This window comes from Lolium perenne, chromosome 5, assembly GCF_019359855.2.
Source record: "Lolium perenne isolate Kyuss_39 chromosome 5, Kyuss_2.0, whole genome shotgun sequence".
NCBI classification, from domain to species: Eukaryota; Viridiplantae; Streptophyta; class Magnoliopsida; order Poales; family Poaceae; genus Lolium; species Lolium perenne.
In genome coordinates this window covers 30,445,955-30,518,043 of record NC_067248.2, presented here as the reverse complement: position 1 = coordinate 30,518,043, position 72,089 = coordinate 30,445,955, and the positions used below count along the sequence as shown (strand labels likewise).

Genomic DNA, 72,089 nt, shown 5'->3' with positions numbered 1-72,089 from the left:
CTTTACGGACTGTTCTGTTTTGACAGATTCTGCATTTTTATTTCGCATTACCTCTTTTGCTATGTAGAATGGATTTCTTTGTTCCATTAACTTCCAGTAGCTTTGAGCTATGTCCAGAAGTGTTAAGAATGATTGTGTCACCTCTGAATATGTGAATTTTTTATTATGCACTAACCCTCTAATGAGTTTGTTTTGAGTTTGGTGTGGAGGAAGTTTTCATGGGTCAAGAGATGAGGATGATACAATATGATCAAGAAGAGTGAAAAGTCTAAGCTTGGGGATGCCCCCGTGGATCATCCCTGCATATTTCAATAAGACTCAAGCATCTAAGCTTGGGGATGCCCAAGGCATCCCCTTCTTCATCGACAACTTATCAGGTCACCTCTAGTGAAACTATATTTTTATTCCGTCACATCTTATGTGCTTTACTTGGAGCGTCTGTATGCTTTTATTTTCGTTTTGTTATCTTAGTTCTCTGAATAAATCCATGTGTGGGAGAGAGACACGCTCCGCTTTTTCATTTCAACACTTGTGTTCTTAGTTTTACTTTTAGTGTTCATGGTGAAAGTTGGAGGCTACTGCATTTATTGCTATTTGGTTGGAAACAGAAAATGCTTCATGTGGTAATTGGTATATTGTCTTGAATAATTTGATACTTGGCAATTGTTTTGCTCAAATAGATCATGTTTAAGCTCTTGCATCATGTACTTTGCACCCATTAATGGAGAACTACCGTAGAGCTTGTTAAAATTTGGTTTGCATGATTGGTCTCTCTAAAGTCTAGATATTTTCTGGTGAAGTGTTTGAGCAACAAGGAAGACGTACAGTGTAGAGTCTTATAATGCTTGCAATATGTTCTTATGTAAGTTTTGCTGTACCGGTTCATACTTGTGTTCGCTTCAAACAACCTTGCTAGCCAAAGCCTTGTACTGAGAGGGAATGCTTCTCGTGCATCCAAAACCTTGAGCCAAAACCTATGCCATTTGTGTCCACCATACCTACCTACTACGTGATATTTCTCTGCCATTCCAAAGTAAATTGCTTGAGTGCTACCTTTAAAATTTCATTCATTGTCTTTGCAATACATAGCTCATGGGAAAATAGCCTTAAAAACTATTGTGGTAATGAATATGTAGCTTATGTATCTTATTTCTTATAAGTTGCTTGTTGAGCGGTAACCATGTTTCTGGGGACGCCATCAACTATTACACCTTTGTTGAATATCATGTGAGTTGCTATGCATGTTCGTCTTGTCTGAAGTAAGGGTGATTTATCATGATCAAATGGTTTGAGTATGCATATTGTTAGAGAAGAACATTGGGCCGCTACCTAAAGCCATGTATCATGGTGGAAGTTTCAGTTTGGACATTAATCCTCAATCTCTTATGAGAATATTATCTGTTGTTGAATGCTTATGCATTAAAGAGGAGTCCATTATCTGTTTTCTATGCTTTCCCGGTATGGATGTCCTCAAGTTGAGATCTATCAAAAACGAGAAATCAAATGCGATCTATCTCCTTGGACCTTTGTACAGGCGGCATAGAAGTACCCCTTTGTGACACTTGGTTGAAACACATGTAATGCAATGATAATCCATGGAAATCCAAGCTAATTAGGACAAGGTGCGAGCACTATTGGTATTCGATGCATGAGGCTTGCAACTTATAGGATGTCTTATGCATAACACATATGAATTATTACTACCGTTGACAAAATTGTTTCTATGTTTTCAAAATAAAAGCTCTAGCACAAAAATAGTAATCCATGCTTCCCTCTGCGAAGGGCCTTTCTTTTACTTTATGTTGAGTCATTTCACCTACTTCTTTCTATCTTAGAAGCAAACACTTGTGTCAACTGTGTGCATTGATTCCTACATACTTGCTTATTTGCATTCATAATATTACTTTGTGTTGACAATCATCCATGAGATATACATCCATGAGATATACATGTTGAAGTTGAAAGCAACCACGGAAAACTTATATCTTCCTTTGTGTTGCTTCAAAACATTCTACTAAGAATTTATTGCTTGATGAGTTAACTCCTATGCAAGTCTTATTGATGCTTGTCTTGAAAGTACTATTTGATACGTCTCAAACGTATCTATAATTTCTTATGTTCCATGCTACTTTTATGATGATACTCACATGTTTTATACACACTTTATGTCATATTTATGCATTTTCCGGCACTAACATATTGACAAGATGCCGAAGAGCCAGTTGCTGTTTTCTGCTATTTTTGGTTTTAGAAATCCTACAACGGAAATATTCTCAGAATTGGACGAAATCAACGCCCAGGGTCTTATTTTTCCACGAAGCTTCCAGAAGACCGAAAGGATTACGAAGTGGGGCGACGAGGCGCCGCCACGCCAGGGCCGCGCGGCCAAGGGTGGGGCCGTGCCGCCCTAGCGTGTGGGGCCCTCGCGCCGCCTCCAACCCTACCCTTCCGCCTACTTAAAGCCTTCGCCACGAAAACCCCAGTACCGAGAGCCACGATACGGAAAACCTTCCAGAGACGCCGCCGCCGCCAATCCCATCTCGGGGGATTCAGGAGATCGCTTCCGGCACCGTGCCGGAGAGGGGAATCATCTCCCGGAGGGCTCTTCATCGCCATGATCGCCTCCGGATTGATGTGTGAGTAGTTCACCCCTGGACTATGGGTCCATAGCAGTAGCTAGATGGTTGTCTTCTCCTCATGTGTTATCATTGTTCGATCTTGTGAGCTGCCTAACATGATCAAGATCATCTATTTGTAATGCTACATGTTGTGTTTGTTGGGATCCGATGAATATGGAATACTATGTTATGTTGATTATCAATCAATCATATATGTGTTGTTTAAGATCTTGCATGCTCTCCGTTGCTAGTAGAGGCTCTAGCCAAGTTGATACTTGTAACTCCAAGAGGGAGTATTTATGCTCGATAGTGGGTTCATGCCTCCATTTAATATGGGACAGTGACAGAAAGTTCTAAGGTTGTGGATGTGCTGTTGCCACTAGGGATAAAACATCAATGCTTTGTCTAAGGATATTTGTGTTGATTACATTACGCACCATACTTAATGCAATTGTCTGTTGTTTGCAACTTAATACTGGAAGGGGTGCGGATGCTAACCTGAAGGTGGACTTTTTAGGCATAGATGCATGCTGGATAGCGGTCTATGTACTTTGTCGTAATGCCCGATTGAATTTCACACTACTCATCATGATATGTAGGTGCATTGTTATGCCCTCTTTATTTGTCAATTGCCAAACTGTAATTTGTTCACCCAACATGCTATTTCTTATTGGAGAGACACCCCGGTCCATTCTTTTACATCCGAAATACAATCTACTGCAAACATTGTTCTTTACTGTTCTTCGCATACAAACATCATTTTCCACACCATACATTTAATCCTTTGTTACAGCAAGCCGGTGAGATTGACAACCTCACTGTTAAGTTGGGGCAAAGTATTTGGATTGTGTTGTGCAGGTTCCACGTTGGCGCCGGAATCCCTGGTGTTGCGCCGCACTACACTCCGCCACCAACAACCTTCACTTGCTCCTTGACTCCTACTGGTTTGATAAACCTTGGTTTCTTACTGAGGGAAACTTGCTGCTGTACGCATCACACCTTCCACTTGGGGTTCCCAATGGGCGTGTCCTTTACGCGTCAACAAGCTAAATTTCTGGCGCCGTTGCCGGGGAGATCAAGACACGTTGCAAGGGGAGTCTCCCACTTCCAATCTCTTTACTTTGTTTTTGTCTTGCTTTACTTTATTTTATTTACTGCTCTGTTTGCTTTCTTATATCAAAATACAGAAAAATTAGTTACTTGCTTTATTTTATTTACTATCTTGTTTGCGTTCTCCATATTAAAAACACAAAAAAAATTAGTTACTTGCATTTACTTTATTTAGTTTGCTTTATTTACTACTGCTAAAATGGGTACTCCTGAAAATACTAAGTTGTGTGACTTCACTAGCACAAATAATAATGATTTCTTATGCACACCTATTGCTCCACCTGCTAGTACAGCAGAATTCTTTGAAATTAAACCTGCTTTACTAAATCTTGTTATGAGAGAGCAATTTTCTGGTGTTAGTTCTGATGATGCTGCTACCCATCTTAATAATTTTGTTGAACTTTGTGAAATGAAAAAGTATAAGGATGTAGATGGTGACATTGTAAAATTAAAATTGTTTCCTTTCTTCTTAAGAGGAAGAGCTAAAGACTGGTTGCTATCTTTTCCTAAGAATAGTATTGATTCATGGACAAAATGTAAGGATGCTTTCATTGGTAGATATTATCCTCCTGCTAAAATTATATCTTTGAGAAGTAGCATAATGAATTTTAAGCAATTGGATAATGAGCATGTTGCTCAAGCATGGGAAAGAATGAAATCTTTGGTAAAAAATTGCCCTGCCCATGGACTGACTACTTGGATGATCATCCAAACCTTTTATGCAGGATTGAATTTTTCTTCGCGGAACATATTGGATTCAGCTGCTGGAGGTACTTTTATGTCCATCACTCTAGGCGCCGCAACAAAGCTTCTTGATGATATGATGATTAATTACTCTGAATGGCACACGGAAAGAGCTCCACAAGGTAAGAAGGTAAATTCTGTTGAAGAAACCTCCTCCTTGAGTGATAAGATTGATGCTATTATGTCTATGCTTGTGAATGGTAGATCTAATGTTGATCCTAATAATGTTCCGTTGGCTTCATTGGTTGCTCAAGAAGAGCATGTTGACGTGAACTTCATTAAAAATAATAATTTCAACAACAATGCTTATAGGAATAATTCTGGTAACAACTATAGGCCATATCCTTCTAATAATGGTAATGGTTATGGTAATTCTTATGGTAATTCTTACAACAATAATAGGAGTGCACCCTCTGGTCTTGAAGCCATGCTTAAAGAATTTATTAGTACACAAACTGCTTTTAACAAAACTATTGAAGAAAAGCTTGGTAAAATTGATATTCTTGCTTCTAAAGTTGATAGTCTTGCTGTTGATGTTGATCTTTTGAAATTGAAAGTTATGCCTAATGAAACTAAAGATATTAAGTCATTTGCTACAGCAAACGCCATCCAAGTTCGAATTAATGAGAACATTAGATTGATGGCTGAATTGCGTGCTAGGTGGGAAAAAGAAGAAAATGCTAAAGAGAATAATGTAGCTAAAGTTTGGACTACTAACACCACTAGTAATGCTAATGCTTCACATGTTGCTACACCTCCTACTATCAATGGTAAAATAATTGGTGTTGACAATGTTTCTACTCCTAATGCAAAGCGTGCAAAACTGCATGAAACTGCTAAAACTGCTGAAACTGTTTGTGATAAAACTGCTGAAATTTTTCAAAATGTTGGGGACAATGATCCCATTGCTGTAGATCATAATGGTTTAGATTTTGATGATTGTCACATCTCTGAAGTTATAAAGTTCTTACAAAAACTTGCTAGAAGTCCTAATGCTAGTGCTATAAATTTGGCCTTTACAAAACATATTACAAATGCTCTCATAAAAGCTAGAGAAGATAAATTAAAACTTGAAACTTCTATTCCTAGGAAGTTAGAAGATGGTTGGGAGCCCATCATTAAGATGAATGTCAATGATTTTGATTGTAATGCTTTATGTGATCTTGGTGCAAGTATTTCTGTTATGCCTAAGAAAATCTATAATATGCTTGACTTGCCACCATTGAAAAATTGTTATTTGGATGTTAATCTTGCTGATAATTCTACAAAGAAACCTTTGGGGGGGATTGATAATGTTCGCATTATGGTTAACAATAACCTTGTCCCCGTTGATTTTGTTGTTTTGGATATTGAATGCAATGCATCTTGTCCCATTATTTTGGGAAGACCTTTTCTTCGAACTGTTGGTGCTATTATCGATATGAAGGAAGATAATATTAAATATCAATTTCCTCTCAAGAAAGGTATGGAACACTTTCCTAGAAAGAGAATGAATTTACCTTTTGATTCTATTATTAGAACAAATTATGATGTTGATGCTTCGTCTCTTGATAATACTTGATTCACACTTTCTGCGCCTAGCTGAAAGACGTTAAAGAAAAGCGCTTATGGGAGACAACCCATTATTTTACTTCTGCACTTTTGATTTATATTTGAGTCTTGGAAGCTATTACTACTGTAGCAACCTCTCCTTATCTTTATTTTGTTGCATTGTTGTGCCAAGTAAAGTCTTTGATAGTAAAGATGATACTAGATTTGGATTACTGCGCAGAAACAGATTTCTTGCTGTCACGAATTTGAGTAGTATTCTCTGTAGGTAACTCAGAAAAATCTGCCAATTTACGTGAGTGATCCCCAGATATGTACACAACTTTCATTCAATTTGAGCATTTTCATCTGAGCAAATTTAGTGCCCCAGAAAAATTCGTCTTTACAGACTGTTCTGTTTTGACAGATTCTGCCTTTTATTTCGCATTGCCTGTTTTGCTATGTTTGATGGATTTCTTTGCTCCATTAACTTTCAGTAGCTTTGTGCAATGTCCAGAAGTGTTAAGAATGATTATGTCACCTCTGAATATGTGAATTTTTGAGTATGCACTAACCCTCTAATGAGTTTGTTTTGAGTTTGGTGTGGAGGAAGTTTTCAAGGATCAAGAGAGGAGGAGGATGCAATAGGATCAAGAAGAGTGAAAACTCTAAGCTTGGGGATGCCCCCGTGGTTCATCCCTGCATATTTCAAGAAGACTCAAGCATCTAAGCTTGGGGATGCCCAAGGCATCCCCTTCTTCATCGACAAATTATCAGGTCACCTCTAGTGAAACTATATTTTTTATTCCGTCACATCTTATGTGCTTTACTTGGAGCGTCTATTTGTTTTTTGCTTTTGTTTGAATAAAATTGGATCCTAGCATTCTTTGTGTGGGAGAGAGACACGCTCCGCTGTTGCATATGAACACATATGTTCTTAGCTTTATTCTTAATGTTCATGGCGAAGGTTGAAACTGCTTCGTTAATTGTCATATGGTTGGAAACAGAAAATGCTACATGTGGTAATTGGTATAATGTCTTTAATAATTTGATGCTTGGCAATTATTGTGCTCATATAAATCATGTTTAAGCTCTTGCATCCTGTACTTTGCACCTATTAATGAAGAAATGTTGTAGAGCTTGTTGACATTTGGTTTGCATGATTGGTCTCTCTAAAGTCTAGATATTTTCTGGTGAGGGTTTGAACAACAAGGAAGACAGTGTAGAGTCTTATAATGCTTGCAATATGTTCTTATGTAAGTTTTGCTCTACTGGTTCATACTTGAGTTTGCTTCAAATAACCTTGCTAGCCTAAGCCTTGTATTGAGAGGGATTACTTCTCGTGCATCCAAAATCCTTGAACCAAAAACTATGCCATTTGTGTCCACCATACCTACCTACTACATGGTATTTCTCTGCCATTCCAAGTAAATACTTCATGTGCTACCTTTAAACCATTCAAAATTTATTATCTCTTATTTGTGTCAATGTTTTATAGCTCATGAGGAAGTATGTGGTGTTTTATCTTTCAATCTTGTTGGGCAGCTTTCACCATGGACTAGTGGCTTCATCCGCTTATCCAATAATTTTGAAAAAAGAGCCGGCAACGGGGTTCCCAGCCCCAATTAATTAACCTTCATTAATAATTCTCTTCACATGTTTTGCTCTGATTCGTCAGTAAGCAACTTAATTTTGCAAATAGACACTCCTCCATGGTATGTGAAAGGTTGGAAGGAACCCAAGGATTCGGTTAGCCATGGCTTGAGAAAGCAAAGGTGGGGAGGAGTGTCACCTAAATAAAACTAAAATAAATAGACACTCCTTCATGGTATGTGATTGTTGGAAGGCACCCGAGGACTCGGTTAGCCATGGCTTGTGAAAGCAAAGGTTGGAAGGAGTGTCACCCAAAAATAAAATAAACCACACTAAAGTACATGTGTAAACAAAAGAGAAGAGGGATGATCTACCTTGGTGGTAGAGATAACGTCCTTCATGGGAGCCGCTCTTTGAAGGTCCGCTTGGCAAGGGAGTTAGAGTGCCCACTACCATTCGTTGACAACAACAAACACCTCTCAAAACTTTACTTTTATGCTCTCTATATGATTTCAAAACTTGAAAAGCTCTAGCACATGATTTTATCCCTGCTTCCCTCTGCGAAGGGCCATTATTTTACTTTTATGTTGAGTCAGTTTACCTATTTCCTTCCATCTTAGAAGCAAACACTTGTGTCAACTGTCTGCATTGATTCTTACATACTTGCTTATTTGCATTCATCATATTTCTTTGTGTTGACATTATTCATGAGATAAACATGTTGAAGTTGAAAGCAACCGCTGAAACTTATATCTTCCTTTGTGTTGCTTCAAAACTTTCTACTATGTATCTATTGCTTTATGAGTTAACTCCTATGCAAGTCTTATTGATGCTTGTCTTGAAAGTACTATTCATGAAAAGTCTTTGCTATATGATTCAGTTGTTTAATCATTGTCTTTACCATTTCTTCGAATCGCTGCATTCATCTCATATGCTTTACAATAGTATTGATCAAGATTATGATAGCATGTCACTTCAGAAATTATCTTTGTTATCATTTACCTACTCGAGGGCGAGTAGGAACTAAACTTGGGGATGCTTGATACGTCTCAAACGTATCTATATTTTATTATGTTCCATGCTACTTTTATGATGATACTCACATGTTTTATACACACTTTATGTCATATTTATGCATTTTCCGGCACTAACATATTGACAAGATGCCGAAGAGCCAGTTGCTGTTTTCTGCTATTTTTGGTTTCAGAAATCCTACAATGGAAATATTCTCAGAATTGGACGAAATCAACGCCCAGGGTCTTATTTTTCCACGAAGCTTCCAGAAGACCGAAAGGATTACGAAGTGGGGCGACGAGGCGCCGCCACGCCAGGGCCGCGCGGCCGAGGGTGGGGCCGCGCCGCCCTAGCGCGTGGGGCCCTCGCGCCGCCTCCAACCCTACCCTTCCGCCTACTTAAAGCCTTCGTCGCGAAAACCCCAGTACTGAGAGCCACGATACGGAAAACCTTCCAGAGACGCCGCCGCCGCCAATCCCATCTCGGGGGATTCAGGAGATCGCCTCCGGCACCGTGCCGGAGAGGGGAATCATCTCCCGGAGGGCTCTTCATCGCCATGATCGCCTCTGGATTGATGTGTGAGTAGTTCACCCCTGGACTATGGGTCCATAGCAGTAGCTAGATGGTTGTCTTCTCCTCATGTGCTATCATTGTTCGATCTTGTGAGCTGCCTAACATGATCAAGATCATCTATTTGTAATGCTACATGTTGTGTTTGTTGGGATCCGATGAATATGGAATACTATGTTATGTTGATTATCAATCTATCATATATGTGTTGTTTAAGATCTTGCATGCTCTCCGTTGCTAGTAGAGGCTCTGGCCAAGTTGATACTTGTAACTCCAAGAGGGAGTATTTATGCTCGATAGTGGGTTCATGCCTCCATTTAATCTGGGACAGTGACCGAAAGTTCTAAGGTTGTGGATGTGCTGTTGCCACTAGGTATAAAACATCAATGCTTTGTCTAAGGATATTTGTTTTGATTACATTACGCACCATACTTAATGAAATTGTCTGTTGTTTGTAACTTAATACTGGAAGGGGTGCGGATGCTAACCTGAAGGTGGACTTTTTAGGCATAGATGCATGCTGGATAGCGGTCTATGTACTTTGTCGTAATGCCCAATTGAATTTCACACTACTCATCCTGATATGTAGGTGCATTGTTATGCCCTCTTTATTTGTCAATTGCCAAACTGTAATTTGTTCACCCAACATGCTATTTCTTATTGGAGAGACACCACTAGTGAACTGTGGACCCCGGTCCATTCTTTTACATCCGAAATACAATCTACTGCAAACATTGTTCTTTAATGTTCTTCGCATACAAACATCATTTTCCACACCATATATTTAATCCTTTGTTACAGCAAGCCGGTGAGATTGACAACCTCACTGTTAAGTTAGGGCAAAGTATTTGGATTGTGTTGGGCAGGTTCCACGTTGGCGCCGGAATCCCTGGTGTTGCGCCGCACTACACTCCGCCACCAACAACCTTCACGTGCTCCTTGACTCCTACTGGTTCGATAAACCTTGGTTTCTTACTGAGGGAAACTTGCTGCTGTACGCATCACACCTTACACTTGGGGTTCCCAACGGGCGTGTGCTTTACGCGTCAACACTATTCATGAAATGTCTTTGCTATATGATTCAGTTGTTTAGTCATTATCATTACCATTGCTTTGAATCACTTCATTCATCTCATATGCTTTACAATAGTATTGATCAAGATTATGATAGTAGCATGTCACTTCAGAAATTATCCTTGTTATCGTTTACCTACTCGAGGGCGAGTAGGAACTAAGCTTGGGGATGCTTGATACGTCTCCAACGTATCTATAATTTCTGATGTTCCATGTTAGTTTTATGACAATACCTACATGTTTTGCTCACACTTTATAATGATTTTATGCATTTTCCGGAACTAACCTATTAACAAGATGCCGAAGTGCCAGTTCCTGTTTTCTGCTGTTTTTGGTTCCAGAAATGGTGTTCGGGCAATATTCTCGGAATTCGACGAAACAAAAGCCCAAGGCATTATTTTCCCCGGAAAGTTCCAGAACACCGAAGGAGAGCTGGAGGGGGGCCAAGGGGGACCCACACCATAGGGGGGCGCGGGTCCCACCCTGGCCGCCCCGCCATGTGGTGAGGGGGCCCTGTTGCCCCTCCGACTCCGCCTCTTCGCCTATATAACCCCTCGTGACCTAAAAACCCGATACCAAACGACGAAACTCCAGAAAGACTCCAGGGACGCCGCCGCCATCGCGAAACTCCGTTTCGGGGGACATAAGTCTCTGTTCCGGCACGCCGCCGGGACGGGGAATTGCCCCCGGAGTCATCTCCATCGACACCACCGCCATCTTCATCGCCGTTGCTGTCTCCCATGATGAGGAGGGAGTAGTTCTCCCCCGTGGCTGAGGGCTCTACCGGTAGCTATGTGGTTCATCTTTCTCTCCCATGGTGTGATCTTTATGTGATCACGAGCTTTGTATCACTATTAATCTATGTGCTACTCTAGTGATGTTATTAAAGTAGTCTATTCCTCCTCCATGATGTAATGTTGACAGTGTGTGCATCATGTAGTACTTGGCGTAGGTTATGATTGTAATCTCTTGTAGATTATGAAGTTAACTATTACTATGATAGTATTGATGCGATCTATTCCCCCTTTCATAGCTATTGTTGACAGTGTGTATGCTATGTTAGTACTCGGTCTAAATTGCAATGGTCTATTATGCACTCTAGAGGTTACTTAAATATGAACTCCGCATGTTGTGGAGCTTGTTTACTCCGGCTTGAGGTGTGCTTTTGTAGCCCTATACAATGAATGATGTTTGTTATCCAACAAGAGAGTGTAGAAAGTAGCATTTATTTATTCATTTATGTGATCAATGTTGAGAGTGTCCACTAGTGAAAGTATGATCCCTAGGCCTTGTTTCTAAGCATTGAAACACCGTTTCCAACAAGTTATGCTACATGTTTGCTTGCTGCCATCTTTATTTCAGATTGCAATTACTACTTACAATCATCCATATTACTTGTATTTCACTATCTCTTCACCGAACTAGTGCACCTATACATCTGACAAGTGTATTAGGTGTGTTGGGGACACAAGAGACTTCTTGTATCGTAATTGCAGGGTTGCTTGAGAGGGATATCTTTGACCTCTACCTCCCTGAGTTCGATAAACCTTGGGTGATTCACTTAAGGGAAACTTGCTGCTGTTCTACAAACCTCTGCTCTTGGAGGCCCAACACTGTCTACAGGAATAGAAGCGTGCGTAGACATCAAAAACCTATCCTGAAAACTTTGCCTGCTATTGCTCGACTGCTTGCATGGTGGCCGCTTATTCCCTCGTGTACATCCTTCAGTATAACTCTTCCTTCCTCGGGTGTGACGCATCTTTGCAACACTCCTGATATGCTTCGTTTGTACAGCTCTCCCTTGACCACGATAAAGGCTTTAGATCGTCGGATGACTCGCCTTGCCTCCACCATATCTTCGGGTACCTCTTTCCTCATGATATATGCCACATAAACCTACATCCAAGGAACTTGTATCATCATAACTTCATGTGGTTCCTCCTCGTCTTTCGATGTGTTTGCTTCTGGATCTGCTGGAGCCCCCGAGTCTTTCTTAGACTTCTCTTTTTTCTTCGGCTGCCTTGGTGCTTTCTTTTCCTTGGTTGATCTCTCGCTTATCTCCTCCCAGAACACGCCAGGTGGTATTGGCAGGCATTGCGACCCGATGTTGCCAAAACGTCGGCTTCATCATTGCTGAGCCTGCTGATGTGATTAACTTCACAGCCATCAAAGAGTTTTTCAAGTTCATTATACACCTCCTTGTATGCGATCATGCTACCATTGGCTGCATCGCACTTGTTCATCACTTGCTGAGCCACCAACTGGGAGTCGCCGAAGGTTTTTAGTCAAGTTGCGCCGCACACCTTTATCATCTTCATCCCATGTATGAGTGCTTCATATTCTGCCTCATTATTTGATGCATTGGGGAATGTCATCCGCAATTTATATTTCATTTTATCGCCTTGGGGTGACACGGCCTGTCAGCTGCTGTATCTCCTTGAGCTTCGTGGGCTTCCTCATTGTCACGATGGCTTGTATTTTCTCGGGGTTTGCCTCAATTCATCTGGCTGATACTATTCGAGGAGTTCTCCCGCAGGAACACTGAAGGAGCATTTCGTCGGGTTTAGCTTGAGGCGAAACTTGTCGAGGTTGTCGAAGGTTTCTCTAAGATCATCAATCAAAGATAACCCCTGCTTTGTTGTTATGACGACGTCGTTGATGTACACTTGAACGTTCTTACCAATCTGCGTGGCGAGACACTTTTGCATCATCCTCTAATAAGTAGCTCCCGCGTTTTTCAACCCGAAGGGCATTATTCTGTAGCAGAACACGCCATAAGGGGTTATAAAAGCTGTTTTTTTACTTCATCTTCTTCTTTTAGGAGGATCTGGTTATAACCAGAATACGCGTCCATGAAGGAAAGACGTTCACATTCCGTTGTGGAGTCGATAATTTGATCGATCCTCGGGAGGGGAAAGTGATCCTTTGGACAATGTTTATTGAGACACGTGAAGTCGACGCACATGCGAAGGACATCAGTGTTTTTCTTTGGGACCAGAACTGGGTTAGCAACCCATGTGGCCTCTGTGTGTAGCTCCATGATGAAATTTGCTTCTCGAAGTCGATTAATTTCTGAAAGCATTACTTTGCGGTTTGGCTCCGAAAAACGTTGCAAAGGTTGTCGAATTGGCCTAGCCCTTGGATCCAGATTAAGGGGGTGCTCAGCAAGTTCCCTGGGTACTCCTGGCATGTCAGCTGGACACCATGCTAAGATTTCCTAGCGCTCACGGGGAACTCGACGAGCGCGCTTTCCTATGCGTTGTCCATGTTTGTTGCGATAGCTGTCGTCTTCTTAGGATCCGTCGGGTGAATCTGTACTTCCTTTGAGTTCTTGGAGGTGTCGAAATTTTGCTCCTTAAGCGGCCTTCCTCCTTCAGGCAACACATCGTAATTAGTTGTTAGCCTTGGTGCCGCATATTCTGCTTGCATCCCGAAAGTTTTTGACATCCTGTGGAAATCTTTGTCGCACTTATCTGCCAAAGCGAAGCTCCCTTTTACCGTGATTGGGCCATTGGGTCCAGGGATTCTCCACAACAAGTATGTGTAATGTGGTACTGCCATGAATCTCGCATAAGCGGGTCGTCCCAATATGGCGTGATACTGTGATGGAAAATCTATGACTTCAAACTCCAGCTTCTCTCTTCTGTAATTCTCTCGAGTTCCAAACTAAACGTCAAAATTGATATTTCCCAGTGGATAACTTGGCTTTTCGGGTGTGATGCCATGGAAGCGCGTGTCAGTTGGTGTTAAATTTGCTAGAGATATGTTCATCTTCCTCAATGTATCTGCGTACATAAGGTTTAATTTGCTCCCTCCATCTATGAACACTCGTGATACGTCGAATCCTGCGATCACCGCTGGCAGAATCATAGCTGATTGCCCTGGTCGTGGAACTTGAGGCGGATGGTCCAGTTGGGTGAACCCGATGTCTTGTGCCGACCAATTCAAGTACTCGGTCGCTGGTGGAGGCATCTTCTCTGCCATGTAAACTTGTCGCGAAATCACCTTTTGGGCCCTATTCGAGGGTCTGCTGATAAGGGGTGGCCTGATCTTCTCAGTAAGCAACGGTGGTGACGATGATCACAGGATGAACACAGCGGAGGAACACGGATGATGAAGTGGATGATAACTTGTATGACGCAACGAGATCTCTCGATTGGTCCCTATCGCCAATGCAACAACTCTCAACCCTGCAAGATATTCGCAACTCCACACACTTGCGCACGTAGCCGCCGACCATGAAGCGGTAAGTTGCAACCTTCTAATTCCCAATGAAACAGCAGATTACACAAGACTTTTAGGTCTACACCAATATCAAGCAATATGATGTAGGGGATTCAATAGTTTTGTAGAGCAAACAACTAAGAACTGGGTTTATCTTAAACGTGGTCTAAAGCAACGTTGGGGGTGTCCTGGGCACTTATATAGGCGTCCAGGACGACCTCAGGTCGAAAAAGTACGAAAATAACCGACCCAGAATAGATCTGGTCGAGACAGACTCGGACTCGGCCGGTTTGGGGGCCGGTCAACCGGGCCTGGGATCGGCCGGTCCGGTTTGGACCGGGCCAGGGACCGGGAGGTGACCGGATGCGGGGACTTCGGCTCAGTACCCCGCCCGGTTGGCGTCAACGGGCCACCCGGTTGGCGTCAGCGTGCCGCTATGTCGGACCGGGCCAGAGACCGGGCGCGCCGGCGTGGCGGCCGGTCTGACCGGGTGCTGGGCCAGCCTGGACTTTGTCTTCCCTTCTCGCGCATGCCTCCCACTCGGCCGCTCCTCCCTGGCGCGTCCATGGGGTATCTTCATGTCCAGCTTCACGTCCTTCTTTACGTCCAGCTGCTCCTCTCCTCCTCGTGCGATGCTCGTCTCCTCTTCATACCTGATGATACACAAGTAACAAGACTTAGGTAGTATAAAGTTCTCATCAATCAAAGTATCGTTTAGGAATAAGTTCACCTATTATTTAAGTAGCTTCGCACGAGCCCTTGTAATAGGTCCAATCCGAACTTCATTGGACTTGAGCTTCACAGCAGCTTCATCTTCATTTGGTAATGACAGAGGTAGTAGTGTGGTAGGGATGTCCTCATCATCTCCCCCTTCAAAAGGCGTCGACCCCGACGCTCCAAGGTCTTCTCCGTCATATGGTGTCAAATCAGCAACATTGAAAGAATTACTGACACCAAACTCATAAAGTGGAAGATCTATCGAGTATGCATTATCGTTGATCTTGGCAAGCACTTTGTAAGGACCAGCACCACGAGGAAGCAACTTGGACTTCTGTAGCTTCGGGAACCTATCCTTGCGAAAATGTACCCAGACAATATCACCAGGCTTGAACAACATCTCCTTGCGCTTCTTGTTCATCCTTGCAGCATTGCTCTTGCCTTTCTTTTCTATCAAATCTTTAGTCTTCACATGTATCTTTCGTACAAAATCTGCCCTCTTGGATGCCTCCATATTAACTCTCTCATGTATGGGCAAAGGCAACAAGTCAAGTGGAGTAATGGGTTTGAAACCATACACCACCTCAAAAGGACACAACTTCGTGGTAGAATGTACCTCCCTGTTGTAAGCAAACTCCACATGCGGCAAACACTCTTCCCACTCTTTCAGGTTCTTCTTGATCATGGATCTCAACAGTTGTGATAAGGTTCGATTCACCACCTCAGTTTGACCATCAGTTTGGGGATGACAAGTAGTACTAAAAATTAGCTTTGTCCACAACTTTCCCCAAAGTGTCTTCCAGAAGTAGCTCATGAACTTCACATCACGATCAGAAACAATAGTCTTCGGGACTCCATGTAGTCGTACAATCTCCCTGAAAAACAGGTTAGCAATATGTGACGCATCGTCGCTCTTGTGGCAGGCAATAAAATGTGACATCTTAGAAAATCTGTCCACTACCACAAATATAGAATCATGGCCTCTCTTAGTACGTGGAAAATCCAACACAAAATCCATACTAATATCCTCCCAAGGTGTAGTAGGTGCCGGTAAAGGAGTATACAAACCGTGAGGCTTCAGCTTGGACTTGGACTTGTTGCAAGTAATGCACCTCCTCACATACCTGTCCACATCCCGCCTCATCTTTGGCCAATAAAAGTGGTAAGCGAGCATGAGTAGCGTATTCTCACGCCCAAAGTGACCCATCAAACCTCCAACATGTGATTCCTGCAATAAGAGCAAACGCACAGACGATTCTGGAACACATAGTTTGTTAACTCTAAATAAGAACCCATCATGTATGTGATATTTTTCCCATGCTTTACCAATAGCACACAAGCGATATGGTTCAACAAAATCATGATCAGTAGCATACAAATCACATAGTACTTCTAATCCAGGAATTTTAACATCAAGTTGAGTTAATAGCATATTCTTCCTAGATAGAGCATCAGCAACAATATTATCTTTTCCCTTCTTATGCTTAATAATGTATGGAAAAGACTCAATGAACTCAACCCACTTGGCAAGACGCTTATGCAAAGTAGACTGAGCTTTCAGGTATTTTAAAACTTCATGACCAGAATGTATGATAAATTCTTTTGTCCACAAGTAATGTTGCCAAACCTCAAGAACTCTAATTAAAACATACAATTCTTTATCATATATAGGATAGTTCAACTTAGCACCATACAGTTTCTCAGAAAAATATGCAATTGGGCGACCCTCTTGCATCAACACACCACCAATTCCAATACCACTAGCATCACATTCAATCTCAAATTGCTTATTGAAATCAGGAAGTGCAAGCAACGGTGCAGAAGTTAATAATCTCTTAAGTTCATCAAAAGCATGATCTTGGGCTGCGCCCCACTCATATATAACACCCTTTTTAGTCAAATCATTCAAAGGTGCAGCAATAGTACTAAAGTTGGGCACAAATCTTCTATAAAACCCAGCTAGACCATGAAGACTTCTTACTTGACTCACATTCATGGGAGTATGCCAATTTTGAATAGCTTAAATTTTAGACACATCTACTTCTACTCCATGCTGAGAGACAACATAACCCAGAAATATGACCTTATCTTTGCAAAATGTGCACTTCTCAAGATTACCATAGAGTTTATTATCACGCAACACTTGCAAAACATGTCGAATATGTATAGAATGACCAGATTCATTGCGGCTGTAGATTAATATGTCATCAAAATACACAACCACAAACTTGCCAATAAAATCACGCAAAACATGGTTCATCAGTCTCATGAAGGTGCTAGATGCATTAGTCAAACCAAAAGGCATTACTAACCACTCATATAAACCAAATTTTGTTTTAAAGGTTGTTTTTCATTCATCCCCTTCTTTCATCCTAATTTGATGATAACCACTACGCAAATCAATTTTAGAGAAAACATCAGCACCACTCAATTTATCTAGCATATCCTCTAATCGGGGAATAGGATGACGATATCAAATAGTAATGTTGTTTATCGCTCTACAATCTACGCACATACGCCATGTACCATCTTTCTTAGGAACTAAAATAACATGAATAGCACAAGGACTAAGGCTTATGCGGATATAACCTTTGTCGACTAGCGCTTGTACTTGCTTTTGTATCTCCTTCATTTCTTCGGGGTTCGTTCTATATGGTGCCCGATTGGGCAGCGAAGCTCTGGGGATCAACAAGTCGATTTGATGCTCAATACCTCGCAATGGTGGTAGTCCTGCGGGTACCTCCTCCGAAAACACGTCGCCGAATTCCTGCAAAACATTAGAAACACCAAGAGGAAGAGGGGTCATGTCGTTAGAAACCAAAACCGTACCCCTGTACAAGAGCACAAGAGACATGGTTGTAGGATCCTCACTAAATTCTCTCATGTCTTCTTTGGTGGCTAATGAGACTAAGGAATTCACTCTCTTACTTTTCGTTATATCACTCACGACATTACAATTCTCTCGCCTATCTAAAGAAGCATCCTCCAAGTTTACTTCAACTTTCTGACGAGATTCATTGACAATATGCTGTGGTGACATAGGATGCAAGTTGATTTTCTTGCCCTTGAACTCCAAGTGATATGTATTGGCACGGCCATTGTGTTGCACAGAACGGTCATAGAGCCAAGACCGACCCAATAGTAGGTGACACACCGTGATAGGAACCACATCAAAATCAATGGAATCCTTATACGGTCCAATCGCAAATTCAACATGCACCATGTAGTTTACCTTCATCTCACCATTGTCGCTCAACCATTGAATATAATATGGATGCGGGTGCGGTAGATACTTCAACTTCAGCTTGGTACACAACTCCTTGCTTGCTAAATTGCGGCAACTCCCGCCATCAATAATGATCTTGCAAGCCTTGTCAGGACCAACTAAAGCCTTTGTTTGGAACAAATTACAGCGCTGAGTAGATGCACTAGGAAACACATTAAGAGCACACTGAGACACAACTATAGTGCGAGCTTCAGACGGATAAGCATCTACACCATCACTGTCATAATCATCATCTTCTGGAGCATTTGGATCAACATCATCTCCAGTCTCATACTCATTGTCCTCATTAACAATCATGACCTTGCGGTTAGGACAATCCCTCCTAAAGTGACCCTTGCCACCACATGTATGGCAATTCATATCGCGGTTGCGCGCAGTAGACATGCTAGAACCACTTGTACTTGCAGCAGATTCAGACTTCTTTGTGTTGGACACATTGGAGACCGGTTTGCTAGGCGGATTAGAATAAGGTGCGGAGCGCATAGATGGCGTCGGCGCCGTTGATGGTGGCGCCCGAGGCGTGAAGCGCCCAGCTCCCGTAGTACGAACTTTAACCTTAGCTTCGTCAGCCAACTGTGATTCAGCTTCTCTTGCATGATGTAGCAACTCATTCATAGTGGTGTAACTGTAATGACGAACAATGCCTTTGATATCATACTTCAAACCATTGAGAAAACGAGTCATTGTCATCTCAAGGGACTCACGGACACGGCCACGCTGCATGAGCATCTCCATCTCCATGTAATATTCATCAACAGTCTTCACACCTTGTCTCAATAGGGTCAACTTGTCAAATATATGTCGCAAATAATTAGTGGGCACAAAATGATCATTCATTGCCGCCTTCATTGCACGCCATGTGGTAATAGGCGGCTCTCTCTATCTTCTCCGCGAGCACGAACAAGTCCATCCCACCAACGCAATGCATAGCCATCAAATTCGGAAGAAGCACGCTTGATCTTCCTATCTTCAGTGTAATTATGTAAGCGCCATAACTTCTCAATTTTTAGCTCCCAAGTGAGGTATTCTTCAACATCAGCACCTCCTTCAAGCTTGGGTATGGAGAACTTTTGCTTACCCAATCCATCTTCTTCCTCAAACCCACGATCTGGATGTCGGAGTTCATCAAATCCACGAGGGCGGTTACCACGTGGTGCACCATGATTAGCATTATTTTCTTCATCTTCTGCTTCGTCTTTATCTTCTTGTTGCTGTTGTTGAGTGAGATTGCCAACAACTAATCGCAAATCTTGAAGACTGCGCTGGATATCGGTCATTTGATCTTGCATTGTAGTGATGGTCGCATTAGTAGCGTCCAGCTTTTGGGAGATCCCTTGGACCGTCCCCCTAAGCTCATCATCCTGAGTGCGGAATTCACGTCGCATCTCATTACGAAGAGCTACATACTCCCTCCATGTCATCACATCAGCGGCATCCTTGTTTTTCTGGTTAACAATTTTTTCATCACTAGAAGACATGGTTAGTAGGTTAGTGCACTAAAACAAATATATATTGTGGTACTCTCACAACTCACGCAAAGCTGATAAGAAAAGGAAATCTTACCGCTCCAAAGTGAATTAGTATTGCTTACCACTTGTAGTGACTACTAGTGCACGGATGTAGCGAAGCGAATATCAAGGGTACAAGAACAAATCACACGACAAAGCAGGATATATGTGGGGCTGTAGGTGGGCTACCTATTTGCACCAATAACAAGCTCTAGCGCTGACCGTAGACAACCAATGATACTCACACAAGACGATAAATGTGGCAATGCAACTATATGTAGGAAAGGTTGCAATGCACTAGAGAGACGTTAGAAAAGCTCAACGAAACAGGCACAATATTGCTCAACTACAGGTGCAGTTAAAGAAAACTTAGGCCTTCACTTGATTCTACTAGCACTTCACTTTTCTTTTTGTATTTTCTTTTTGTATAATACGTAGCTATGTAGCTCTTTTTTCTTATTTTCAATTTTTGGTTTTTTTTTGACTCAACTCCTTGATAACACGGACAAACAAATAATGCAAAGCACCAAAACCTAATGAGAAGCCTGTCGAGCGGTAAAGACTAGTCTCTTCTGGGGAAGTTCATAGGCACTTATATCGAAAGGCTGTGGCTATGGTTTGGACAAACACACTGTATGCTATGTGGACTCGGAGCAGCAAAAACTAAAACTAGATGATAGCAGAGACTCAAACCCTAACAACTAGATGGAAGAAAAAGATACACAAAAACAACTACGAAAAGCAACTAAAACTCGAAATTAGTGCAATCTAAGGCTATGCCAAACCCTAACCATAACTTTGTATGGCTTTTTCTGGATAGGAAACACTCACAACTGAACTATGGGGTGGATTGTGGATGGCTTACCGAGGAAACGCTGAAATCTGGTACCAAGATGATAAGGGGTGGCCCGAACTTCTCAGTAAGCAACGGTGGTGACGATGATCACAGGATGAACACAGCGGAGGAACACAGATGATGAAGTGGATGATAACTTGTATGACGCAACGAGATATCTCGATTGCTCCCTGTCGCCAATGCAACAGCTCTCAACCCTGCAAGATATTCACAACTCCACACACTTGCGCACGTAGCCACCGACCACGAAGCGGTAAGTTGCAACCTTCTAATTCCCAATGGAACAGCAGATTACACAAGACTTTCAGATCCACACCAATATCAAGCAATATGATGTAGGGGATTCAATAGTTTTGCAGAGCAAACAACTAAGAACTAGGGTTTATCTTAAACGTGGTCTAAAGCAACTTTGGGGGCGTCCTGGGCACTTATATAGGCGTCCGGGACGACCTCGGGTCGAAAAAGTACGAAAATAACCGACCCAGAATAGATATGGTCGAGACAAACTCGGACTCGGCCGGTCTGGGGGCCGGTCAACCGGGCCTGGGACCGGCCGGTCCGGTTTGGACCGGGCCAGGGACCGGGTGGTGACGGGGTGCGGGGACTTTCGCTCAGTACCCCGCCCGGTTGGCGTCAGCGGGCTGCACGGTTGGCGCCGGGGTGCGTCCGGCGTACCACCCGGTCGTTCCGGGCCAGAGACCGGGCGCGCCGGCGTGGCGGCCGGTCTGACCGGGTGCTGGGCTGGCCTGGACTTTGTCTTCCCTTCTCGCGCATGCCTCCCGCTACTCCCTCGCGCGTCCTAGGGTATCTTCATGTCCAGCTTCACGTCCTTCTTCACGTCCAGCTGCTCCTCTCCTCCTCGTGCGATGCTCGTCTCCTCTTCATACCTGATGATACACAAGTAACAAGACTTAGGAAGTATAAAGTTCTCATCAATCAAAGTATCTTTTAGGAACAAGTTCACCTGTTGTTTAAGTAGCTTCGCACGAGCCCTTGTAATAGGTCCAATCCGAACTTCATTGGACTTGAGCTTCACAGCAGCTCCATCTTCATTTGGTAATGACAGAGGTAGTAGTGTGGTAGGTATGTCCTCATCATCTGCCCTTCTGAATCATTGACACTGCTCCCATTGTGTCAATATAAGGACCGTTGTTGGCTGGGGTTGCAGCCAATTGCAACTGATGTCGATTCTCGTCGGTAATTGTGGGTGGAGGTGGAAGGTGAATCTCACTCCTTGGCCCCTGGGGGCCCCCCTGCTTGCTGCCTATGCATTAGCATGTCCCGCGTATCTATGCAATGCTTGGAAAGTTCGGCAGTCCTTCTGAAGATGACCCGACTATCTTTTGCCAGTATTATCGAGAAAGAAGTACATCTGGCATGGTCCATTCAAAAGATCTTCGGGTGATATATATGGCCTTTGGAACCTCGGCCGATTATTTTGCCTGCTAGAACTCTGAGCATCCCTATAATCACTGCGCTGCTCGTTACTCCTCTAATAGTCATCTCGATGATTTCCTCCACTATTTCCTCGAAAACCAGCCGCTACTTGGCCGGGGCCATCATGGTCTGAGAACTGTCGAGAGAAACGTTGCCTATTCTGGTTGTTATTTCTATTGCGGTCTTCGTCGGGTGACCTGTGCCGTTTGTTTTGGACAACATCTTCGCCATTTGCCCAACGATTCGCTATCTCCATGAGCACTGCTATTGTTTTCGGGTTAGACCTTCCCAATTCCTCGATTAAGTCCTTTCTTTGGATCCCTGCAACAAACGCATCTATTGCTCTTTCATCAGATATGTTCTCTGCCGAATTTTTTATAATGTTGGATCTCTGGATATACATCCTCATTGGCTCATCATACTTTTGCCTGCAGGCCCTTAGCTGCTCCATTGATGCGAGGTTTCTTGCACGTGGATCGAAATTTTTTCACAAACATATTGGTTGTTCACTTGTGTTTTAAATATGGCTAGGTTTTCAACTAAGTATCTTAATAGTGACAATTAATGTTCACCTTCTTTGTGGGCTCTAAGGATATGTTCTAAGAGTTATACAATTTCCTATAAGGTTATTTTTCTTGTATTCCTTTTGTGAGGAATGAATTTAGGGCTAACTTTATTACTTGATTTCTTATTTGAGAATGTGGTCACTTGCATATTATTTCATGTGCTCACATATTTGATAAAGAGTTGAAAATTATGTTAGAACTCTTTCCAATATTAGCACTTTTATTATATTTAACTTAGAATGTAAATATCTAGAGTGGATACCATTCTCATCATAGTTTCCCTTGGTTGTAAGGATGAGTGGTTGTCCACACCACATGGATTTAACTATAGGGTTTGGCACTAGTGTTTTCTTATGTTTATTAATTGAATCATAGGTTAGAGATGGGGTTTGGTTCTAATGTTCTACTTATAATCACCAAGTGATTCACAAGTTAGGATTGAGATATAGCTCTAGGGTTGCTTACTAGTGATCTCCCTATGATTATATGTGATGGATGATATCTGCTTATTATACTAGGTTTAACTTATCCTTCTATTTATCCAGGGCTTGAGCATGCATTATACATGATCAAATTATTCATAATAGCTTCTTAGTTTTAGTTCTTGGTTTTACGATCATTAACAAGTGGTGATGATCATGGTATGGGATTCCTAAAGTATCACTAGAAGTATTTGGCTATGGTTATACCAATTACCCCTCTCACTCCACAAGGACTTGGATTATAATCTAGGGTTCTACTCAAGGAATGATGAATCTAAATATGTGGTCTTCCTAAGAATTCTACCTTGCTATCTTCTGTACCTTGTTCTTCAGGAATTCCGATAAACCTACATCTTGTGGTATGCCTCCATCTCCTAGCTGCTTCATCTTGGTTTCATCTAATGTATGGAATGGCTCAATTCTTTGGTTAGCTTGTACCATGGTACTAGATGATCAAATGGAGGGTATGGGAGGGTCCTTTTATAGGCTTGAGCAAGCTGTAATATCATGACAGATAGGTGGGTGACTCTTTTGATGAGTAAAGTGGTTGGTTGTTATGCTCTCATCCATAGCAATTCTTTAAGCATGAGGTGGCATAGCTTAGGATGCAAGCTATGTAGATATTTCCATCCTAGGTGGCCTTATCATTATCCTTTAGTTTTTGGCATCCAAGTGGCATTTGTTACTAAATATCTTGTGGATGGTTTTATACTTGTGGATAGTACACCATATCATATATGATTGGCTTTATCTTATAATTGTGGTCAAAATGTAAAAATTGAAGGTTATTCATAACTTTTGGATGGTTGTTCTTGATTTCACCTAGGCATGATCATATGAGTTTCAAAATACTCGTAATTAATTTTATTCAAATAGTTTGAACTATAATTCGTAATGTAAATAAATTTAGTTTTATGATCACATATTTAATAAGTTATGATTCAATCAAGAATTTGTGGCTATTATGCACTTTAAACCTTGTGGTTTACCATATTTGGTAATAAGTTTAGAAGTGAATTAAATTATAAACAAATGTAGTTACTAAACTTTTGAGTGTTAATAATTTAGAGTTCAATTCTTAAATAATGGGCCATTATTTTAATTCACGTGCCATTTGATCTAACCCATAGATCAAATCACTTTTACCCAAAATAGATTTTAGCAAAGATCACATGGAAGTTTATAGCACTTGTCTTTATGATCTACTTCAATTCCATCAACTCAAGTGGAACTTCAGTCAATGTGACAAGTTTTATTTGAAAGCGCAAAAAAATCCTTGGATTTTTTATGCATGAATGCAATGCGTACATCAGTTTCCCCTCTTTTTGTAACGCCGATTCATGGGATGTTACACCAGCGCTGCTTGGACTAGTGCCTTTGCACATCGATCATCATCATCATCTCCATTCATCTTACTGTAATTCCAAACCCTAGTGAGGATTTGCACTTGTATCCATTTAATCCCCCGCACCCCATTCATATATTCATTATGATATTATTAGCCTCCATGTTTGAACAACACCTTCTCCTCTTGGAAGATGGAGAAACCCTAGCAATATTATGATCTGAAATAAAGATTTGTGTTATCTTCTTTTGCAATATGTGTGTATTAGTGTTCTCCAACGATATTGTGTGTCATGCACCATGTAATATTTGCTTTTAGGACATTAGAGAAAATCATTGTTGTATGTAGTTGGAGAAACATGTACGTTAACTATGTGACAACATCCGTCGCCTCCACCTACTATGTATTAACGGGGGAAGCGAGATCTAGGAGTTAATGTGCACAACAGTGGGGCAAGCCTTAATTACTTAGGGCATGTACAATGGGAGCGCATGTTTAGACGCTTAAGTACATAAAAATAAAAGGATTGAGATGATAAAGCAAATAGGAGACAGTTATTGCAACAGAGAGCGCTTAGGTGAGAGGCTAAAATGGTATCCCTTCCAGGGCCACTTTCCTTGGTTGTGAACAAAAAAGCTAAGCTTCGGCCTCAAAGTTTCGCGCCGCTGCTTGACTAGATGCCAGGATTTGATGTCGCAACTATCGATCGGGCTGGTTTCTAATCCTAGCGCCCGCACCGAAGCGCCTACGTTGTACATGCCCTTAGGACTCCAAATATCTTGGAAGACTAGCGGTGGTTATGAAGGGTGTTTGTTAATACTACTAAGTGTGCCTTTATGTGGATCCATCCGTAGACACATACTGCAAAAGTTTCATAATATTATAATTAAATAGTATTTATGCTTGTGGTGAATCCGCAACTTACCGAGAACGTTTTACACCTATAAAGTTTCGGGTACTTTACATTGCTCATCTTGCCTCTTCATGCTTTGTTTACCGTCTCTCTATTCGCAATTCAATCAACGACACTTATTTCTTTTTTTTTGCTGGAAAACGACACTTATTTCTCTTTGGTTTGGATCAAGAATAGGTACATGTAAATAAAGATAGCAAGAAACAACTAAAACTTCATCAAATAGCTCCACCGTGATTCTACATTCGCACTTTTAAAACTAGCTACACACGTTCTACGTGTTTGCAGACATCAAACTACTTTCTGACGCTGTTTTTGGGAGATAAGCGCTTTTCAATTGTTGTACCTGCTCTAAACCAGACATGTGTCGAAGAAATAGACATGACAGTCAGGAATTATGCTTTCGATACAAAAAAAAAAAAGAAACGGTGGAAAAGACACGGGAGGAAACAAAGGGCGATCACCAGCACCAAGACCCATCGTACGGCCGCAGACCAGTCAACACGAGCGGCCCTCAGTGCACGGGCCTAGCGCCACCCAGGGCCGAACCTACACCATGGATCTCCTGTGCAGCCTCCCTCACCTCTGCATATTTTTCTCCGTATTTGAGCCTACTGGGTGGTGACCGCAGAAGATCAGAGAAGGTCTGCACCAATGGCGCAGTAGCTTTGACTGTTTGGATTTGCAGGAGGAACAGTATTAATAACGGAGCACAAAAGGCTTTTTTCTTGGGCGGAAAGGCCAGACTGCATCATTTCTTTTCATGGGCTCACTCACTGACCCACTTCCTTCATTCCACCACTGCCAAAATTCCTGTAATTGAACCTAAACTTTTTTTTTTTTTTTTTGTATGATAGACCTTTGCTAATTTGCTCTGTCAATTTTGAGAACTGGAAAATTGTTCCACAAAAAGAAATCAAAATCGCATGTAGACTGCTAGGACTGAATTGAGCCGAGTAAATTTGAAACAGCGAGGCAGCTCCACCGTTGTGTTTAATACATTTTTTTATTCAGACCAATAGCAGGTAAAGAGTAAGTGAAAAAGCTACACTCTTGGAAAGAATAGAAACTTGGAGGTAGAATACAAACATTCACACGGGTTTCTAAAAAGTTTATGCCACCCAAAAAAAACTACTGCCTCCTGCCCCATGCATGCCTAAAGAATCTTTTTTGTGGGTAGTCATTCCTAGAGAATCCTTGTGTGACACTCGAACTTTGCAATGTTTAAAGGTGTCTCTGCTTATCCACTGAAACAGACCAAAACCTCTCTGTTTTGTGCACTGTTTGGAGCCCTGATTTCAAACTTGAATTTTAGAGATACCTATTACTTACATAATAATGTGATACTCATTCTTTGCAAGAAAATCGATTTAAGAGGCATTATGAAAAATAAAAAAAAGAGAAAATCAGAAAAGGAAATGTCACATTCAATTCAAATGTTAAAAACTCTAGACAAAAGTGAGCAGAGAGAGACGTCTCAAAACGAGAGAGAGATGGTGCGTCTGTAGAGAGAGAGAGAGGAGTCACTCCTACTAGCTGGGCTACTGCCTACTGAGAGACTGCAGTATTAAAACCAGCCCAGGCGGCGTGCTCTCCTCTTCCAACACCAACCACTCTCCCCAAGAACCGCAAAGCAGACGCACGCCATGGCCAGCGGAGCTCGCAGGCCATGACGCGCCAGCGTCCTTGGCCTCCTTCCCCTCCTCCTTCTCCTCGCCTTCGTTTCCTAGCAGCAGCACCGACCGACAGCGGCGCCGGGATGGCGAGGCTCTCGCCGGGTTGTGGGGCGGCGGCGCCGCAGGTGGACACGGGCAAGTACGTGCGCTACACCCCCGAGCAGGTGGAGGCGCTGGAGCGCGTCTACAACGACTGCCCCAAGCCCACCTCCCTCCGCCGCCAGCAGATCATCAGGGACTGCCCCATCCTCTCCAACATCGAGCCCAAGCAGATCAAAGTCTGGTTCCAGAACCGCAGGTCCCTCTTGCTCTCTCTCCCAGTCTCTCCGATCTGGTCAAGTCTCGTTTTTTTTGCGGGGAATGTAGGTGGGAAGCAGACGTCTTTCCCGCTTCTTTCGTGGAGATTGCTACATTTATCTGCATGTTCTTGGGGAATTTTCTTCCGAGTTGGTTTTCGGTAATGCCATGGGTTTCCTGTGATATTCTTGCGGGACGGAGCCAAAGCTTTGTGCGGTTTCCAGTCTACTTAAGATATTCTTTTGGTAGTGTTTCCACAGTTTATTGGTGAAATCTTCCGTTTTTGTATAAAACTCTGAAAAAAAAACTCTGCAAATGTGGCTCACTCCAAAGGAGGCAGGGCCTTTGCCTGTTCTGCTTGAATCTGTTCTTGATTTGAGCTCGCTTCATTCTAGTATTCTACAATGATTTTCACAAACTTTCCACACTGGTTTGGGGCTCTGCATCTCTCACTGTTCTTTGACATCTGTGGATTTTGTAGTCAAACAACCTGGATGTACTTGCACACCAACATCAGAAGTCTAGTGTATTTATATGGGAAAATTTGGGCCAAGTACCACTCCCAAATCTGGACTTTATTTAAATATAATTTTCTCCAACAAATATTCCCTTGCTGATTTCTCTGTTTCCTGTGCAAGCTTGCCATTCCATACAAGGCCTGTCTTTTCCCCACTGTCTTGTTCTGCCGTTCTTGTTTACTGTCCTATTTTAGTTTCATCTCCAAGGTTACTTTATTTGCTTTCTTTGTCAATCTTCGGTAGATTCATAGTACAAAGTAATGCAGCGTTTCTCTACTGCTGTTAGTAACTCTGTGGAAGAACAGCCCTTCTTGGTGGTTTGCTAGCATACTTGTACCCATAAAGGGGAAATAATATGATCCAGGAATCTTTTGCACAGTGCAATATGTTGAAATCTAGTCTGCACTTTCACAGATTCAGGCACACACATTACTTTCAGTTAGGCAATGATTCACATGTATCTGTTCCATTTGCGTAGTAGTATTAGCCATTTGTCTCTTTTGCAAAGGGCTTTTTTTGCCCTGTTTTTTTGATTTGATCAGCCCCCCCCCTATTTCTGATTTTGCCTCTGCCTGATAACAAGAAATAATACTACCGTGTCAGCTAGAGGCCACTACTATCATTTCAGTAGTTTAGTATCTAGGTGCGCATGCCACTGACTGAAGTGCTGAAGTGTGTGTGCCTTTTTCTTGTGATTGGTAGGTGCCGGGAGAAGCAGCGCAAGGAGTCCTCCCGCATGCAGACGGTGAACCGGAAGCTGACTGCGATGAACAAGCTGCTGATGGAGGAGAATGACCGGCTGCAGAAGCAGTTGTCGCGCCTCATCTTCGAGAAGGAGGCGGCGACCAAGAGTCTCAAGACTCATATCCACAATGTGAGCTCCCTGCCCTGCTTATAGATGCCATATGGTGGACCTGTTCAATGTAGATGGGTTCATGTTGTGTTGTAGACTCTGTCGATTCAATGTATTGTCATATTGTTGTTCTTTTGGTAACATCTTATAATTTTTCTTCAGGCTTCGGCGGCCACCACGGACACGAGCTGCGACTCCGTGGTGACGAGTGGTCAGCACCATCAGCAGCAAAACGCCATTGTGCCGCGTCCACAAAGGGATGCGAACAACCCAGCTGGGTAAGTGCAATGCCTAGTCTCCTTTTTCTGGTAACATATGTTTGATCTGTGCAAGTTTGCTGAGATGCTGTTTTTTTTCGTGCAGTCTCCTCGCTATCGCTGAGGAAACCATGGCAGAGTTCCTGTCCAAGGCGACAGGGACTGCTGTCGAATGGGTGCAAATGGTTGGGATGAAGGTAATACATAAAATCATTGTGCAATACTGCAGAACGAGTTGATTTTTTCTAGCTTGCTGGTTCTAACCACCTTGAACTGGCACTTGATTGCAGCCTGGTCCGGATTCCATTGGAATCATCGCTGTTTCGCACAATTGTATTGGCGTAGCAGCCCGAGCTTGCGGTCTTGTGAGCCTTCAGCCCACAAAGGTTGCGGAGATCCTCAAGGATCGTCCATCTTGGTATCGTGACTGTCGTTGCGTTGAAATCCTCCATGTTTTCCCCACGGGTAACGGTGGAACTATCGAGCTAATCTACATGCAGGTGTGTGTTTGCTCACCAATGAGCTGCAGGTTTCATGTTCTTGTTGCTGTACTAGTTCATCTGTTGGTTTTGATGATGATCATTCTCATTTTAATTCCTTAGACTTACGCACCGACAACTCTGGCGGCACCACGCGACTTCTGGACACTCCGCTACACCAGCTGCCTGGAAGATGGCAGCCTTGTGGTATTAATTTGATCTTTACTTACAGGCTGTAATTCTACCCTCATGTCATCGTTGTTTGTTGCTGGTCTTTGTCATGTTCTGATTGGGCTCAATCTGTTTGGACGAACAGTGTTATTGTGACTTACCACTGTAGTAGTGTAGTGTAATGATTCTGTAATAAATTGTACTTATCTGTTCCGCAGGAAGTACCATGCATTGTTGCTCAAATTATGATGCTGTTCTTGTTCTGCAGATCTGTGAGAGGTCACTGACTCAGTCCACAGGCGGTCCATCTGGGCCTACTACTCCAAATTTTATCAGAGCTGAGGTGCTCCCTAGTGGTTATCTGATTCGACCATGCGAGGGAGGTGGCTCCATGATCCACATTGTGGATCATGTTGATTTGGATGTAAGTAGCAACAAAGGTTTTCATACCATTGGTTATCACTTGAATACTTTTGGTAGACATGCATCTTATAAATTTTTTGTACTCTGTAGGCCTGGAGTGTGCCTGAGGTCCTTCGACCGCTCTACGAGTCTCCCAAGATTCTTGCGCAGAAGATGACTATTGCGGTATATATGCCCTTCCATTACATTGTTGATAATAATTTATTGGCCATCTGTAGTGACACTGAATCCGTAATTTGATTGATGCATGACATGTGATTGTTCTTTGTGTACAGGCACTGCGACACATCAGGCAAATCGCTCATGAATCAAGTGGTGAAATCCCGTATGGAGCTGGCCGGCAGCCTGCAGTTCTCAGAACCTTCAGCCAAAGACTCAGCAGGTTTGTATCATTTGAATGTTCCTGTGGTCTTATAAGCCATTTGCCGCCCATCTTCTGATATTGCATGCATGTGTGTACCACACCTCTAAACTCGAGTCACTACTTTGCAGAGGCTTCAATGATGCTTTAAATGGATTTCCGGATGATGGGTGGTCCTTGCTGAGCAGTGATGGCGCTGAGGATATTACCATCACAGTTAACTCGTCCCCAAACAAGCTTGTTGGATCCCATCTCAGCCCGTCCCCGCTCTTTTCTGCTATCGGGGGTGGCATCCTGTGTGCAAAGGCATCAATGCTTCTGCAGGTGTATATTTAGTCTCGTTTCGTTTGTTGTTCCTATACTAAATACAGTAATTTTGTTTGTTCCACATCACCAAAATTAATTTTCCTGTCATGAAAAAGTTAACCAAGTTTACTTTTTGATAATGTAGGATGTCCCGCCTGCTTTACTTGTGCGATTTCTGAGGGAGCATCGCTCGGAATGGGCTGATCCTGGTGTTGACGCTTATTCAGCTGCTTCTTTGAGGGCAGGCCCGTATGCAGTTCCTGGTTTAAGGGCTGGTGGGTTCATGGGAACTCCAGTTATACTGCCCCTTGCCCACACCTTAGAGCATGAAGAGGTAAAGAGTTAATTCTTAACCTTCAGTTATCTCATCATGATGTATCGCCATTGTCAGCGCATCAATCTTATAATTTTTTAAATTTGTAGTTCCTTGAGGTCCTTAGGCTGGAAGGACATGGTTTTAGCCACGATGAGGTGCTTCTTGCGCGAGATATGTACCTTCTGCAGGTAAGGTGTTTTCTGGTTTATATCTTTAGGTTGCCTGTTTTATGCTTGTGGTATCCTGATGGGCTGGCATGATTTGCTACTGCAGCTATGCAGCGGGGTTGATGAGAATGCTTCAGGCGCCTGCGCACAGCTCGTTTTTGCACCTATTGATGAATCTTTTGCTGATGACGCACCTCTGCTACCCTCAGGCTTCCGCGTGATACCATTGGACACGAAGACGGTTAGCGCTTATATGATCAACGCAGCTATATAGCCTAAGTTTTGGTGTTGTTTTTTGTTGCCACGCTAACTGGTTCATTATGCATTCAACTGCAGGACATGCCATCTGCCACACGCACACTTGATCTCGCCTCTTCCCTAGAGGTTGGGTCAGCTGGAGCTCTGCGTGGTTCAAGTGACGCCGCCAACACGAGATCGGTCCTGACCATTGCCTTCCAGTTCTCATTCGAGAACCACCTCCGTGAGAATGTGGCGGCGATGGCCAGGCAGTACGTGAGGGCCGTGATGGCATCGGTGCAGAGGGTGGCCATGGCGATAGCTCCATCTCGCCTCGGCACACAGATCCAAATGAAGCACCCTCCTGGCTCTCCTGAGGCGATTACACTTGCAAGCTGGATTGGCAGGAGCTACAGGTCAGAAAAACCCCTCTACACAACTCGGCACATTGCCTATCCCAAAATCATGTATGCTGAGTTGCCCATGAGTAATTATTTCTGAAGCTGTTAACACTGTCAAAACCTTCCAGGGCTCACACTGGAGAAGAGATCCGCTGGTCGGACACTGAAGAAGCAGACTCTCCCCTGAAGCTGTTGTGGAACCACAGCGACGCCATACTCTGCTGTTCTCTGAAGGTCAGTTAGTGTGCTGCTCATTTCACTGTCTTGTTTCACCAAATTAACTGGCTGTGCTGCTGTAAAATAAAGCCTGTCCTGAAACCACTACCTAACAAGGGTAACTTGTGCTATTGGCAGCCTGCTCCCATGTTCACCTTTGGCAACAATGCGGCCCTGGACATGCTGGAAACGACGCTGGTGAACCTGCAAGACATCTCGCTGGAGGCGATCCTGGACGAGGAGGGGCGCAAAGCGCTGTGCTCGGAGTTTGCCAAGGTCATGCAGCAGGTAGCTAGCTAACCTAAACCAGCAGCAATGACTGAACCTAAGGCCATGGATCTCCTAGTTCAGCCGACTGATCGAAGTTCCTGTATATGTGTGGTTCCAGGGTTTCGCGTACCTGCCGGGTGGCGTGTGCAAGTCCAGCATGGGGCGGCAGGCGTCCTATGATCAGGCTGTGGCGTGGAAGGTGCTGAGCGACGACGTCTCTGGCGCCCCGCACTGCCTCGCCTTCATGTTCGTCAACTGGACCTTCCTCTGATCACCGTCAGCCACCAGCAGCATCAGATTGCTTGTGTTGTGATGTTTGTCCTAGTAGTACTTCCATATGCAGTGCAATCATGTATCCTAGTTACCGCTCGCTTGCACCTGTCCCGTGTTCGTGTTCGTCGTGGCCAGACCTGTCGTATGTGACTATGTTTTCTTCTGTGATATGCAAAACCTATTTGGCATTCGCATGTAATGATCGAGACCTACGTGTATCTACCTACATTGTGGATCTTGTGATTTGCTTATAAATGGAACTATGGCGTGTGCATCCTGTGATATGCTGGAGTAGTCAGCTCATGTTTTCTGGGTGATCTTGATTACCTGGTCTGGATTGGGGTTTCGTCCATGGCCGCTAGAGAGGGAGAGGCTGTCCATGGCGCGCAACGGCAGTCGCGAGTAGCCGGTGAAAAACAATTGTTGGAGTCCAGACCGAATTGGCGTCGCCGATGAGGGTTTCCCGTTTTAGGGGCGGCGCCCCTGGATCTGGCTTGTTTTTTCAGCTTTTTTTTAATAAAAAAATCAACAATGTTTCTAAATGATCTAGTACTAAAATTACTTATATAAATAGTTTAGCATATAGATCCAATAGATAAATAGTTTTACTATAAGTAAAAAAAAAATACAGATGATGCGCAAGATCATTTACAGTTGCACAAGAGTGCATCACAGATTTTGCTCGACAAGAGGATCCTAGTTATCATACAAATGATCATGTTGTTGTTAAAACTATCGATCAACTAGGCTAGTGTTGGAGATATGCCCAAGAGGCAATAATAAAAATGGTTATTATATATCTTTATGTTTATGATAAAAGTTTATATACCATGCTATAATTGTATTAACCGAAACATTGATACATGTGTGTTATGTAAACAAACAAATGAGTCCCTAGTAAGCCTCTTAACTAGCTTGTTGATTAATAGATGATTAGTTTCATAATCATGAACATTGGATGTTATTAATGACATGGTTATATCATTATATGAATGATGTAATGGACACACCCAATTAAGCGTAGCATAAGATCACGTCATTAAGTTATTTGCTATAAGCTTTCGATACATAGTTACCTAGTCCTTATGACCATGAGATCATGTAAATCACTTATACCGGAAAGGTACTTTGATTACATCAAACGCCACTGCGTAAATGGGTGGTTATAAAGGTGGGATTAAGTATCCGGAAAGTATGAGTTGAGGCATATGGATCAACAGTGGGATTTGTCCATCCCGATGACGGATAGATATACTCTGGGCCCTCTCGGTGGAATGTCGTCTAATGTCTTGCAAGCATATGAATAAGTTGATAAGAGACCACATACCACGGTACGAGTGAAGAGTACTTGTCAGGAGACGAGGTTGAACAAGGTATAGAGTGATACCGATGATCAAACCTCGGACAAGTAAAATATCGCGTGACAAAGGGAATTGGTATCGTATGTGAATGGTTCATTCGATCACTAAGTCATCGTTGAATATGTGGGAGCCATTATGGATCTCCAGATCCCGCTATTGGTTATTGGTCGGAGTGAGTACTCAACCATGTCCGCATAGTTCGCGAACCGTAGGGTGACACACTTAAAGTTGGATGTTGAAATGGTAGAACTTGAATATGGAATGGAGTTCGAATATTTGTTCGGTGTCCCGGATGAGATCCCGGATATCACGAGGAGTTCCGGAATGGTCCGGAGAATAAGATTCATATATAGGAAGTCATTTTATGTGTTTGAAAATGATCCGGTGCATTTATGGAAGGTTCTAGAAGGTTCTAGAAAAGTCCGGAAGAAAGTCACTTTGGAAGGCGGAGTCCCGAAGGGACTCCACCACCATGGCCGGCCAACCCTAGGGGTTGGAGTCCCAGGTGGACTCCACCTAAGGTGGCCGGCCACCCCCTCCCAAGGGAAGGTGGGAATCCCACCTCTAGTGGGAGTCCTAGCTTGGGTAGGTTTCATGTGATATGGAAGGTTTTGGTTTGGGGTCTTATTCGAAGACTTGTAGACCAACTCTTGGGTGTTCCACCTATATAATGAGGGCCAAGGGGAGGGGGCCGGCCAACCCAACACAACAAGGTGGCCGCACCACCTAGATGGCCGGCGCCCCCCTCTCCCCAAACCCTAGCCGCCCCACTCCTCCTTCTTCCCCACACGCTTAGCGAAGCTCCGCCGGGATTCTCCACCGCCACCGACACCACGCCGTCGTGCTGTCGGATTCAAGAGGAGCTACTACTTCCGCTGCCCGCTGGAACGGGGAGGTGGACGTCGTCTTCATCAACAACCGAACGTGTGACCGAGTACGGAGGTGCTGCCCGTTCGTGGCGCCGTGATCAAGATCTTCTACGCGCTTTTGGAAGCGGCAAGTGAACGTCTACCGCAGCAACAAGAGCCTCATCTTGTAGGCTTTGGAATCTCTTCAAGGGTGAGACTCGATAATCCCCTCGTTGCTACCGTCTTCTAGATTGCATCTTGGCTTGGATTGCGTGTTCGCGGTAGGATTTTTTTTTGTTTTCTATGCAACGTTATCCTTCAGTGGTATCAGAGCCGTGTCTATGCATAGATGGTTGCACGAGTAGAACACAATGGTTTTGTGGGCGTTGATGCTTTTGTTGTCTTTAGTTTGAGTACTTTGCATCTTTGTGGCATAGTGGGATGAAGCGGCTCGGGCTAACTTTACATGACCGCGTTCATGAGATTTGCTCCACGCTCGACATGCAACTTGTATTGCATAAGTGGCTTTGCGGGTGTCTGTCTCTCCTACTATAGTGAAGATTCAATTTACTCTTCTATTGACAACACTAGTATCACCGTTGTGGTTCATGTTCGTAGGTAGATTGGATCTTACTCGAAAACCCTAAACCACGTAAAATATGCAAACCAAATTAGAGAACGTCTAACTTGTTTTTGCAGGGTTTGGTGATGTGATATGGCCATAATGTGATGATGACTATGTATGAGATGATCATTATTGTATTGTGGCAACCGGCAGGAGCCTTATGGTTGTCTTTAAATTTCATGTTGAGTAGTATTTCAAAGTAGTTGTAATAGTTGCTACATGGAGGACAATCATGAAGACGGCGCCATTGACCTTGGTGCTTCGCCAACGATGATGGAGATCATGCCCGTTGATGATGGAGATCATGTCCGTGCTTTGGAGATGAAGATCAAAGGCGCAAAGACAAAAGGGCCATATCATATCACATATGAACTGCATGTGATGTTAATCCTTTTATGCATCTTATTTTGCTTAGATCGCGACGGTAGCATTATAAGATGATCCATCTCACTAAAATATCAAGATAATAAAGTGTTCATCCTTAGTAGCACCGTTGCCAAGACTTGTCGTTTCGAAGCATCTCGTGATGATCGGGTGTGATAGAATCAACAAGTGCATACAACGGGTGCAAGCCAGTTTTGCACATGCGGATACTAAGGTGGCCTTGACGAGCCTAGCATGTACAGACATGGTCTCGGAACACGTGATACCGAAAGGTAGAGCATGAATCATATGATTGATATGATGAACACTTTGAGTGTTCGCCATTGAAGTTACATCTTGTCTCGTGATGATCGGACTTGGTGTGGTGGATTTGGTTCGTGTGATCACTAAGACAATGCGAGGGATATTGTTTTGAGTGGGAGTTCACCTAGTTTTTAATTTTGTTAAATTAAAATTTGAACTCAATTTGTCATAAACTTAGTCTAAACTATTGCAAATATGTTGTAGATATGGCGTCCCCAATCAATTTTAACCAGTTCCTAGAGAAAGAAAAGCTTAAGAGCAACACGGTAGCAACTTCACCGACTGGTTCCGTCATGTGAGGATCTTCCTCAATGGCGGAAATCTGCAATATGTGCTTGATGCACCGCTAGGTGACCCTCCTGCAGAAACTGAAACCGATGAAGTAAAGAATGTTTACGCGACTCGGAAAACTCGGTACTCTCAAGTTCAGTGTGCCATCCTGTGTAGTCTGGAAGCCGATCTTCAAAAACATTTTGAGCACCACGATCCACATGAGTTAGTCAATGAGTTGAAAACTATCTTTGAGACTCATGCGGCCGTGGAATGCTATGAAGCATCGAAACACTTCTTCAGCTGCATGATGGAAGAAGGCAGCTCCGTTAGTGAGCACATGCTCGCCATGACCAGGCATGCGAAGAAACTCAGTGACTTGGGAATAGTGATTCCTAACAGATCGGGATTAATCGTGTCCTTCAATCACTGCCACCTAGTTACAAGAACTTTGTGATGAATTACAATATGCAGAACATGAACAAAGAGTTACCTGAACTCTTCGCCATGCTAAAATCTGCTGAGATTGAGATTAAGAAAGAGCACCAAGTGTTGATGGTCAACAAGACCACCAGCTTCAAGAAACAGGGCAAGTCTAAAGGCAAATTCAAGAAGGGTGGCAAGAAAGCTGCCACGCCTCCTGTGAAACCTAAGACTGGCCCTAAGCACGATGCTTGAGTGCTATTACTGCAAGGAGAAGGGACAACTGGAAGCGTAATTGCTCCAAGTATTTGGCGGATACGAAGAAGCGGCCTTGTCAAGAAGAAGAAAGAAGGTATATACGATATACATGTTATAGATGTTTATCTTCTTGGTTCTCGCACTAGTACCTGGTATTTAATCTGGTTCGGTTGCTCATATTTGTAACTCAAACAAAGAACTAAAGAATAAACGAAGACTACTAAAGGATGAAGTGACGATGCGCGTTGGAAATGGATCCAAAGTCGATGTGATCGCTGTCGGCACACTTCCTCTACATCTACCTTCGGAATTAGTTTTAAGCCTCAATAATTGTTATTTTGTACCCGCGTTGAGCATGAACATTATATCTGGATCTTGTTTAATGCAAGACGGTTATTCATTCAAGTCTGAGAATAATGGTTGTTCTATTTTTATGAATAATATCTTTTATGGTCGAGCACTTGAAAAGAATGGCTTATTTCTGTTAGATCTCGATAGTAGTGATACACATATACATAACATTGATGCTAAGCGAATTAAATTGAATGATAATTCTACTTATATGTGGTACTGTCGTCTTGGTCATATTGGAGTGAAACGCATGAAGAAACTCCATACTGATGGATTACTTGAATCACTTGACTTTGAGTCACTTGATAGATGCGAAGCATGTATAATGGGAAAAATGACTAAGACTCCATTCTCTGGTATTATGGAGCGAGCTACAGACTTATTGGAAATCATACATACCGATGTGTGCGGACCAATGAGTGTAGCATCGCGCGGTGGTTATCGTTATGTTCTAACCTTCACAGATGATTTGAGTAGATATGGGTATATCTATTTAATGAAACATAAATCCAAAACTTTCGAGAAGTTTAAGGAATTCCAAAGTGAAGTAGAAAATCAACGTAACAAGAAGATTAAATTTCTACGATCTGATCGTGGAGGTGAATATCTGAGTTATGAGTTTGACATGCATTTAAAGAAATGCGGAATACTTTCACAATTGACACCGCCGGGAACACCACAACGAAACGGTGTGTCCGAACGTCGTAATCGAACTCTTTTAGATATGGTTCGTTCTATGATGTCTCTTACTGATTTTCCGTTATCATTTTGGAGTTATGCATTAGAGACAGCCGCATTCACTTTAAATAGAGCACCATCAAAATCCGTTGAAACGACGCCGTATGAATTATGGTTTAATAAGAAACCTAAGCTATCGTTCCTTAAAGTTTGGGGTTGCGAAGCCTATGTAAAAAAGTTACAACCGGACAAGCTAGAACCCAAAGCGGAGAAATGCGTCTTCATAGGATACCCTAAGGAAACTATAGGGTACACTTTCTATCACAGATCCGAAGGCAAGATCTTTGTTGCTAAGAACGGAACCTTTCTTGAGAAAGAATTTCTCACTAAAGAAGTATTTGGAAGAAAAGTAGAACTTCGATGAGATTGAAGAATCTCTGCTCGTTGATCGAGTAGCGCGATACGGAAGATGTTCTGTGCCGCCTACACTGGCAATGAGATGAAACTAATGATAATGATCATGAAACTTCAAATGAGATAGCCTCTTGAACCTCGCAGATCGACAAGGGAACGTGCCACTCCTGATTGGTATGATCCTTGTCTAAATGTCATGATTGTGGACAACAATGATGAAGACCCTGCGTCGTATGAAGAAGCGATGATGAGCCCAGATTCCAACAAATGGCAAGAAGCCATGAAATCCGAAATGGGATCCATGTATGATAACAAAGTATGGACTTTGGTAGACTTACTGATAGCTCATGAAGGCTATCGAGAATAAATGGATCTTCAAGAGAAAAACAGATGCGATGGTAATATTCTTGTCTATAAAGCTCGACTTGTCGCAAAGGGTTTCAGACAAATTCAAGGTGTTGACTACGATGAGACTTTCTCACCATGTAGCGAAGCTAAAATCTGTGAGGATTTTGTTAGCAATAGCTGCATTTTTGATTATGAGATTTGTGAGATGGATGTCAAAACGGCGTTCCTTAATGGAGACATTGAGGAAGAGTTGTATATGGTACAACCCAAAGGTTTTGTCGATCCTAAAAATCTTGACAAAGTATGCAAGCTTCAGCGTTCAATCTATGGGTGAAGCAAGCATCGAGAAGTTGGAACCGACGCTTTGATAAGGTGATCAAAGACTTCGGGTTTATACAGTGTCATGGAGAGGTCTGTATTTACAAGAAAGTGAGTGGGAGCTCTGTAGCGTTCCTGATATTATATGTAGATGACATATTATTGATTGGGAATGATATAGAACTATTAAGCAGTGTAAAAGGTTATTTGAATAATAGTTTTTTCAATGAAAGACCTTGGTGAAGCATCATATATATTAGGCATCAAGATTTATAGAGATAGATCAAGACGTCTAATAGGGCTATCACAGAGTACATACCTGGACAAGATTCTAAAGAAGTTTAGAATAGACGAAAGTAAGAAAGGATTCTTACCAATGTTACCAGGCAAGGTCTTGAGTAAGACTCAAGGTCCGGCTACGGCAGAAGAAAGAGAAAGGATGAGTCAGATCCCCTATGCCTCGGCAGTAGGCTCTATCATGTATGCCATGCTATGTACAAGACCGGATATAGCACATGTCGTTAGTTTGACTAGCAGATATCAAAGTGATCCAGGAATGGAACCTTTGGACAGCGGTGATCAAGAATATCCTAAAGTACTTGAAAAAAAAACTAAGGATATGTTTCTTTGTTATGGAGGTGACCAAGAGCTCGTTGTAACAAGTTACACCGATGCAAGTTGGAACAACGATCGATGACTCTAAGTCACGGTCACAGATGCGTGTTTATATTGAATGGTCTTTGATGGCTGGGCAAGCCCAAAGCAGTGCACGGTGGCGAAATCCTCAACAGAATCGGAGTACATAGCGGCTTCAGAGGCTTCATCATAAGCGGTATGGATGAAGAGGTTCATTGTAGAGCTCGGTGTGGTTCCTAGTGCATTGGACCCACTAGTCATCTACTGTGACAACATGGGTGCCATCGCCAATGCATAAGAACCAAGGTCACACAAGAGGCTGAAGCATATCAAGCTGCGTTATCATTCGATTCGCGAGTACATCGAAGATGGAGAAGTAAAGATTTGCAAAGTACACACTGATCTGAATGTAGCAGATCCGTTGACTAAAGCTCTCCTTAGGGCAAAACATGACCAACACCAGAATGCCATGGGTGTTAGGTACCTTACAATGTAATCTAGATTATTGACTCTAGTGCAAGTGGGAGACTGTTGGAGATATGCCCAAGAGGCAATAATAAAAGTGGTTATTATATATATTTATGTTTATGATAAAAGTTTATATACCATGCTATAATTGTATTAACCGAAACATTGATACATGTGTGTTATGTAAACAAACAAATGAGTCCCTAGTAAGCCTCTGAACTAGCTTGTTGATTAATAGATGATTAGTTTCATAATCATGAACATTGGATGTTATTAATGACAAGGTTATATCATTATATGAATGATGTAATGGACACACCCAATTAAGCGTAGCATAAGATCACGTCATTAAGTTATTTGCTATAAGCTTTCGATACATAGTTACATAGTCCTTATGACCATGAGATCATGTAAATCACTTATACCGGAAAGGTACTTTGATTACATCAAACGCTTTGCGTAAATGGGTGGTTATAAAGGTGGGATTAAGTATCCGGAAAGTATGAGTTGAGGCATATGGATCAACAAAGGGGATTTGTCCATCTAGGAGTAGCGGATAGATATACTCTGGGCCCTCTCGGTGGAATGCCGTCTAATGTCTTGCAAGCATATGAATAAGTTCATAAGAGACCACATACCACGGTACGAGTAAAGAGTACTTGTCAGGAGACGAGGTTGAACAAGGTATAGAGTGATACCGATGATCAAACCTCGGACAAGTAAAATATCGCGTGACAAAGGGAATTGGTATCGTATGTGAATGGTTCATTCGATCACTAAGTCATCGTTGAATATGTGGGAGCCATTATGGATCTCCAGATCCCGCTATTGGTTATTGGTCGGAGTGAGTACTCAACCATGTCCGCATAGTTCGCGAACCGTAGGGTGACACACTTAAAGTTGGATGTTGAAATGGTAGAACTTGAATATGGAATGGAGTTCGAATATTTGTTCGGAGTCCCGGATGAGATCCCGGATATCACGAGGAGTTCCGGAATGGTCCGGAGAATAAGATTCATATATAGGAAGTCATTTTATGTGTTTGAAAATGATCCGGTGCATTTATGGAAGGTTCTAGAAGGTTCTAGAAAAGTCCGGAAGAAAGTCACTTTGGAAGGCGGAGTCCCGAAGGGACTCCACCACCATGGCCGGCCAACCCTAGGGGGTGGAGTCCCAGGTGGACTCCACCTAAGGTGGCCGGCCACCCCCTCCCAAGGGAAGGTGGGAATCCCACCTCTAGTGAGAGTCCTAGCTTGGGTAGGTTTCATGTGATATGGAAGGTTTTGGTTTGGGGTCTTATTCGAAGACTTGTAGACCAACTCTTGGGTGTTCCACCTATATAATGAGGGCCAAGGGGAGGGGGCCGGCCACCCCAACACAACAAGGTGGCCGCACCACCTAGATGGCCGGCGCCCCCCTCTCCCCAAACCCTAGCCGCCCCACTCCTCCTTCTTCCCCGCACGCTTAGCGAAGCTCCGCCGGGATTCTCCACCGCCACCGACACCACGCCGTCGTGCTGTCGGATTCAAGAGGAGCTACTACTTCCGCTGCCCGCTGGAACGGGGAGGTGGACGTTGTCTTCATCAACAACCGAACGTGTGACCGAGTACGGAGGTGCTGCCCGTTCGTGGCGCCGTGATCAAGATCTTCTACGCGCTTTTGCAAGCGGCAAGTGAACGTCTACCGCAGCAACAAGAGCCTCATCTTGTAGGCTTTGAAATCTCTTCAAGGGTGAGACTCGATAATCCCCTCGTTGCTACCGTCTTCTAGATTGCATCTTGGCTTGGATTGCGTGTTCGCGGTAGGAATTTTTTTTTGTTTTCTATGCAACGTTATACTTCAGCTAGATATAATCGGTAGTATAGTCTATATAATGAATCTATTTTCCTCTATATGTTAAAACTAAGAGAGGACAGAGAGATGAGAGAGGGGAAGGGCTACCTTCTCCTTGGCTCGAAGATCCCGTCGACCGACAAGGAGTGGGCGAGGTGGTGGTGGCGGTGCTTCCCGCAAGCCCTAGATCGGTAGGGTGTGTCGGTGGGGTGTGCGGCACGCGACGAACCTCGTGTTGCGTGCCACCAGCCCCCACCTCTTTATATAGCGCAGCGTGACAGAGGCCCGCGGGTTGGGCGCCCCCGATCATTTAGTGCTATACTCCGTATCTGTTTATTAGGTGACATATAGTCTAATAAAAATGCTAACCATAAACTCGGTCAACAAAAAATGTTTCCAATGCTATAATTTTTATGACACATAATTTATATTTTATTAATTAAATTTAAGATCATACTCCTTTTTTTAATTACGTGTCGGTTTATAAACCATGGCATACATGTCACGGATCAGAACTTATGATAATCTTGCTTAATTGTGCACCTAAACACAACCACCAGGTAAATATATATTCTCATGATCGTCATGAAAGATCACTGACTTTTCCATCACTGACCAGGCCATAATATTTTTCTAGTAGTGGTTACATATACTTGCACGCAAATCCATGGATGCGTGCAGTCGTCAGTGCAATCTTAAACAAAGTGTCTACTGGTAGGCTATCACAAAGTCGTAAATTGAATATATCTATGGTAACTAATCATCCTTAGGTGGAATCCTACAAACCCTTCAAAAAAAATTATGCACTGCATGGTACTTGAAGAAAATACTCATACTTGGGCATTTTTGTAATTTTTTTTTGCAATTTAAAAACTAAGTATGATAAAATTGATTCATACATGAGTGAACTGATAGTTTTTAAAAACTAAGTATCATAGAATCCCGCATACTTAGTCACCGGGAGGCGGAGCGGTAGCACCGGGAGGCGGTGCACCGGCAGCAGGGTGGCTGCGGCGGGAGGTGCGGGAGGAGCAACAACATCAGGATGAAGTCTACGAGCGGCGGCGCTTGGCGGAGATGCAGCTGCAGCTACTGAGGCAGGAGGTGGAGCACCGTCGACGACGGGAGGAGCAGCGGAGAGAGCAGGCGGCGTAGCAACGGGCGATCGTCCACCTCCATAGAGCCGGGTGGCCAGTAGGTAGTAGGCTAGAGATGAAGCAGGTTTCACATGTCATCCAGGATCGAAGAGTGAATAATGTTTTACTCGAATTTTCCCTAAAATATTATTCATTCTTCGATCCTAAATGACATGAAAATAAAATTACAAGAAAATATTTAGTTTGTCTAAAAAAATCCTATCAGGGCTGCCGGTTCGGTGCCATCAGTGTGGGAACAACACCCTCAAATAGAGGATGCAGTGTCGGCGCTCCCTGTCGGCGCCTATTTGAGGAGTACCGGTGGAGATGCTCCGAAGAAGAGAATTCAGAGCTGGCATTTTCGTGCACATTTTTTGTGAAGATGAGCACGGGCTAGATACCACCGTCCGGGCAGCTGGATCATCTGTCCTCGAAACCTTAAAAACAGGAGAAAAATCAGTAGGATGGTCGGCCACCTTTTGCATACTACGTACTCACTCGGTCGTGCGAAATATTAAGCGCATGCACACGTAGGGTTTACTTGGTGGAGCAGGTAAGCTTGTGATCTTGAACAGCCAATCAAGTTCTAGCACATAGCAATGACTGTTTCAACTGGGTTGAACATTTCTTCTCGTGCTTAGCAAGTTGACAATATGTCCTGTTTGCTCACATGATATAGTTAGGTCACGTCACCACACTTTGCTTCATTGTGTTATCTTGAGGCAGCCATCTGCGGCTATATATACGAGCATATATCCATGCCTTCAGGGATAAACCATCTCGCAATGGCATCTTCTTCGTCCTTGTTTCTCCTCGCCGTTCTTCATGCGCTGGTTTCATGGCAGGCCACTGCCTATGATCCTAGCCCTCTCCAAGATTTCTGTGTCGCCGACATGAAATCACCTGGTATGTATATATCTATAATGTGTATATATATATGTCATCAGCTAGTTCGAGTGATTTAGTAATTTTATTGCAGTATATTGGTGATCACATCTAAATTAAGTTCTGTGTGTTTTGCTAGCTATCCTGATACTAACATCAAATATTACCTACTATTTTCTGAGCTTTGCGTTACCTCGTATATCCGTGCAGTGCAAGTAAATGGGTTCCCTTGCAAGGACCCAATGGCCGTCAACCCAGACGACTTCTTCAATGCAGCCATGCTTGACCAACCCAGGGATACCATGAAGAGCAAGGTCGGCTCCAACGTCACCAACATCAATGTCATAAATTTTCCCGGCCTTAACACCCTCGGCATCTCGCTGGCGCGCATTGACTATGGACCATTGGGCGTGAACACACCACACATACACCCACGTGCCACCGAGCTCCTCACCGTTCTTGAGGGAACACTATACCTTGGATTTGTCACGTCCAACCCAAATAGGCTCTTCTCCAAGGTGGTTAAGAAGGGTGATGTATTCGTGTTCCCAAAGGCAATGATCCACTTCCAAATGAACCTTGCGCATGACAAGCCGGCAGCTGCGTTGTCATCACTCAGCAGCCAAAACCCTGGGGTTATTAGTATTGCCAATGCAGTCTTTGGATCAAAGCCACCGATTTCAGATGATGTTTTGGCCAGGGCGTTTCAGGTGGAGAAGGACTTGATCAACTGGCTCCAATCTCAGTTCTGGGAGAACAACAACTACTAACTTCTTTTGTAGATGTTTCCACCTATGAGAAAGTTAATATGTAATAGTATATAGAATAAATGGCATTATGCGTGCTTGTGAGACGTGATTTTTTTCCTTGTGTATCGTGGCAAGATAGTTGCTTGTCGGATTGATGTCATAGTATTGTGATGTTGTATGCTTTCCACTATCTAATAAATGGAATATATTGACATGTTTCAGTTCCTTGTTATTGAGGTAGAGACATACATGGAGTTCATGAAAATAATTTGATGATCATGCATGCTGCTATTTCTAGATTCTAGGTATTTAGGAGATATGCTTTAGAGGATTAAGATCAAAGGGGAGAGTGGATCTCAGGATGATCTGCCATGGCTCCTTGTCAATCATCATATAAATATTGCTTCAAAGCATTAAAGCATCTCGGTTGTTTTACCTTTCTAATATGGAATGCCTTCTATGGCATATATGCACTTGTCTAGCCGTCCTATCAAACTAGTAAATATGGATTTTAATCCCACGCCATCAATCTAGTGTGAAGTCAATTTGACCACCAACTGATCAAAAACTCTTTACAACCCTTTGTACATGTGGCAAGGGGACCCAAATTTAAAGATATATTTACTAAGGAACAACCCTTAAAACATATATATGTAGATGTACCCCATGTAAAACTCTTTACAGGTTTCGGGGTCAATATATGGGATGGTAAACAAGAATAACCTGAATAAGGAAGTTTGTCAGTGTTGACGAACAATAAGGCGTGGAGGAGCAACGGAGTAACACGAGGCCGATTTCATCAGAATTGAAGTAGCCCATGGATTAGGTTAATTGGATTAGTTACAAATATTGTCTTCTTATCCAAGCCAATCCTTAATTAATCTGATTAAAACAACATGAGGATTTGTATGAAAAAAATCAATAAGTTAGGTTTCTTAGATCTTGTGGTAATTATGATTACTTACTTAAGAAAGTTTCTTAGATTTGACCTGTGTTTCCAGACCCCTTGTCCATGGCGTGTGGGTGCCCATCTGGATTCCATCGACTTATTTGGCGAGTGGAGGTGTCTACCCAAGGTGACTTCAGTTATGTGGTTCTCTTGAGTACCGTGTCTCGATCTCCACATCTCCATGGTGATTACCCCTCGCTCTGACTTTCCTTGGACGTACCTCACAATAACCGTTGTTCACACGTTGTTCTCTTATTGAAGTCATTGTATGCTCAGACTTTATCTTCTGGGTGAAATCACGTGATCTGATCTTTACATGTTGGATCTGGAATGGATGGCGCTTGCGCATCATTCCCATCCCCAAAGGCTTTGTTTTTTGAGAATATTTCTTGCAGTACTTGTATTGTCAATGCCGGTGGTCAATATTGGTATCTGTTATTGGTCACTACAGCGTGGTATTTGAATGCTTTTGTAATCAAGATGAATCAATTCAACACTTGTTTATTGAATGCCCACTAGAATTGGCGTATTGTTCACATGTATTTCAGTATTATTCCCCTAAGAACATCACAAATCTTTGATAATTGGCTAGCGGGTGTTGCTAAAAATGGTAAAGTACAAATCTGAGTTGGAATTTGTGCTTTACTATGGCCATGTGAAATGTGCGGAATGATTTTATCTTTACAGAAAAAATCTTCTTTTATGCCATTTATACCGCTAGCTACCAATTGGATCCGTACGTGGCCCATCAATGGGCAAGCGAGATGAGCTTGATTCAGGGTGCATCCGGCTAGAGAAGGTTGCACGGACATATATAGCCAGGGCAGCTAGGGTTCTGATCATAGATTAACACAACATGCTAATGCAGTGCTATTTCATGTTTTCACTTTTTTTTAGATGGTTGATACATGTATTGACCCTATGCTATCCACGATGTAATCTACTCTAACTTATGAACTGCTGGAATAAGGAAATACATGATGCACGCATCAGTCGATATCGAGGCTGGGGCAATGCCTCTTTTTCGAAAAAGGAGGAGACAGTAACATACCCCATAGGAATGATAGATTTCAGGGTTAATATAGGTGATGGTAAATGAGCAACCAACCCTCAACCCAACCCTAGCCGCCCCCAACCCCAACCCTCCTCCTCCCGCTGCCGCCGCCGCCGGCAGCGCCACCGGGGCAAAGACCTCGGGGCGTGGCGGCGGCGGGGGCTTTCCCTCTTGACGCGGATGGGATGGCGGCTGGGTCATCCCCTCGACGGTGGCGGCGGTAGACCTCCTCCATCCCATGTGATGGCGGGGCGGCGGCGGTCGGAGGAAGAAGGGGCGGCGGTGGCCAGAGTGCTGCGGCCTCCCCTGCCTCCCGTCGGTGGCACACCGGTGGTGGCACACCGGTGGTGGCTGGTGGTGGGACGGTTTGCGCCATCCCCTCCGCTTCTCGCCGGTGCGGGGTGGTGACCTTGGGTTTCTCCCGCGGTTCGAGGACGCCCGGGGTAGCAACCTCGGGTTCGATGGAGGAGGCGGCCTTCTTCTTCGTCGGAGGTGGTCGGCCAGGCTGGTAGTCCTGTGTGGGGGATCATGGGATCTCACACAGGTTTCCGGCGATGGTGATCTAGTCCGGGGTGTCATGGCGGCCGGTGAAAACTGAGCCTCGACCTCGGTCTTGGCGGATGATGGCGGCGTCGGTCGACGTCGTTACCTTGTCGAAGGCGTCATCTTTGCCCGTCTTGGCACTACACTCGGCGAGTTGGGGATGCGCGGCTGCCGGTGAAAACCGTGTTCCGATCTCGGTTGGCGGACGATGGCGACGTGTCGCACCGCAACCTTCTTGAAGGCATCGTCGACGCAGTCTGTGGTTTCTTATTCGTGCTGCTCCGGGGGAAACCCTAGGTCCGGGTCTCCCGGATCGGACGATGGCGGTGCGTCCTGCGTCGTTCTACCGCTTGGGGCATCGTTTTTGGAGCAGCTGCTGGATGTTGGCGGACTTCGGTGGAGTGGTGTTCATCTACCACATTGTTGGCGCTGAGTCTCAGTGGCATGGTGCTGCAGGGTATCGACGACAGATGCGGGATGATGTATACGTGCAGGAGTGTGGAGCTGTCTGGCGTCATGGTGGCATCGACGGTAGATCTTGCAAGGTTAATGCGTTGATCTCTCTTGAAGATGGAGTCGAGGAAGACGGCGGGAGCAACTCCTGTGGTGTGTGCGTTGGCGTGCGTTGAGAGTCTGCTTGACTGGATGTGTTTCTCACCTGCTATTGGGCGGTCTGAGAAGGCATTTAGTTTTGGATGATTTGAGTTGGTGTATTGTCACCCTCTTTATCCCACTGTAGGTATAGTAAGGTTGCTTCGAGTTTGATCTTTTGTATTTTTTCTTGTAAGGTTTGGTGAATAATCTAATAAAAAGCCGTGTGCATCCTTTGGATGCAGAAGCTGGGGCGATATTTCCCCATTTTGAAAAAAAGGTGATGGTAAATAATAATAAGTTGAATAAGAAAGTTTGTCACTGTTGACGAAGAATATGGCGTGGAGGAGCAATGGAGCAACACGAGGCCGATTTGATCGGAGTTCACATAGCACAGGGATTAGGTTAATTAGATCAATTATAAATCGTACTTTATTATCCTGACCAATTCTTAATTAGTCTGACTGAAACATGAAGATTTGGATGAATGCATGCATGCCTCCTTGGTGTCATGTGCCGTTCTTTTATTCTCCACTAGCTTCAGAGAATGATCAATTTACAACGCCAAGGAGGTCGATGATTAATTTATTACAGAAATTTGAGTAAGCAGTAGATTCATTTGTATGTAAACGGTAGCATAGGAGTAGACAAATATATCCTTGTACTTGCAACTCTGTCACCCCCCAAATAGAGTTTGTATGATGTGGCTTCTTTGCACCTTAGAGTGTGTGTGTGCGATTGTCGTGACCAAGACCTGATCTGCCGTCTGTGTATCCTGTGATGCAAAACCTACAGTTGCCTGCATTGATCAAGACCGCTGGGTGTATCTAGCTTTTAATCATCTGCCTTGTGGTTGTGGATCTTCACAGAAAGAAGAAAATAACCGGTAGTCTTGTTTGCGTCAGGCATGTTGATAGGCTGTCCGCCAAGATTGCAGAAGTCAAAGTTTAGGATCATGTAATACCAGCGTGCTAAAACATGAGAGGCGACTTGCCTCTCGATAGATGGAGAACGGATAGGCAGAAGCCTGGATGCCTTGACATAGTCTACCTAGCTAAGCAAATGATACTATGACTTGACTTAACTTTACACGTGTTACTCATCTCTAACCGATCGCCATCGTCAGTGACGGGATGATTACCATGTAGTTTTAGTATCGAGTTGTTTGATCCGATATTCTGAGGCCTGTCTGTCTGCTTACTGTCGTCATGATGTTCAGTTTTTACAGACAAGGGCAATGTGACATGTTGACACGAGAACGTTACTATGATCAGTGGTTGGAGATGTAGCTACTAGCAGCCACGCGAAGATTACTCTTCTAGAAACTTTATCGCCTGCAGGTCGCTGATCACCTGGTTGCAGGATGCGCCGCCATCCTTCCTCGTCTCGCTCAGGTTCAAGGGTCTGGAGGCAACGACAACCCTGCGTGGAGCTGAGCTAAACCTGCACCGATTTCTACTGCGTGGGATTCCACTTGGATTTCTCGCTCTGGTCTCCGGCAACGGCATCACAGCGACGGCCTCGAAGAAGATGCATCTAGTTGCTGTGCTTGAACTCTGAACTGAACCGGTGCTGGAAACTTCCTTTTGAGGACGCCATAGAGCAGAGGGAGCAGGAGCAGACAGCTGAGGCAACTGTTTGAAAAGGTAGGAGATGAAGCAGATCACCTTCGGTCAAATGTTTCCATGTAACAACGGCATGGTTAATTGCGTTAGCACACTAACAAAAAGTACAATCAATGACCTTTGATTTTTCAAACACGATGCCCTCAATAGTTCATTATTGAAAGGAAAGGAAGACTAAAAATATCCAGAAAGCTCGAAATGGCGGGCCAATCCTGCAGACCGTCTATATCTAGCCACGGTGACCTTCAGAAAGTGATTCTCTACAAGTTCTAATGCATATTGACAACCTATTCATAACTACGGAGTACCTGCTACTGTTGGTACTAACGATAAGAACCTAATAGTTATGCTCACCTCACTATAAAACCAAATGGTCTTAATACAATTCTTACCAGAATCTGAAATCCAAACTAAGGGGAATCAGTGACTTCTGTTTCACATGATTATTTCATTCTTACTAGTAATTTCTAACGAGATGTGCAGATATCATTTCATATTTCAGCTTGTCAGGTTCCGTAGCATGTACCTTTATAATCAAAATTTGCAATAGGAACAAACAATTTATTCAACGACATCGTGGCCGAGGCGCGGCAATGGGCGGACGCGGGAGCCCGGGGCGTGCGCCAGTTACTCCCCTAGTTTAGCCTTTTTTCTTTTCTTGGGTTGAGTTGTACGACGTGTTGTGTCCGTACTCGGACTTGTACATAAACTCTTCTTTATCTATCAATGCATCGAAACGTAAGGCTTTTACGTTTTCGCGAAAAAATAGGAACAGACAATTATTCATCTTACTAATATTCTTAGCCCAAGCATTACCCTCGTATGTTTACACGGTTTCATATCTGCTGCATATATTATAGAGTAGAAACATGAAGGAAACAAAATTTAAAAGCATGATAGCACACAGGTGCATTAACATTTGGATCATATAAAAATGAAGCTCAGAGGAACTATAATTATAGATACTCACATGGGTAATTAAAGACGGAGAGCATCAAAACCCTCTGAAGAAACCTGGCACCTTCATGCGTTTGTGACCTTTCGTCTCGAAGAAAGCATGCCTAAGAGCATCTCCAGTCGCGTCCCCCAAACCGTCCCCCAAACCGCGCCAGATTGAGCGTTTGGGGGACGTGTTTTGTTCGTGCCGCCTTTGGGGGACGTCGCTCCCCAGCCGCGTCCCCCAAACGCCGCCCCCAAATGAATATTGGTGCACGAAAATAAAGGTTTTCATTCAATTTTGATTATATATTACAAAGTTTGATGAAAACGGCTAGATTTCATCTAAACCTAGACTACTGACCGCCCGGCGGTGCGTTCGACGGCCCCGCCCCGTCGTCGCCTCCCCTACGCCGCAGCTCCTGCTGCGCGCGCCTCCTCTCCTTGCGTTCGGCGGTGGCCAGACGGTGCCGCTCCCGCCGCGCGTCCTCCTCCGCCCTCCCCTGCTGGGCCGCCTGGAGGGAGAGCTCGACGGCGCGACGAATCTGCGCCTCTTCGCGGGCACGGGCGTCGTCCTGGAGCTTCTTCTCCGACTCGAAGGACTCGACGAGCGCGCGTTGCTGATCGGCCGTCTCGTCCGGGTGCGGCCCGTCGTCGTCGGACCACTCGAACTCGTCGTCATCGTCGTCCTCCACCTCGGTCTCCTCCGCCTCGGCCTCCTCCTCCTCCATTGGCGCCTCCTCCTCCACATCTGTTGGCGCCTCCATCATCGCCGCCGCCAACACGGCGTCCTCCGCCGCCAACTCGTCCGCCCGCCTCCCCCATAACGCCCTCAGCGCCGCCTCCCGCTGATGACGCTCCTCCGTCGCCAGCTGCTGCTGGCGCTCGATCGACTCCCGCCGCCGGCGCTCTATCGACTCCCGCCGTTCACGGTACAACGCCTCCCGCTCACCGCGCTGGCGCTGGCGCTCGTCAGCCCGCTGCTGCTCCATCTCCGCCCGGTACCGGCACCGTCGCGCCTCCTGTCTCGTCGAGGCGTCAGACACCGCAACGGTGGCGTCCTGCTGCTCCTGCCACGCTGCTGCCACCGCGGCCTCGCCAGCAGCGGGGCCATGGGCGCAGAACGCCGCCAGATCCGCCGCCTGTGCCGCCTCCCGCTGCTGGCGGGCCTGCTGCTGCATCACCTCCCGCCGCTGCTGACGGTGTGCACGCCATCGCTCTTCCCGGGCCGCTGCTGAGGGGTCGGTGTCGACCTGTGTTTCCGGGACTGCAAGTGGAGGGGACGGCGGTGGAGGGAAGTGGCCAGCGCCGGGGCGGTTCGCCATTGCTACTGGTGGTGGAGGAGACGGCGGTGGAGCGACGAGGGCTGTGTTTGTTGCCGGCGGGGTGTGGTGGCTACCGTTGAGCCGGGAGACCTTTTATAGACGCCGGCGTCGGGAAGAAAGCGCGGGAACAGGCGAGAAGAGGCGGGAAGATCGCGCGGGAACGGGCGGTGGCGTGCGAACGCCGGCGACGCGTGGAGGCTGCGCAGCACCGACGAGACGTCTCGCCTGCCCCTCCGTCGTCATTAAGGCAAAGATGCCGCCGTGTGTCACTGCGCGCGAATAACTTCCGTCGCGAGGTAGCGACGGTTAGGTTAAAATTAACTGTGCCGCTGACGGGTCGGCCCCGCCACTCCCCGCCTCGCTTTTCGTTGTGTCCGGCGTCCCCGGAGCGTCCCCTGTGGGACGGGGATGGGCTCGGGGCGCCGGATACCGTATCGGGCCGCGCCGGACAAAAATGGGCTTTGGGGGACGCGGCTGGAACACATTTTCTGTCCGGCGCGCTCCAAATCCCTTTGGGGGACGGTTTGGGGGATGCGGCTGGAGATGCTCTAACAAGGCTTTCTTTGAAAGAGAGCTGCAGAACCTCTGGATTCACAAAATCCTTTCGGAATTCATCCACCAGATTGCCCTTGCTGTCGCAGTGAAGTAGGATGCGAGCAAACTTACTTCTTAGGGCATGAGCAATGGAGGCAGCTGTCCAACTAGGTTTGGATAAAACTTTTGACATATGCATGCCATGTTATGGTCCCATTAATATGTCTTTCTCTCAAAAGCTGATTTGGTTTTTCTCTTTCTCTCACACATTTTCCACTTTATGGCTGAAGAGATTGCCTCCTGATGAAGAGGCTGCCTCCTCATCCGAACCTAATTTGGACCACCCGAACCAAGATAAAGCTGTGAGGCGACACCCCTAGCCGCATATGTCCACTATCAGGCATAACATACCAGTTAAAAAGTTTTTTGTCCGAAATGCATTTCGTCATCTCCGCCTCCGGCAATTGAATTCTGTGCTTGAGTGACCATACCTCCATCTGGTAGTCCTGCAGCACCCAGACTTGGACTGTCATGGTATCACGATCAAGCTGGTGGATGCAAAGCATACCATTACCATCCATCTGACCCAAATGTACTGCATAGCCTGATACGGGAGGTTGCATACGCCTGAATGTTCATGCACCGTGTCAAAAACTACAACTCCGAAATGTTACTTAAATCCAGCGTCCCAGTAGCTGCCGTGGTAGTCACTACCGGAAAACTCTTTGTTGCCGTGCGACAGTTTGCACGGCAAAGACGTCCTTATGCCCGGCAAAGGCTTTGCCGTGCGTGGACGGACAGCAACGTCTGCCCGGCAAAGGTTCCGACGGCAACGCGAACGTTGCCGTGTGCATGGCCAAATCGCACGGCAGAGGCCGTTGCCGTGCATGCGCTGGGCTGCCGTGCAACATATGCTTTGCCGTGCGCAGGTTCTTTGCCGTGCGTCGTGGGGTATGCCGTGCGTGGGTACTTTGCCGTGCAGCGTCCTCTTTGCCGTGCGCCCGACTGTGCCGTGCTAGGTACCTTTGCCGTGCGGCCACACCCCAGCTCGCACGGCAAAGACTCCTCCAGGCACGCCCAACAGAATGCCAGGAGCACAGGTTAGCGCCACGTGACCCCTTTGTCGTGCGTGTGCACACGGCAAAGTGACCAAAAGTCCTTTGCCGTGTGCATACACACGGCAAAGGCGCCTGGTTTTTTCATTTTTTTGTTATTTTTCACTAATCCCAGCATTTTAAATATTGCAATTCACATATATAACATATACAACATATATATTCACCATATCATCATCAAACACATCAACAACACCACAAATACATCGAACACACATAGTTAATGCATACAATCCATTACATAGAGTCCATCCGTACAAGTTAAATAGCAATATCCATTACAAGTGCATACAATCCATTACAACAACGACAAGTGCACGACGACCATGGCATCAACCTTGTCCTCCTCCATTGCTTATGCCGGCCTCATCGTCATTGCCTTGTCCTCTTCCTACAAGGTTGATGGAATTAGCATTTGCATTTGCATATTGAACACTTGAACAAGTACAAGAAGCGGGTTGGGCACAAGTGTAGGAGGACTCACCGGGGTTCAGGCTCCGGATGATGTTCGTGTTGTTCACGGTGAAAGGACTCATCGGGCTCTGAGTGGACGGTGGCGGCATCCATGGAAAGGAGTAAGGAGGGAGAGGAGGACTCCCCGGTGGAGAAGACAGATTGGTCTGGCTCATCAGCCAGTTCATCTGTGCCTGGTGCTGCTGGATCATCTGCTGCTGCTGTTGCATCTGTTGTACCATCTGTGTCTGGTGCTGCTGGTACTCCAGAATCTGCTGCTCCATCTGCGCCCTTTGCTCCTGGGCCGCTTGCTCCTTTGCTGCCATCTCCGCCTACGATGTGTTGTCGTGATGTCATTAACATTTCAATGGAAAGTTGATACGTTGCAAACGTATCTATAATTTTTGATGCTCCATGCTTGTTTTGCACCAATTCCAACATGTTTTATAGGCACTTTGTATCATATTATGTTATTATTTGGACTAACCTATTAAGAAGTGCTACAGTGCCAGTTTCTGTTTATTATGTCTGTTTATTGCAGAAATAGTCCAAAAATGAAAGTGCTCGGAAAAATCTGTAAAATTCACCAAAATTCTTATTCACCAGAAAACTCCGGGAGCCAGAAGGGGAGTGCCGGGAGAGCCACAGGGTGGCTATACATGGGCCAGGCGTGGCCTGGGCCCTGGCCGCCCCTGCCCCATGTATTCCCCCATCGAGCACCGCCTCGCGTCGCCTCTTCGCCTATAAGAAGCTCCTGACCCTAAAACTTATGTGGCGTAACTTTTCCATGTAAAAAGAGCTCCGTAGCCGCCGTCATCGCCGAAACCAAGTTTCGGGGGACAGAAATCTCTGTTCCGGCACCCTGCCGGGACGGGGAATTTGAGGAGATCATCGCCATCGCCATCACCGACGCCTCTCCATCAACCATCCATGATTCCCCATCCATGTGTGAGTAGTTCCCTTGCTGTAGGCTGAAGGGGATGGTTGGGATTGGATGAGTTTGTTCATGTAATAGCATTAGAATTGTTCGGGGCGTAGTGCCTAGTATCCGTTGTGAGTATTTTATGCATTGTTGCGACTTGTTATACTTAAAGCTTGTCACTTTGGGCCCGAGTGCCATGATATCAGATCTGAACATATTGTGTTTTCATGATGATGCTTTATATAATGTTCTTGATCATATCTGCAAGTTGTATACACATGTCATTGTCCGGAACTCGAGGCCCCGGAGTGACAATAATCGGTTGGACAACCGGAGGGGATGGCTTTGATGTGAGGATCACGTGTGTTCACGGAGTGTTAATGCTTTGCTCCGGTACTCTATTAAAAGGAGTACCTTAATTACCTGTAGTTTCCCTCGAGGCCCCGCTGCAACGGGCTGGTTGGACAAAAGATGTCGCGCAAGTTTCTCATTGCGAGCACGCGCGACTAAATAGGAACATATGCCTATGGTTATTTTATTCTTGGATACTTGTATCACTTTATCTGCAAATGCCCATGTTAGCTATTATATGAGTCGTCGCATTCATGCAACGCCCGGTTATCCATCCCTGTGTCTACAGTATTTTAATCCTGCTGTTTACCCGCATCCACCACTGCTGTTGTTTTTACTTTGTTTCCGCTGTTACTTTATTACTGCCACTTCTATAAAACTGTTGCTACTGATAAACCTCTGCGAGCTAGTCTATTTCCAGGTGCAGCTGAATTGACAACTCAACTGTCAAGGCTTATATTTATTCTTTGGCTCCCCTTGTGTCGAATCAATAAATTGGGTAATACTTCCCTCGAAGACTGTTGCGATCCCCTATACTTATGGGTCATCAAGACTATTTTCTGGCGCCGTTGCCGGGGAGCATAGCTTTATTTATAAGTCAACTTGGAAGTGATCTTGTTCGCTGCAATTTATTTGTTATGGGGAAAGCTCCTGAATCGAAGTTCCCTATATTACCATCCACTACAAGAAGAGGTACAACTCTGAACACCTTTGTTGCTCTTGATTCTCCATCTGTTATGAGTAAGCTTCTTACTCCACCACATGCTACTGCTACTTCTGCTGAATCTGATAATGCTCCTGGTGATTTTGATGATGCTTCTATTGTGCTTGATAAGAGTGGTTAGCTAGGCCCTTTCCTAGATACTACAATTGCTAGAGCTAAACAAATTGAAAATGCTAAAAATACTATTACACATGTTAGTTCACCTCAAGCTAGGGGGAATGCTAGTGACGATTTTGATGAAGCTTATATTGAGCTTGATGATGATTCAATTGATGAATGTCACGCCGCTATTAATGCAAGCACTGCTAAAAGCCTACTTGCAGGGAGCCCTATTAAATATATGCCACCTATTGATCCTACTTTTGCCACATCTCCCATAGACATTAGGGATAAGGATTATGTTTTCTCTCTAGATTTATCTTATATATCAATTGTTGAGAAGGATCCCTTCTGTGGTACTGAAAATGAAAGTGCTATGAAGCATATGAATGAGCTCAGTGCTTTGAGTAATATTTTTGCTGATGATAAAAAATGCGCACCTACTTTATTACTAAGATTTTCCCTTTTACTTTGAAAGGTGCTGCGAAATCTTGGTACGATAGTTTATTGCCTGGGTCTATTAAATGTCCTAAGGATTTAGTTGCAGCTTTCTTTCAGAAATATTTCCCTGCTAGTGCTCAACATGCTGCTTTGCAAAATATTACTGACTTTGTGCAGGAGAAAGAAGAAATATTGCCTGTCGCATGGGCAAGGTTTTGCTCATTAATTAGAGGAGTAAGGAATTGTCCTTTTGCTAAAAATGAATTACTTGATATTTTCTATAATGGACTAACCGATGAATCTAGGACATACCTGGATAGTTGTGCTGGTTGTGTTTTCAGGCAAAGAACTCCTACTGAAGCCGAAGAATTAATGGCTAAAATAAGCAAGAATTATGATGATTGGCATATTCCGGAGTCTACACCAACCCCGAAGAAAAGAGGGATGATTGAATTAAATTATGAAGTGATGAAGGAAGCCAAGAAATCTCTCAAGGAGAATGGTATTAAATCCGAAGATGTGAAGAACCTCCCTCCTATTGAAGAATTATGTAAGCCAATTCCTCCTACCGTTGTCACAGTACATGCTCTTCCATTCAACAGTGGAGACGTTCCTTATGGTAAGACTCCCGACCAATGGTTAGATGAGTTTGATAATTATTGTATTAAGCAAGATAACTTTAATAAGAGAGTTGAGAGACATTTAGAGGAAAATTCTAGAGCGATTATTAATTTACATGATATTGTGGAGCGAACCTCCAATGATGTGAGGATGCTTGTTAAGCATTTCCAAATGATTCAAACACAAATAGGTCAGCTCACCAAAGTGCAAAATGATTTGTTAGTGAATTCTTATAAAGAGAAGCATGTTGATGAGGTTAGAACTAGAGGTGGTGCTACTACCCAGGATCCTTTATATCCTGAGGGTCACCCCAAGAGAGTCGAGCAAGATTCTCAGCGCGCTAATGATACCAGGATTAAATCTAAGAAAAAGAAGAAGAAAAATAGAACACATGTAGAATCTTCTGATCCCGCTGTATATCCTAATATTATATCTATTTCCGATGCCGAAACTGAAAGCGACAATGAGAAAAGTGAGGCTTCCGATAAGGAAGAAGTAGAAGAAGCAGCGGTTGCACCTGAAAAGCAACCTAAAAACGTGAAGTACACTAAGGAAGATTTCGTTGCCAACAAACATGGCAAAGAAAGAGAACCTTGGATGCAAATATCAATGCCTTTCCCTGATAAAAAACACAAATCAAGGGAAGAGGAACACTTTAAACGGTTTTGTGAATGGATGAAACCTATGTATTTTCAAATTCCTTTGACTGATGCTATTAAATTGCCTCCTTATTCAAAGTATATGAAGGATATTGTTTCTAACAAAAGGAAAATTCCTACTGAGGAAATTTCTACTATGCTTGCTAATTATTCCTTCAATGGAAAAGTTGCACAGAAGCTCGAAGATCCAGGTATACCTACAATTCCTTGCTCTATTAAAAATAGTTATGTTAAGACTGCTCTATGTGATTTAGGAGCCGGAGTTAGTGTCATGCCTATTTCTCCTTATAGAAGACTTGATTTAGAAAAGTTGATACCTACTGATATATCTTTGCAAATGGATGATAAGTCTACTACTGTTCCTGTTGGTATATCCGAGGATGTTCCTGTTCAAGTTGCTCATAGTTGTTTAATTTTAACTAACTTTGTTGTGCTAGAAATGCCCGAGGATGACAATATGTCTATTATTCTTGGGAGATCTTTTCTTAATATTGCAGGGGCTGTTATTGACTGCAATCAAGGCAAGGTTACTTTTAATGTTAATGACAAAGAGCATACGAGGTCTATTTTCTGAAGAAGATTAATGGTGCATATTGCCTAAATTCTATTATCAATATTGAGACCATTCAAATTGGTCAAATACATTTGCCTTTTTACAAGCCAAAGAAGGAGAATAAGATTGTCATGATTGGAACTATTCCTATTCAAATTGAGGTAACTTGATTATTTTGTGAAAATGCAAGGTTTTACTTCATATAAAATTATTTTTGATGTCAAGACCTGATCAACCTTGCCACCAAAGTGATTTTGATGAATGAAACAATGCTTTCATAAGTGTCACTACTGTTTAATTTTAATATTAGAATGTTTTAGAGCTACTAGAAGTTTTATTTGGTCTGGTCTTTCATCGTACCTCTTGACAGTACTTGATTTGCACCCCTTCTGTACCTAGCTCAAAGGCGTTAAAAAAAAGCGCTTATGGGAGAGAACCCATGTTTTATTTCTGTTATTTTTACTGTTTTGTTGAGTCTTGGAAGTCATTGCTACTGCAATGACCTCTCCTTATTATTTTTATTTCGTTTTTGTGCCAAGAATTGACTCTAATGTTAAGAAAGTGGTATTTGGGGAAATTGCTATCCTGTTTCTGTTTCTGGAATGTCACGAAAAAAATTCGCATAAATCACCAGAACATCATTTTGATCTGCTAATTTACGAGCGAATTCCCCAGGTTATTATCTAACTTTCATTAGTTCTGAGTTTTTCGAGATTCGCAGCATAACCCGCTCGTTAAAATTCATCTTTACGAACTGTTCTATTTTGACAGATTCTTGCACTGTTTTGCATTTGCACCTTTTTGCCCATCTTTTTGAGTTCTTTTGATCAGAGAACCTTATTGAAGTTGTGCTACAGTAGCTGATACATATTAAATGCCTTTCATATGTCATACTGAAGTTTGTGGACTTAAATATATTTCTATAATTGCACTAACGCTGTTAATGAGATTTGTGATGAGTTTTGTGTGAAGGAAGTTTTCAAGTGTAGGGACAGAAGAATGATGCAAATAGATGAACGATGGACAAAAGCTCAAGCTTGGGTATGTCCCCTGGACCCCCCAAGAAATATCCAAGATGTACAAGCATCAAAACTTGAGGATGCCCAAGGCATCCCCTCTTCATCAACAAAAAACACCAGGTCATTTTCAATGCGCTATATTTTTATTGCTTCATGCATTATGTGTTATTCTTGGAGCGTCTTTATTTTCTGTTGTGTGTGTTTGGTTTTCAATAAAGAAGGACCCCATCATCCTTTTATTTGTCTTGGAGAGAGACACACTCCACCTGATTAGCTCTCTGGTTTTATTGGTTATTATTCATGAGAGTGGTTTCAAATAAGTTGATTGGTGTTGGAAGAGTAGAGAAAAAATTCTTCGTGCGTGATTAGATGCAAATGGAAGCTTTATAGATAGTGGCATTTATTTTAGCATGACGTTTTAGATGTTTTTGCGAGCTTACCAATTATGTGAGTATCGTGAATCGTTTCAAATAGCTGAGAGTGTTTATTGTGCCATTAAAGGTTTCATGCATTGTTTTTAGTATAGAAAGCATTTTATAGTGGTGAAAATATTCCCCTGCAAATGTTTCAATTGGGTCGAATTGGCGCATGCTTGCACCCTATTGTGACTATAAAATAATCAATTTTTCCTCCATGATCATTTAGTTTTTGACTTGTGATATCACTTTATGCTTTGATCAATTCGTTTTGTCGCTATGCATGATTATGGCCATTATTTCTCTCTTAGACGGTCGCATCCAATCTTTTTGCTAGCCTCCATTTCTACTGAGTATATGCTCTACTCGTGCATCCAACCACCATAAATCAAGTTGTTCTAGGCGTGTCCACCATATCTACCTATTTTGTGGTATTTCATTGCCACTCCGCAAGTGTTTACTTATGTGCTACCTTTAAAATTTCAAATCACTATCTGTTTTGTGTAACTTTTTGCTCATGGTAAATTGTGATTTTAATTCTTATAACGCTTGTTGCGCGGTAACCATGCCAACATGGGGACGCCTTCATCATATCCTTTTGTTGATTATCATGTGAGTTGCTATGCATACTCATCTTGGCTGAAGTAAATGTGGTAAATTTTTCATGAGTTGCTTTATGCATAATTGTTAGAGAAGAACATTGGGCCGCTAACGAAAGCCATGCTTACATGGTGGAAGTTTCAGCTGGACTAAAACGCCTCAATATCATGCGATATAATATTGTTGGTGAATGCTTAAAGCATTAAAAAAGAGGTAGTCCATGTCTGTTGTCGTTGTTTTCCCGGTATGGATGTTCTGGTTGAGATATTCCCAAGCTAAGATATCATAAGTGGAATTGTCTCCTAGGGCCTTTGTACATGAAGCAAGGAGGTACCCCTTTGTGACATGATACGTCTCCAACGTATCTATAATTTCTTATGTTCCATGCTAATTTTATAACAATACCTACATGTTTTATATGCACTTTATATCATATTATAGCATTTATTGGACTAACCTATTAACAAGATGCCACAGTGCCAGTTTCCGTTTATTATGTCTGTTTATTGCAGAAAAGACCCAAAAACCAAAGTGCTCGGAAAAATCCAGAAAAATCACATAAATTCTAATCCGCCAGAAGACTCACGGAGCCAGAAGGGCCAGGCCAGTCCTCCCCATCAGCCGGCGCGGCCAGAAGGGGGGCCGCCCCACCCTATGGTGTGGGCCCCTCGGGACTCCCCCGACGCCGCCTCTTCGCCTATATAATCCCTCGCGACCTAAAAACCCGACAATAATTGACAAAACTCCAGAAAGACTCCAGGGACGCCGCCGCCATCGCGAAACTCCGTTTCGGAGGACAGAAGTCTCTGTTCCGGCACGCCGCCGGGACGGGGAATTGCCCCCGGAGTCATCTCCATCGACACCACCGCCATCTTCATCGCCGTTGCTGTCTCCCATGATGAGGAGGGAGTAGTTCTCCCCCGAGGCTGAGGGCTTTACCGGTAGCTATGTGGTTAATCTCTCTCTCCCATGTACTTCAATACAATGATCTCATGAGCCGCCTTACATGATTGAGATCCATATGATGAGCTTTCTAATCTAGATATCGTTATGCTATTCAAGTGGATTTTACTTATGTGATCTCCGGAGACTCCTTGTCCCACGTGTGTAAAGATGACAGTGTGTGCACCGTGTGGGTCTCTTAGGCTATATTTCACAGAATACTTGTTCACTGGGTTATGATTTGAGTTGGATGTCTCTATGAAATTGTGGTGTGTTAGTACCTCCTATGAATGCTCACAGTGACAGCGTGGGGTGTTTATTAGTACTTGGGAATACATCTTTAAGGTTTGCTTTTGCAGCCCTACACGGCGAATTAGTGTTCGTTATCCCGCCAGAGAGTAATTCAGAATAGCATGATGAAGTGCTTATTTATATTCAGTTATGATTGCAATGTTGAGAGTGTCCACTAGTGAAAGTATGATCCCTAGGCCTTGTTTCTAAGCATTGAAACACCATTTCCAACAAGTTCTGTTACATGTTTGCTTGCTGCCATCTTTATTTCAGATTGCAATTACAACTTACAATCATCCATAATACTTGTATTTCACTATCTCTTCGCCGATCTAGTGCACCTATACATCTGACAAGTGTATTAGGTGTGTTGGGGACACAAGAGACTTCTTGTATCTTAATTGCAGGATTGCTTGAGAGGAATATCTCTGACCTCTACCTCCCTCAGTTCGATAAACCTTGGGTGATCCACTTAAGGGAAACTTGCTGCTGTTCTACAAACCTCTGCTCTTGGAGGCCCAACACTGTCTACAGGAATAGAAGCGTGCGTAGACATCATGACACTTGGTAGAAACATATGCATACGGTGATAATCTTTGGGAACACGAATTAAATAGGCCGAGGTGTGAGTACTATTAGTATATTGTGCATGAGACAAGCAGTTTTATAAGAATTCCAATTGCATGAAATATTTTTCACTACCGTTGACTTGAGTGCACTTCTCAAATTACATTTTCAATATCTCTATGATTTCAAAATGAAAAGCTCTAGCACATGAGTAATTCCACCTGCCTCTCAAAGAGAGACTTTCTTTTACTTCCATGTTGAGTCTCCACTTTCTTGCTATATGCACCTTCTTATGAGAGCATAGTTGTCATTCTTAGTTTAATGTGCATGGTCCCAAGATTTTATTGATTGATTCATGATTATGGTATGACTTGTCTCAAATTACTTGTATCTAGTCACCCTTGAACTTTAAAGGTGTCCAAGCATTTATGTTTCGCTTTCAATATGGACAAGTTGAATACCACTTTGTGTTTCTTCTATGCTCTAGAAAATCACTATACTTTCCATGCACTTTATACATTGTTTTTAGTTTGATTCTTTTCATGATTCCAGCATGGTTTCTAAGTTCATTGTAATATTATATCTACCATGTTGATGTTATTATGATCCCATCTCTATGTGCTTTTACAATTGCATGATCATGGTTGTGTGATAGCATGTCACTTCAAAATTATTTTTGTTATCACTTACCTACTCGGGATGAGCAGGAGTTAAGCTTGGGGATGTTGATACGTTGCAAACGTATCTATAATTTTTGATGCTCCATGCTTGTTTTGCACCAATTCCAACATGTTTTATAGGCACTCTGTATCATATTATGTCATTATTTGGACTAACCTATTAACAAGTGCCACAGTGCCAGTTTCTGTTTATTATGTCTGTTTATTGCAGAAATAGTCCAAAAATGAAAGTGCTCGGAAAAATCTGGAAAATTCACCAAAATTCTTATTCACCAGAAGACTCCGGGAGCCAGAAGGGGAGTGCCGGGAGAGCCACATGGTGGCTATACATGGGCCAGGCGCGGCCTGGGCCCTGGCCGCCCCTGCCCCATGTATTCCCCCATCGAGCACCGCCTCGCGTCGCCTCTTCTCCTATAAGAAGCTCCTGACCCTAAAAGTTATGTGGCGTAACTTTTCCATGGAAAAAGAGCTCCGTAGCCACCGTCATCACCGAAACCAAGTTTCGGGGGACAGAAGTCTCTGTTCCGGCACCCTGCCGGGACGGGGAATTGGAGGAGATCATCGCCATCGCCATCACTGACGCCTCTCCATCAACCATCCATGATTCCCCCATCCATGTGTGAGTAGTTCCCTTGCTTTAGGCTGAAGGGGATGGTCGGGATTGGATGAGTTTGTTCATGTAATAGAATTAGAATTGTTCGGGGCGTAGTGCCTAGTATCCGTTGTGAGTATTTTATGCATTGTTGCAACTTATTATACTTAATGCTTGTCACTTTGGGCCCGAGTGCCATGATATCAGATCTGAACATATTGTGTTTTCATGATGATTCTTTATATAATGTTCTTGATCATATCTGCAAGTTGTATACACATGTCATTGTCCGGAACCTGAGGCCCCGAAGTGACAATAATCGGAACAACCGGAGGGGATGGCTTTGATGTGAGGATCACGTGTGTTCACGGAGTGTTAATGCTTTGCTCCGGTACTCTATTAAAAGGAGTACCTTAATTACCAGTAGTTTCCCTCGAGGCCCCGCTGCAACGGGCTGGTTGGACAAAAGATGTCGCGCAAGTTTCTCATTGCGAGCACGCGCGACTAAATAGGAACACACGCCTATGGTTATTTAATTCTTGGATACTTGTATCACTTTATCTGCAAATGCCCATGATAGATATTATATGAGTCGTCTCATTCATGCAATGCCAGGTAATCCATCTCTGTGCCTACAGTATTTTAATCTTGCTGTTTACCGCATCCACCACTGCTGCTGTTTTTTACTTTATTTTCGTTGTTACTTTATTACTGCCACTGCTATAAAACTGTTGCTACTGATAAACCTCTGCGAGCTAGTCTATTTCCAGGTGCAGCTGAATAGACAACTCAACTATCAAGGCTTATATTTATTCTTTGGCTCCCCCTTGTGTCGATTCAATAAATTGGGTAATACTTCCCTCGAAGGCTGTTGCGATCCCCTATACTTGTGGGTCATCAAAAGCATGTAAAGGAAAGGTAGAGGCCCGAGGAAGAACATACCCGTAACCGCTCGACCGCTAGATCCGAAGCCCGTGGCCGGGTCTCTACCTGAGGCTGGCCGCTCTTACGACCACGACGGATCTGGCGGAGAGAGGGAACCTTCGCTGGGTCGACGCACCCATCACCAAGCCATAGGCGGCCATGCTTCATGCCTTCTCCCGCAAGCACCGCAACCTCAGGGTCAAAGTCCTCGGCCTCTGGTTTGGCATCCTCGCCGTACTTCTGCTTGAACTTCAAGGCATACGACGTACACTGGGTCTCGGATTGCAGGCTAACCCATATGGACCCCGTCTCAGGATGCGGCATCTTCCTTTGCTTCATCTTTTTGAGCAAGCTAAAGACGTTTGGCTTCGCTCCTGTCCCGACTTCCTGCAAAAGAGAACATGTAATTAAGTGAAGTGGCACACCCTTGCGGAGTTAGCAATATATAATGTGAATTGAAAGAACGAAGGAACAATTTTCTCACCTCGGCCTGCATGTGAAGAGAGATGGGGATGCTGCTCTAGATATGCGATCCACCTCGCATCTCTTGCCGCTTCAGCTTGCCCTCCTCGTGCTTCTTGAGGTACTGGGGGCATGTCCACCACATGACCATCTCCAGAAAGCACTTCTCGTCGTTGCCGACGTACTGAGGAGGGTTCTACATACACAAGATAAACCCATTATGGTAAAATAAAATACATGGCGATAAAGAAATCAATAACACATAAATGCAAATACCTGCAGGTACGGCCACGGCTGCATGAGCGTGTCGCAAGCGTCCTCCTTAGTCATATGAACAAAGCGGTCGGCGTGCCAGTTGCGGACGCACTGAACACGTTCCTCGTAGTGCATGCCAGTCACCCTCGTCCTTGCCATCTGGTGTAGGACATCATCGCACGCAATTTCCATACCCTCGGCCCTCTTGAAGTATTTCTGCAACCATGCACATACGTAAAATAAGGGGCATAGTGCAATTATTGTCAACCAAGGAGAGTGTATGAATGGTAAGAAGTCAAATGTCACGTACCCAAAATTTGTGAACAACCACGTCCTGCATGCTGGGGTACCTCCCAAGAGGATCTGGCACGAGCCTGTAGTGCGCCCACCTCCAAGCTACGTCGCGGCCACCAGTAGGGAGCTCGACTAGCCCAGGGAAATACCTTCTAAGTAGGCCCCCAAGGATGTTCGCGTACCCACGTGGCGGCTTCTGCAACGGGTCTTCATACGTGAACGAACTGCACCATGAAATGACAACATCAATATGTATGTGATAATAATTTCGATAATGAAAAAATTGCGATAACGAAATGCCAAAATTAACATGTACCTCCTTCCAGCGGGAACTAGAACAACATGGCTGTAGGGCCTGTCCTTCAGCGCGGGGAGCTGTGTTTTCCCACGCTGATATGGCTTCTTATCACGTGGCATCAACCTCTCCACAGCTGCAACGTACTGCTCCTCCGCCGGCGCTTGCCAAACTAGGTTTGGATCAGGGTCGAATGGTAAGTCCCCCAAGCCCTCATCCTCTGAGAGGTCCTCCTCCTCCCCACCCCCGTGCTGCTCGTCCTGCCCACTCTCCTCCTCCACCCCACCCCCGTGGTGCTCCTGGTCCTCCTCACTCCCATCCTCCACCTCATCATCATCCTCGGCTGCGCGAGGGGGGCTAGGACTAGGAGTGAGTGCCCGCGTCGCATTCTTCCTACGTGGCTGCGGTGGAGGAGCGCTAGGAGGGGGCTAGGAGGGGGGCATCACCACGGCGTCTCCCCCTCGAAGAAGTCCCTGCACCTACCAAGTCCGCGAGCTTCTTTTTAAGACCGCCACCCCTTTTTTTTGGCGGCATGTTTCAATCACCTGCAAACACAAATGAAGAGAGTGGTTTATTAGTACGCAATGTAAAGAGATGAATATTAGTGAAAGAAACAAAGATATAAGTAGATGAATATTAGTGAAAGCAACAAAGATATAAGTAGATGAATATTACTGAAAGCAACAAATGGCGAGCATAGAGTTTTCTCAAACATAACACGGAGTTCTTACAAATAACCTAGCTGGACAATCACTATTACACAGAGTTATTACAAATAGGCTAGCCTCACAATTACTACTACATAGATCAGTAGCCTATATTGCCATCCGTAATTGGACCGCATGCTTCGTCATCGTCATCAGGCTCGGCGATCCAATAATCATCAATCAAACCTGTAGGTGGTCCATCTGCATCAAGGTCCATCCCTGCTCTGAACGCCTCGAGCAAACTCAGGTCTTTCGGGCACAAACATCCTCAGCTTCTTCTTCTGCATTGTCTTCATCCATGCGCGCATCTTCTTGTTCATCGTCTACGACCATGTCATCGACAGCCGGCAAGCCGATCGTGAAATGATCGAGGAGCCCTTCTTCCTGATAAAACTCGACATTCTTTGTTGAGGGGTCTACGCTGCGGTAATCGTCCTTGTTTGGCGGGGGTGACCTATTGCGTGAAGGCACCGTTGAAAGGATCGTATGTCGCGCCTAGAGGGGGGGGGGGTGAATAGGTGCTAACCAATTTTTAGTTCTTTTTCAATTTAGGCTTGACACAAAGGTAAATTCTCTAGATATGCAACTATGTGAATTTACCTATATGACAAGGTCAACGACTAAACAAGATATGGCTACGCAATATATAGAAGATATAAAGGATAGAGGTAACCGAGAGTGGAGCACACGGAGACACGGAGTTAATTCCCGTAGTTCCCTTCCTTTGCAAGAAGGTACGTCTACGTTCGGAGGAGTGTGGTCGCTACGAAAGCCAGACCAACAGCCACGAAGGCTTCATTCAGGTCGCCTGTGAGCAACGCCACGAAGTCCTAGCCCACTTCCACTAAGGGCTTTCCTCGAGGCGGAAACCGGGCCTTTACAAAGTTCTTGGGGCACACATCCACAACCAAATTGGAGGCTCCCAAATCTGTAACAACACAACAACAACAAGAACAATATCAAGTAAAAATAACTAGGGTTTCTCAAAAGAGGAACACTAGCAAAGGGCCCTCAAGCATATGAGGGCGAAATGCAAATCGCTTCGGTGAGGATGTAGATCGGGGTCTTCTCCTTCGAATCTCCAAAGATCAAGAGCTTTGGTTGGGTGCAGGAGGAGATCTTGTAATTCTTGTGTTTCTTGAGGTGGCTTGACTTGGCTCTAATGGGGATGAACTTCTGAAATGATTGAGCAGGTTGGAAGGAGGAAGAAGGGGGGTATAAATACCCCCTCTCAAAATCCAGCAGTTGGGAGTCTTCGAGGGCCGGATTATCCGGTGTAAGTGAGCGCCGGATAATCCGCCCCCCCCCCCCCTCCGGAAAATCCGGCCTTGGGGAATTTCCGGGCAGAAGTCCGGCCCCCTATCCAGGGTATCATCGCCAGAAAGTCCTTAGCCGATTTTTGGGGCCCGGATATTTTGCAAATATCCGGCCTGGTGAAACCCAACCTGCATCTTTTTGTCTCGTTTTTCCATGCAAGACACCCATATACATGTATATATATATTCTCTGCACAACTACATCAAACATTAGTGTATCACATATATTGACATCAAACAATCCGAAACATAATGTGAGAGATGTTCTTTCAATCTCCCCCTTTTTGGTGTTTGATGACAATATACGGATTTGCAATACAAACCACAATAGAGAGCAAGCATGTTGGCAAAACGTAGAGGCACTCCCCCTACATGTGTGCATACAAGTAATTTGCATTTGAATACAAATGCAAAACACATAGGTGCGAGGTGCCTCAACACAAGAGATATCCAACATGAGCTCAAACAAGAGACATAGGCATATATATATATAGATGAGACAAAGTGAAAGAGATCATACCCATGTGGAGATATATAATACCGGATATATATATATATATATATATATATATATATAGGTCTGCTATTCTCGAACCGGTTCGAGAATAACTATTCTCGAACCACTTGTGAACTTCCTGGTTTCTTCAAGTGAACTTCGCGACGGAATACCAGAATTGCATGTTTGTGCGGACAGTATTTCCATGTTGGTTTTCAAACCGCTTATCGGAATAATGCGTATAATATACCGTTGGATTTGTACGGAAATTTCGCAACTTTTTCATGTTCATTGTTTTCCCAAATTCTGTATTGTTTAAAACTAATTTTAAATATAGAAAACAACGTTTTCGCGGATTTCTCTATTTTCGTGCAGTTTTGGGGTTCTAGTTTTCAAACTGTTTATCGGATTGATATGTATGATATGCCGTTGGAAAGCTGATTACTAGGCGCACCTTTTTCATGAACAACACTTTTACAAATTCTTTACAACTTAAGAGCAGATTTGAAAATACGTGATTCTGCTTTTCGAACTTCTCGTTTTTCGAACTGTTTTTTGTGGCTTATCTTTGAACCACTTGTCGGAATGCTCCAAACGATATTGCGTTGAAAAGATATTGATTAGGCGCATTTTTTTCGTGTTGAATATTTTTCCAAATTCTAAAAGGTTTTGGTTTAATTTCAGAAATACACAAAAGCGGAGATAACGCCGACACTAGAACATTTCGAAATTGGCCCATCTAGATTGATTAGGTGTGGCATTGTGGTGTGTTGGAGTATTAATAGAGTTATATTAGTGCTAACTGTACATGGAGTTGGTCGATTTACGCAGCCGATGGTCATACACGATTTTTATGCATATGATTTCCGCCCAAACAGTGTGTGAGCTGCTCGAATGTGGAAGTGAACTTCCCGATTTTTGTTAATGAACTTCCGGTCGCGGTTCTAAAACTTTCAGTTATGTTCAAAATGAACTTCCTACATGGTTCAAAGTGAGCTTTCACGCCCGGTACAAAATGAAGGTCGACAAAAGAAAATTTCCGGCATGTTCGTGGTGAACATCCTCCGCGTTCAAATTTTATATTGACAACAAGTTATTTTTGAACTTCCTCCGTGTTCAAAGTTAATATTGACAAAAAATAGAAATTTACGGCTTGTTTAAAGTGAACTGTCGCGTGGTACAAACTAAAATTCTCCGTGGCCAATGTAAATTGAACTTCTCATACAAGCAAAGTGCACTGTAGAACTTACTTCAAAACTGATAATATGTGTCAGATAAAACAAGCTGCCAAGATCAATAAAGTGAACTTAGTGCCAAGAATAAAAAAAAAAAGTGAGTGGAACTGAACTCTCTGTTGATTTGAAGAGAACTTCTCAACTTGCAGTGTACGATTTTGATTCTTTTTTATTGTGCACTTTTAACTAAAATTCTAACTCAGACACACTAATTCCCCGGAACACAAAACTGAACTTTCAACGTGAATATAAATGAACTTTTTTTATTACACATCAACAAAAGTATATGTTCTCCATTTGGCCAAATTATTACAAGTATCAGAGCCAAATGCAAACGTGAAGTATCAAGCACAATAGCAGTCGGCAGCACGAAAAAATTGTACACACCCTCACGACAGCATGCGGTCATGGAGCTACAGTGAAAAGACAAAGCATGCAACCATTTGTCATATTTTGAAGCCAATCCTGGAGAGACGAAGCCAAAATCTGAACTTCCTATCTCTAATGTCTGTACTATGAACATTCACGTGCAGACATTCATTGCCTCATCCTCCATGCTGATGGCTCTGTTAAATTTCAGATTCACACATTTCTATAAGACAAATAAAGAATGAAAGTTAGCTTCAGAGTTTCACTTGAAAAATACATCTAAAATCAATGGACCACCAAGATTAAATCTCCATAACAATCACAGAAAAAATCACAGTAGCCGAAAGTGAACTGGCCCCAATAATAATGTGAACTAGTATTTTTCATACTATAGTAATGTGAATACTTTTTTTCATACCAGACAAAAGTGGACTCCTTCTACGACAAAGTGGATTCCCCGGAAAAAGTAAATTTAACTTCCAAAAAATTGCAAATTCCTATGTGGACAAACCAGTGAACTCGCACAAATGTAAAACAAGCAGTATTGATTCTTTGGAAAATGATACAGAAAACAAAGGCCGCTTCTAAGTAATAGTCTTAGAAGCTGAGATATTAAATGATAAAATACATCATCCTAGTTCTTATACAAAAGAAAAATGTCAAGTAATTTATATGGACCAGAATTTGAACAAGAGTGAACTTCTCTAGCTATTCTAAAGCCAACTTTTTGTAAATTAGGAGTGTCGACATAGACAGGTATATTTCGGTGGAAAATTACTCCAGAAATATAGTTCTCCTAATAAGCATACACGCATTTTTTTAATGGAGTGAACTTCGGCTTTTCAGTAAACAAACCTCTATAGCTTGACAAGTGGACTTTATTTTTCACATTAAATCAGACTTCTCTTGCAAGTCAAATTGAATTGTTTCGACCAAAATACTTCTGGTAAGAAAAATCTGAACTTTCACGTAGACAAATGTGCACTTCCAGGAAACTACAATGCAAAATTGCCGATAAAATGGACAAGGCTAAATCCCAGAGAAAAAAGAGGTGAACTTCAAGCATGATTGTAAAACAAACATCAACAAATTCATGAACTTCACATTCATGTCTATCTGAGCGTCACATTTATCCTTTTGTGAACTCCAAAATTCAGTTAACAACAAATTTCAAATCGGAAAGACCAATTTACCTAGCAGGAATATCTAAACTGAAGTAGCAGGGAGATGTGAAATTTACCAATTAGGAGATGTGAACTCCACATATTAGAAGAAGTGAACTTACCAATAGAGCTCGTTGGAGGAGTCGCATGAGAGGTTTCATAAATGTAGACATCTCATGATCTTGGCCAAATAGGGAGTTCACACTATTATCAGGAAAGTACAAAATGCCATGGTATGAATGGTAGAATGTAACATAAATTAACTAAGAAAGGAACTTCTCTGTGTACATGTAGTGAACTTATCTTAATGCTTACTTGCTTCCATGGCATGGCACATTGGTTGCATCCAAAAGGACAAGACTTTGAATCTAAATTAATAAATATTCAAAAGAGTGTTATGGTCATGACCTTGAACTGAATTTCAGAACAAACATTGGACAGAACTTCAGAAGAATACAAAACTAAACCTCTGGAAAGCACATGGTCATGACCTTGAACTGGATTTCAGAAGAAACACTAAATAGAACTTCGTCAGAATACAAAACTGAACCTCTAGAAAGCAGTACTCTTGTTTCTACATAGCAAACTCAGCAACTTACTAAGTAAAGGTTTTACTAGCTATAAGCAGACTATAGTTCTAGCTTTTAATACAGAGAACCACGAAAGTATGAAGAGTGAACTACCATTTTCCCTGTTTTCACATGATCCAGAACTGCCATTTTGTCGAACCTAATATGAACTTCAAAAGAGTCAAGAACTGAACCTTAGAAAGGCACTAATATGAACTTCAAAAGATGTGTGACATACAGGGCCATGGCATGGTAGGTTGACAAAGGCATCAGCACCCAGGAGACGCCTTTCCGTTGCTTCCTCTTTGT

At 43.6% G+C, this 72,089-nt stretch overlaps 2 protein-coding genes and 1 long non-coding RNA gene across 5 annotated transcripts in view; 2 read left to right on the top strand and 1 right to left on the bottom strand.

Annotated features, from left to right (window-relative positions):
• The first annotated feature begins 27,151 nt into the window (after positions 1 to 27,151).
• Positions 27,152 to 33,103, top strand: LOC127298650 (homeobox-leucine zipper protein HOX33). The gene is made up of 17 exons (XM_051328499.1): positions 27,152 to 27,558; positions 28,778 to 28,949; positions 29,091 to 29,206; positions 29,292 to 29,382; positions 29,476 to 29,685; positions 29,788 to 29,871; positions 30,104 to 30,259; positions 30,349 to 30,423; positions 30,534 to 30,640; positions 30,751 to 30,943; positions 31,071 to 31,259; positions 31,349 to 31,429; positions 31,515 to 31,649; positions 31,745 to 32,061; positions 32,175 to 32,280; positions 32,401 to 32,550; positions 32,651 to 33,103. The coding sequence occupies exons 1-17, from the start codon at positions 27,254 to 27,256 to the stop codon at positions 32,801 to 32,803; spliced, it is 2,640 nt and encodes an 879-aa protein (XP_051184459.1). The 5' UTR covers positions 27,152 to 27,253; the 3' UTR covers positions 32,804 to 33,103.
• An 11,109-nt stretch (positions 33,104 to 44,212) lies between these two features.
• Positions 44,213 to 45,318, top strand: LOC127298651 (germin-like protein 8-4). Its single transcript, XM_051328500.2, has 2 exons — positions 44,213 to 44,365; positions 44,555 to 45,318. Exons 1-2 carry the CDS (start codon positions 44,218 to 44,220, stop codon positions 45,112 to 45,114), a joined length of 708 nt encoding a protein of 235 aa, XP_051184460.1. The 5' UTR covers positions 44,213 to 44,217; the 3' UTR covers positions 45,115 to 45,318.
• Positions 45,319 to 69,922: 24,604 nt separating this feature from the next.
• Positions 69,923 to 72,089, bottom strand: part of LOC127298652 (uncharacterized) — a 5,536-nt gene continuing 3,369 nt past the window's right edge. For 2 of the 3 annotated variants that reach the window (XR_007849997.2, XR_007849999.2), the window contains 2 exons: positions 71,334 to 72,089; positions 69,923 to 70,271 (listed from right to left, as the gene is read on the bottom strand). The exon at positions 71,334 to 72,089 is cut by the window's right edge and continues 57 nt beyond it. This is a non-coding gene — a long non-coding RNA (uncharacterized lncRNA). The remainder of the gene's footprint in view (positions 70,272 to 71,333) is intronic. The other variant, XR_011744689.1, reaches the window with a different exon arrangement.

Bases quoted from the DNA above. Each gene is read 5' to 3' on its own strand.
- LOC127298650 (XM_051328499.1), top strand. From the start codon at position 27,254: ATGACGCGCCAGCGTCCTTGGCCTCCTTCCCCTCCTCCTTCTCCTCGC. The intron at 29,383-29,475 runs GTAATACATAAA...ACTTGATTGCAG, and splicing joins TGCAAATGGTTGGGATGAAG to CCTGGTCCGGATTCCATTGG. The intron at 30,424-30,533 runs GTATATATGCCC...CTTTGTGTACAG, and splicing joins CGCAGAAGATGACTATTGCG to GCACTGCGACACATCAGGCA.
- LOC127298651 (XM_051328500.2), top strand. From the start codon at position 44,218: ATGCCTTCAGGGATAAACCATCTCGCAATGGCATCTTCTTCGTCCTTG. The intron at 44,366-44,554 runs GTATGTATATAT...ATATCCGTGCAG, and splicing joins CGCCGACATGAAATCACCTG to TGCAAGTAAATGGGTTCCCT.